Raw genomic sequence first — 72,089 nt, 5'->3', positions numbered from 1 at the left:
ACATCAACTAATTGGTAAATCAGATAATTCCCCTTCATGTGATGATAAATCAATTAAAAATTTAACTATCTCCGAGGTGGGAAAAAATTTTCAAAATTATAATGGATACGACTGGGCTTGGAACCTCAAAATTTATATTAGCTTGCACCTGACATGGGAATATCTTTAACAAATTATTAAGGGTTGAGCTGGGCTGGATAAACATTTTAATAATTATATGCTTTCTAATATTGTGAGCTTGGATCTGGCATGACATCTATCGTAAAAAATGAATAAAAATCTCATTCCCCGTCATTTTTGAAGGGCTTTCTGCTAGTAATTATTAATAATAGATCCATAAAATTACTAAATAATATAATATATTAAATATAATATGTCAAATATAATTTTTAATAAAGTGAGCAATTTTAATATATTTATTTTAATAAAAGTAAAATATAATTATAAAACTATTGATAAAAATTAAATCATAAATTAAATAAAAAATTAAAGCGAATACAATCACTTGAATATTAATGATGTAGATTTACAGTATATCTAATTTTATCAATTATTATATGACAATCAAATAATTTTTACCAATATAGCGAATTATATATTTTATAGAAAACTATAAAATATTGATAAAGACATCAGAAAATATCTTTTAACGACATTGTAAGATGAATAAGATTATTTTTTAATATCATTTTTTATTTAAAATAAATAGATAGCGTTAAATAAAGTGCAAAATGTTCCTATATTTATTATCAAGAGCATTGATTATAAATGTTGTTAAAATATTAACTGTAATATATTATCTAACTATCTAATATGTCTGTAAAATAAAATTTTTCCTAGTAGTTTGTAACCAATTCTATATAATAGAGGAATATCAACTATGTGTACTTTCTTTTTATAAATAAATTTCTTATACTTGTTTGGAATAACTTATTTATTACCATACTTTTATTTAATGTATATGCAAGTAATTTATTATATTTTATATAAACTAATAAAAATATATTTCATATAAACTACTAAAAATATATTTCATATTTGTTTCAGGCCTCTTTTTTTTTTATTAAAAATAACCTCCTCTCTTGCAAAAATATTTTATGACTGCCCAAAATGGGGTCTGGGAGCGAAGCCCCCAGTAATTTTATAACCCCCCCCCCTTAAGAAAATTCTGGCTACGCCTATTTAACTATTAATATTTAATTTACTACCAGAACAAAATACTGTTACATTCATTTAAACATATAAATTAAAACTTTTAAAATTTTAGTTCAACCAATATCAATCTTCTTTATTATTATTATTTATCAATGTAAATCCTAGTGTGTGCGATGGATATTGAATAATATTTTCAAAGTTGGATATAAAGAACTAGTTTTATTGATAAGTGATTGTATTTGCACTGGTATATTTTATTTATTTAATCATATGTTAATTTCTAGGTTCTCACAATGCTAAATAAAAGAAAATTAACATTGCAAACATAACTCTTCCATAATCAAGTTTTTATTTAATCAGGCATGAGCTTTTTACCTTCTCTTATTTATCATGGAATGGGCTTTTAAGTAGTAGCTTTTCTTTTTAATGATGTAACAATAGTGATTAGAAAAATAATTCAATTATTCAGATGTTCCCAATAAGGAGTATATTTTAACATTATATTTATATTTTTTTAAATAATGTTTACGAAAGATCTGCAGTAAATTTTATAATAATTTATTGATCAATAATACTATATTATAGATAATGTAGATAATACATTCAAAAGTACAAAATTTGCAATTTGGTTAAATTTGCTTATATTTTTATGTATTTTTGAAACTTTGCCATCCTATTTTACAAATAAGAAAAAATGCTGCTTGTGAATTTAGCAAGATTTTTAACAATGTTCAAAAAAGGTGCATTCATATAATATGATATTAAGCATGCCAAGAATTGTATCAAGACAAGTACATACATAGGAATAATATTTCCACATAATCATTTGAGGAGTATTACAGAATTAAGATTTTTATACCACTTATGGATACATTTCTAAATTAGTGAACGCTTATTGAATCATAAACGGTCGCTCAATAACTTTCAAATTTTGTTATCCTTTAATCCATCAGTGAAACTCGGATGTGATTAGGGATAATATTCACTACATTTTATTTGCAAAAAAAGGTAGGGACATAATTGGAAGTAATTTGAATTTAAATATTAGTATGTAAGATTAAAAAGAATGGACATTAAGCCTGATGCACTAAGTGCACTCAATGTTTGTAAACACACCTTAATAAACTTTTCAAACTCCCTATTACGACATGTACTAATGAAAGAACATTACGAAGACTAAAAACATATTTGAGAAATACTAGCTCGAAAAATAGATTAAATGGCTTAGCGCTCATAAATATCATCGGGAATTAACATCAGTTAATTCTGAAACAATTAATTATCAAATTCTAAAAAAATGTTAGATCTAACATTATAAATTATTACCACGTTTTTATATTATTGTATATATATGTAATTTAGTATTTATATAAACTAATAAAAATATATCTTACTTGTTTCAGACTTATTTTTTAATATAATCTATTAACCAATTTCGGTAATGTCGATTAATCCATCGATGTGGCCAGGATTTTGCTAAGGGGAAAGGGGGGGGGGGTGAAGCACAAGATAGGTTTTATTTCATAATTTTTGTTTGGGGTTTATGCCTTTTGCTATGTTATATTTATATTAAGATAAATTTGGTTTTCCATTTTTTTTAATAAAAATCCCTTTTGTCTAAAATTTTCAATTATACTCGTTATTTTAAAAAATTCTAAACTTTTTCTTGTTTTTCTTTCAAATTTCTGTTTGTAATACTTATATTTATTGGAAAAAGGAGGTGCATGGAGGTGGAGGGAGGGGGGATTTTTTATTAGTTAAAAAATATTTGAGAACAGGCATCGAAGGGGGGATCTTACTTTATTTCTCTCTGCCCAGAATCTACATAACAGGATTTCACTGGATGTAAACTCCTAAAAAAAATTTACCACATTCGCAGGCGATATTTCCACATTATTAATTGCACCATTTTAATTATAATGACTCCCATCATAAATTTAAAAAAAATTAATATAGATTATTAATGCTTTACTACCAACTATCCAAATATTGTGAGCGCAAAAGAGTTATTTTTAATAACATGTTAAAAACCTACATATTTACAATGGGTGCATTATTGTAGTATATTGTTTGGCATAAATATAAGCTACTGATAGAATTTCTAACCCTTTTAAATGCAGACGTGATCCGAAAATAGTTTTATTTGGAAATTAATGTCTATGATTATCTGCAATATAGAGATTTTTTGACGTTTAAAAATAATATTTTATTATAATAGTCTATAATAAATGTAATTTTTACAGCAATACATTTTGCCTTATTTCATCTAAAATTTAAAATAACCTACAATAAATTTATGCTATGCCTAGTCTATCCCCCTTAAATGCCTACCCCTTGTCTACACCCTTTACATACCTACCTCTACCCCCCCCCCCTCCTCAAACTATTTAATGCAAACTGTTCCTACCCCCACCGCCCATGTAGACACTGTCCCTGCCTAAGTCTAAAATTAGAAATACTATGTCCAACTTGATGGAACAGCCAATATGACTTCGACTTAATGCAAACAAAGATTTTGGCTTGTTGTTGAGGCTTTGGATAAAACTTAAAAGAAGGTAATTGTTTATCTGGTGATTTGGTATCATTATTATTTGTGACCAGGAAAAATTATTGATACTCGAGACAGCAGAGATATACAATTGTAAACTTCTATTAAATCCTTTACTAGATATAATTCTAATACATTAGATTTTAAATTTATTAATATGTGCACTCATTATTTCATTGTATAACCATTTTATCTTTAAATAGGCTTAAAAAAGGATATAATAAAATATTAATTTTAACTTGTCGGAAGTTTGTGAAACATCCCTGCCTATTGTTTTACATCAGTTTTATAAAATACACCAATTCTATTTAAGTTTATAATTGCACCTTTTATTTTTCCTAAATTTTATATTACTAATGTATTATATATTTTTTTATACGTTTAATTTATATTTGTAATTAAATCCAATATATAATTTTATAATTCAATAAAAATCTAATAAAATTGTTTTTGTGGTATATTAAATTTTCTGGCTAAACCAGTCTTTATTATTATTAAGTATAGGGTAAATTCAAATGACGCTCACTCGATCTCAAACGGGCCTAGAAGGACTATCTACTATCTCTACTCCTACTATTCTACCTATAAATGAAGCCCCACAACTTTAAGCGCCCTGGGAGTATAACCGCTCAACATCAAAGAATTCAACACCAGAGCCCTTGCGTAACTATCTACACCGGTTCTGATTACAAACTATTAATATAACTGATGACCTTGAAAAGGGAATCCTATTTCTCATGTATTGCGGCCTAATCGGAAAAATAAAAAATTTGTTTTCCCCCTATGCTGTGGAAACACAAGGATTCAATAAAATCAGTTAATGCATTTCTGGAATGGCGAAGCCATCAAGCACGCTACCGGATAAGAAATAGAATACAAAAATCACGATGAAACAATAATCCTGTACGCGGAAGCCCTGGCCAAAATCGCACACAACTGCAACTTAAAAGAGAGCCACGATTTATTTGCTTCGACCTAATTTATCTTAGGCATAAAATCTACAACCGTGAAAAGTAAACTACTATTCCTGGCTCCTAAGTTTTTCCAAGTATACAGACAAATAGCGAAATCAGAGGAATTGGTAGAATCTTAATATCAAATAAAAATCATAAAAATTTATAAAGCCTAAGAAGCCAAACGCAGCAATCATACGACTCCTCTATAGTAATCAGTTCTCGATATTACCTCGCGCATCACCTACCTATAGGTTCCCATCGACCTAGAATCCAAGACGGTTTATGCTGATAATTATACCAAATGATGGCTTTCCAGAGGCCTCGAAATCTTTTGCAAAAATTCTTACCAGGACCTGGACGTGGGCCGCCTTCTTGCAGCTCGAGTATTGGGAGTCGTCAAATATTTCACATACACCATCATGGGTATGTCAAGATTGTTTCCTCCGTACTACGCCACGATGAACAATAGTCCACTAACACCGGTTGTGGACACCTACCAGGAGTCCAAAAAAGCAATAGTCATCGTCAATGCTCTTCAATACCCAATCAGATTAAGATGTCATGCCACTAACCCTTTTTACGTGGACGCCTCCAATAGTTTTATTGGGCTTTCGTTCTGGGGCTACGATAACATGTCAGTGTCCTTCAGTAAAGCCGCACTAATCTTTGGTATCCTCATGCACGATATCGCGCATATCAACGTCAAAGATGTGCTAGCGGTTGGAGTCTGCGCTTTACTCGCTATCAATAAAGAAAAATCGCCACCTATCCTCTTCACGAATTCCACCGTTGCATATCAGGTCTATAGAAAGGGTGGATCAAGATCCCCATCGATTGAAAAATGGTCATTACCCAAATGTTAATCAAGCTGGGGCTGCCTGACTTCACCGCCATATCTCATATCCATTATATCTTGAGAACCCAGCCGACGAGCCATCAAGCGCTGGATTGGTGACCATGCTCAACTAGACCTGTTTATCAGACCAATCATAGACGAAGACACAGTCAATGACACCATCAACCGTGTCAAAGCTAACGCCTCCCTCTTTGGATCAGAAACAGTTAACTCCAGGCTATACGGGTCGTCAAATACGACTTGGAACCTCAAACAACTATCAATCCACTCTCGTGATTTGAATTTCTAAACTGGAAAATTACAGTAACATCATACTAAGAACGAACCATCCCCATGCAATTTACTATATATATATATCGCATTAAATTATAACATATTTATTGTTGCGTATTTCTGTGATTGTTTATACTTTTCTCTTATCCTTTTTATATATATCATCTTCGTGATTATTGTACCCAAAATTTTCGGTTTATTATTAATAAAGCATCCAGATACAAAAGGTATAAAGCCCAATGTATCCATCTAGATTTTGTCATGTACCTATAAAGGCATACAAAATCTAGTCATCAGTACCAAAATCCTAATAAATTAACGTGAAAATTTAAATGTGGATACAAGTAGATACAGTAAACAAAATTCAGACAGACACACTGCTAGCAAACACTATAGGAACTTGATCAAAACATAAATGATACCGACAATGTAGTAATGTATCAATGGGCTAGAGAGGTAATGAATATATGCAAAATTAACGCTACATGGAGGAGAAACAATTATTCTGGCATAACCAAATTTTAAACCGAAGGAAATATTTATTTTTGAATCAAACATATATTTTTTTAATATATCTAAAAAAAAATTATATTAAAATTGAGTTACTTACATACCCCTCCCTACACAACCTATTTAGGGAGGGGTAGCAATTTTTTTTTAAAGTTAATGGTTTATAGTTTTTTTGTTATTATAGGGCATTTCTAAACCCAATAAGATATATATAATCCTGTTTACCTAGAATATATAAACTTGGTCGAGACCTAGACCACCCCACCCATCCCCTTTATTTGGGGAGGAAGGAGTGTTAAATATTTTATATTTATTTACATATTTGCCCTTAGGATTTTATTTTTATTGTATGAATAGTTTTTTTTTAATGTCTCTCTTTTGTTTATATTTAACTATATGAACATTAAAAACAAGTGGCTTTTGTAATTTCTTTTAATCATGAGTTATTTTTATACTTTTGGATTCCTTAGTAATGTATTCGATAAATAAAACCTATATATCTGAGGTTTTCCTGAATTCGGGGGTGGAATGAGAATTCCGTGAAGTATAGTGGGGTTGGTCTTATTCATAATTATATAAGATAAACTAACCAACTCTTATTTTCAAGCTTTTTTTCACTTTGCATCAATTTTATTTTAATTTATAATGCACCTTTTATTTTCCCGAAATTTTATATTTACGGTATTGTTAATATATAAATTTTGCATATTTTTTACTTTGTAATTAATGACCTTTTTGTAAAAATTCTTTCTTTTAAATTTATTTAATGACCTTTTATATTTTCCTAATTTTCGTAAACGTTAATTTAATTTGGACGAATTCGTTAAAAATTAACCTTAAATTGTATATATGTAAATAGTATTAAAATAATAATATATATAGTTGTAAAATTTTTAATATCTTCAGTAGTAATAGTAATTAAAAAAATGATAAATTAAATAAAAGATTTCAAATATATTTTTTGGCTTTTCTTTACCTGCCTTCCATGAAAATAACATGGTGGCAGATAATTACGCTACAAATTATACTGGAACATGGTGAAGCTAGACTAAAGAGGATTATGGAAAATGATGTTAATATAATTCTAAAAACACGTAAGAGATGATTAAAATATAAAATTGAAATATAATAAAATTTTAATAATAAAATATTTAAAATATGAAAAAACCTATTTGGAATAATAATAATAAAACAAAATCCATAGATGAATTAGAAAATTATTTAACATACCATGAGAGTAAAGATGTTTTGAGTTTAACATTTTATTAACCAGATGACTATATTTGCTTATGGACACAATGTTACCGATATATGGAGCTTCAAGTTATGAAGAAGCAATATTTGTATTAAAATATTTTTGTGACTATAAAGAGGTAAAAGAGATAAATGGAAAAACTAGATCATATAATATATGTTATCCTAATAAAAATTTTAAAGATAATAAAAACTTGAATAAAATTGAATTATGTAAATTAATACCAAATGTTAAAAAAGAAATAAATTCTTATAAATTAGAAGAAATATATCAAATGATAACAATTGAAGAAATAATAGTTATTAAAAACAATAATGAAATAAAAATTGAAGAAAATAATAAAATAAAAAATTTTAAAATTAATAAAAAATTTATAAAGAAAATTAAAACAAATATTAAGGTGATTAAATATCGTGATGTTGAATGAGAGATTAAGAGTACGATATGGAGATCGTATGTTGAAAATGGAAGGAGAAAAAGAAATTTTGTTATAAAGAACAAGTTGAAGAGAAATTATGATATAAAAAAGTGTTTAAATTGAAAAATAAAGGAGTAAAATTTAAAAATAAAAATTAAATAATAAATAAAAAAAATTATTATATAAAATGAAACAATTCCAAATATTCTATTATTCTACATTCCAAATTATGATTCTTTATTCTTATGAATGATTCTGATAAATTATTTATTACATTATCATTTCAATTATTCCGAAATTATTTTATTTGAGATATATTAATCATAATATATATTTACAAACATTGATAAAAATGATAATAAATAACAAGATGAACAAGCTAATGTGAGGATGATATTCAGGCGAATGATTAGACGATAAGGATAACAAGCTACGAACAAACCAATGAAAAAGATATACTCAGGCTAAACAACGAACAAAATATCAAATGAAAATTATACTACAAAGGAGAAAAAAATTTTAGAGGAGGAAGAAGTGAACAAGTTCAAGTTCAAAATTCGAAAATTCAAAGTCAAGTTCAAAATTCGAAAATTTAAAGTCAAGTTCAAAATTCAAAAATTCAAAGTCAAGTTCAAAAGCGAGAATATGACCTATGACATAGAAAATGATTGTTATAAATAAATAAAAATTATATATAAAATTTTGAAAGAGAAATGGGATGATCAATACAAACAGCAAATCAACAAGCAATGTTCAACCAATGACGTATCAACAATGATGTGCAACCAACGATGTTTCATGATGTTCGATAATCGATTCAACAAACGATAATCAGATGGTCAAACAAACAATCTAAAGATATACGAACAAATGACTAATGGAGCAATTGAGAAACAAATGACTGGAAGTGAGATAAGAAACTGAGGATAGAAGACATTAAAAAAAAGGGAAATGTTAATATATAAATTTTGCATATTTTTTACTTTGTAATTAATGACCTTTTTGTAAAAATTCTTTCTTTTAAATATATTTAATGACCTTTTATATTTTCCTAATTTTCGTAAATGTTAATTTAATTTAAGGACGAATTTGTTAAAAATTAACCTTAAATTGTATATATGTAAATAGTATTAAAATAATATATATAGTTGTAAAATTTCCAATATCTTCAGTAGTAATAGTAATAAAATAAATGATAAATTAAATAAAAGATTTCAAATATATTTTTTGGTTTTTCTTTACCTGCCTTCCCTGAAAATAACAGGTATCATATATTTTTTATACGTTTAATTTAGATTTGTAATTGATTCTAATATATTATTTTATAATTCAATAAAAATCTTTAAAAATTTTTTGTGGTTTATTAAATTTTCTGGTTAAATCAGTCTTGATTATTATTAAGTATAAGGTAAATTCAAATGCCGCTCATATCTCAAACGGATCTGGAAGGAATATTTTCTACTCCTGTTATTTTACCTGTAAATAAAGTCCCGCAACTTCAATTTTTTTACTGGGTACTACATTTATATATTAACTTATTTGGCAATAATATATAATATAGAAATATCTGGAAGAAGTGTCAATAGAAGCAAGGGAAGCATTGCTACTCTTGTAATTTTTCTAAAAATTCTTATACAAAATTATTATAATCTTTATGCTAAGCTAAAAAAATGAATACTATTCTTACTCTATTTTAAAAAATCACTATTTTTACCAGGTTTATTATTTTACTACTTTAAAAAAATGAATACTTTTACTTAATTTAAAAATATTTACAAGCGGGGAGAAAATAAAAAAATGCTTATTTTTTTAATAATAGAAAGAAAAATATTTTTTTTTAAAAAAAAATTTTCTCTTTTAATAAACAATAATTTATTTCAGAGACCTGCAGGCCCGGCCCTAAACCCTGGCCGGGCCGTATTTAGAATTTTTAAAATATACCCGGACCGGGCCTAAATATTTATTTTTTTAAAAACCAAGGCCGGGCCTGGAAAATCTTTTTTAAAAAATACCCGGGCTGGGCCAGGCTGTAAATTTTTTTTATTATATTCGTCAATTAGATATGGTTATAATGATTATATATAGTTAGGATATAATTTTGGGTGAAAGTTAACACTAGCTAACACTCATAGTATCTATTTCATAATATAATTATAGTTTTCCTGCTATGGAATAAATACGCAAAGGATAGTAGGTAATAAATACATTATTATATAATGTATAATATATAATATATGTTTTATTTTTTTATAAATACAATTAATATAATATATTCTCAAAATATTATTTACACAAATGTTTAATTGTATCAATTTGTAATATACTAAATATCTGTTTAGAATTAAAAAAATATATATAGTAGTGTTGTTTAACGGCTCGTTTTGAGCCGATTTTTAAAAACGACTAACTCAGTATTTTATCCAGAAAAATACTATACAAGCCTGAAAATTTTGTTTATAGAAGGGCAAAGGTCAAGACATATAGAATCGAAATTTCGAGGTTTAGTCAATATTTTTCTGGCGAAAATATTGAGTTAGCCGTTTTTAAAAATCGGCTCACAACGAGCCGTTTACCAACATTAGCTAATATGCTTGCTTATTAAATGATAATCCTCGCCGAAAAATATGATAAAATACCGAATAGGTAAATTTTTTATATACCAGGTGGAATATAATTTTAAAAAATTCCGAGCCGGGCCTAAAATATTTAAACCCGGCCGGGCCGAGTCTTAAAAATTTTTAAAAAAAATCCGGCCGGGCCAGGCCGTGCAAATGGTACCTCTGCCGGTCTCTGATTTATTTAAAATATCGAATAATTGTAATTGTGTTATTGAAAATTTATTGAATTTAGCTCAATCAATTTTTATGTTAATAAATCGATTATTGTAAAAAAATCAAAACCAATTTTTACAAAACTTGAAAAATTAAAATAAAACTTGTATTAGTAAATTTTCTATCGATAAATATGAGTGGCTCATTGGATGTAAATTTTTAAATTCTATATATTTTTGTTCATATTTATTATTCCTAAGAGAAAAATATCAAGATTGGGTATGAATAATTTTTCGAAGGCAGTTAAACGGCATGTAATCAATGATTCAATTAAGAACATTTGGTGCGAATCGAATTGAAAATATGATAAATTCGATGTGCAAAATATCAATAGAGAATTCCGTTTATTTATAAATTTGGCATAATTTAACATAAAAATATAAAATGTTTTTCATTTGCTTCTCTAGTAATAAACTTGATCGTTGAGTAATATATATATCAGTTAACTTATTTTATTTTTTCTCTTAAGAATAATAATTTATTCAAATTATTGTACTTAAATTATAAAACCTTTCAATCAGCGGTATCGTTAATTTTTTTAACCTCAGTAAGGGAGGGGGCTCATTATGTGAAAATTAAAATTAGCAATAAAAAAGAGTGTGATTCTATTCTAAAATGAGCAAAAAGGAGGAAATTTTATAATATTAGTAAAAAGTTTAATCTAATTAAAAATATACAATTATATTTTTCCAAGAGGCTTTCCAAATTTCTCATTGAGCCCCTGTACCCTCTCCCTCCAAACGACACTATCTTTGTATGCAAATGTATATAGTTTTTAAATTGTATATAAACCGAAATATAAAAATAAATAGTGTTGTCAAATTGTTTATAATATTTAGTCGGGAATTAAAACAAACAGGTTACATTTTATAATATATTATGAACGACCACAAAATCCCAGAAAATTTTTTCGATGCTCATTCTCCCAAAGACCCCTTGAGATAATGAATAAAGATAAACTGTCACCCCATCTAAGATTAAATGATTTAAAAAAAAATATGCGTCAGGATATTGCTATATTTGAAAATTATCTTAATATAAAATTGACTATATTTACTAGGTCAATTGATCTACTTCCAACTCAGGATTATTTAAAATATATTTTCTACTACAAGAAATCCTATTTTTTATTAACAATTTTATATTAATTTATGAAATTATCAATATTCTAAATAAAAATATTCATTTATTATTATGTAACAACTCTATACAACTGCAGATTAAAAAAATATTTTGAGTAAAGTATTACAAAATTAGTAAAGATGAGCACGAACTAAGGGAAATAGTTAGCACAATTTTAAGGCATTTATATTTGCAAGGGAATATATCTTTGGGCATCAATTTAGCAAATCTATTAATGATTTACAATTCAGTTCGTGTGGATGATTGTAAGTAAAATACGAACCTTTAAAATTGTTTATTCTTCCATGAGCTATAAAGATTTTTAAAAAAGGGTGAGAAGGGATATAAAGCGCTTATAGCTCTTAATATATTTTCATTTTCCTGGCAAAAACTTTTTTAAAATTTATATAACATAATACCCAAATGGATAAAAGATATGATACTTATAAAAAATTTGATCAGAAAAATTAGCAGAATTAACGTCATCCATTATTTTCATTTTTTTATTTGTGATATATGTAAATAATAAAGAAAAATAACCAAATCTGGTTTAGGAGAAAAGTTAGAAATATAAACACATTGATAATAATTCTTGAAATATAAACATAAAAATAATTGAATCAAATCGTAAAATAATTTATAAAATCCCCCTTGCTTGCACCACATCGCCTTGGTCTATATTTTTTAGATATGAAATAATTGTAAGGAAAGTCATTTTTACCACCTCTATCATTTTAATATGGAATCCCCGCCGTTGAACTTAAGGCATTAAAATCTTTACAATTTCCTAATTTTAAATATAAATTAATAGATTTGTTATGATGGATAATATTTGAAAAAAAGTATGAATCTTCTAAAACATTAAAAACCTTGGTTGATTGAGATTCTGATATTAAGAGAACAAGACAAGTTTTAGCTTATGTGCATGGTAGCGCACATATATGATGATTTTATTAGCGATATATTTTCTGGACTCCTAATAGATGGCTTTTCATAACATCTGCCTCATCATATGCAACGCAGTTAGCATTTATAGAATCTTCAGTAGGAGTATTTGTTTGTATTTTTGTCAATTACTCTGCATTCATGTCATTAACTTTTCAAAAGATATAAAAGATGCTCTTGATATTTTTGTTTCATCAACGTATCTATCCTGTCATATCAACCATAGCAAAAATCTGCTTCCATTATCTGTAAAGTTAAGTAATTTAAGATTATTTCCCTCTCTCCTGTGAACATTAATTTTTTTATTTATGTGAGCAATGATGCGCATATTCTGTATCGTCCATTATTCAAATCTCTCACATTTTCAATGTCAGATTCTACTTCTCTTCTCTTCTCTTCTTTCATATATAAATCTAAATAAGTATATAATTTAAAAAACTTACTATATTTTAAAAATTTTTAAGTTATTTGTTTATTTATGAATTTTATTTGAATTATGTTATAAATGGTACATGTTTTTTATATTATGATATTATGTTTTTTAAAATAAAAAATAATAAAAACTTTTTTAAAAAATGAGGGGTGTATGAAAATTTTTGGCTCAAGCTCCTGTGTTCCTCCTACCAGTGACGCTACTGAATGTTAAACTGTCCGAGAATAGGTAACAAAATAAAAAATCGAAAATACAAGATGATAAACTTGAATAATGTGACCCCTATCAAAGAGAAATTGGATAAAATTACCTAGATGGATCTCGGCAATCAAAAATACCATTGTAGGAGATAAAATTAAAGTGGTTTACAAATAAGAGAAATTTTAATGAGCAAGATAAAAAAAAATTGTATATAAAAAAGTCGATAACAAAAATATTTAAGGGCATCAAAACTGTGAAAACTGGAGAATGATAAAGCAAGAGTGAAATTTAGAGCATACCTTAGTGATCTGCATCGGGCCTAATTTTTCAAGTCCGGCCCGGCCCGAACCCCAAATTTTTTTAAAACAATTTGCAGCCCCCAACCGGCCCGAATTTATTTAAATATAGAAATTAATTTTTATAATTACTCAAAATAAAAGACATATGGCGTTTAGTTTCAATAAATAAAATCAAAAATTTTTATTTTACATAAAAAATTCAATATAAAATTGATAAATTTAGATATATTTAAAAAAATTTTAAATCCCCCCCCCCCCGACCCAGCCCGAATTTTTTAAAAATATTAGGCCCGGCCCAAACCCAATTATTTTAAACAGAATTAGGCCCTAGGACCGGGTAGTGGCCGGGCCTAACTTTGCAGATCTCTAGCATACCAATCATATTAAAAGGTAGAACACCTATCCATGCACCATAAATAAATAATATAATATTTTTGAATTTATTTAGCTGATTTTTATAATATAATATTACCCTGTATCAGAGTTAAACTACTTTTAAAAGTAGCGCGCTACCGCTATCGCTATTTGTTAAAAAAAGTAGCGCACTACCGCTATTGCTATTAGTCAAAAAAGTAGCTTCAGCTACTTTTTAATCTATTTACAAACAAATTTCTTATTTTTTGCTTATAACGTTATTGTATAGTAAATATATAAAAATCAACATTTATAAATAATATAGTTAGTTTTGATTATAAAAAAATTTATGTAATAAAATAAATATTTACGGTAATTTGTTGCATTTTAATAATAAAATCATTTCAATATTATCATCCCCAAGTCTAGAGCGACGATCAGAAAGTATAAGTTTTGCCTTACTAAATAATCTCTCAACACTTCCACTTGTATATATTTTTAATATAAGATAGATTATCAATAATTTTATTTGCAAGTACATCATATGTCTGGCATCCTATTATCATTTTGAGAGCTAATGCCATAGATCTTCTTTTTAAAGTCCTAGGGTCTAGCTAATGGCCTGTGATTCCCACATAAGCCTAAAAATATTTAATCAGATCAATTTGTAAATATAAATAAGTTTTTACCTTCTGTTACGTGCAACTATCTCTCGTGGTACATATATATGAAATCTCTGATAACTCTACTATTAGAGCATCTCTCATCATTTTAAAGTTATCTGCTATTTTATTCATTAGTGTCTGGCGGCATAAAATTGTTGTACCAGGGGGTAGATTTTTAATCATCATGGTAAATGATGGATTATCAACTAAGGACATTGCCGAACTGTATAAATTATAAAATCAACAATAACTTTATCAGTCAATTTCTGAGAAATATTGTCATTTGGATTATTAATTAATTTAATTTGAATTGAATTAGTCTTTTTGGATGTAGAGTCGCCTATACCAAAATTATTTAGATGTTTCTCCATTTCCTTAAAACTCATGAACAGTCTTATAAAATAAATATGAATGAAAAAATGACAATTTACCTTTAAGTGTTTCTTGAAGTTATAGCTACTGGATTGATTTGAGGAAATATTTTTTTACATTTTAAACAAATAAATTTGAACCCAGTTTTGGTTATATTTTTATTTTAAAAAATTTTCAAATCTAGGGAATGGGAAATTAGTATTATAGCTATTAAGAACATTTTCTACCCTGGTATCTTCCATTTCATTAATATCATTGTCTGAATCACTTTCAACGATTTGGATATCCATAGGCGATGACATTTTAAATTATTAACTCGTGATTTAGGTTTATAATACAAATGAAAATATAAATTACAAATTGAAATTATATTTCAATTTCAAAATTAAATAATAAATCATAAAAATTATAATTAATTATGATATTATATTTAAATTTTTGTTTATACTTACCTTAATTATATTTTTTAAAAGTAGCGAAGTAGCGGCTACTTAGTTACTTTCAAAAAAAGTAGCGCGCTAAAAAATTAAATAATTACAAAAAAAGTAGCTGCTATTAGCTAGAGCTACCAAAAAAGTTAGCGCACTTTAACAACTCTGCCCTGTATAAAATTTTTGAATAAGGGCCCAGCCCGACAAATTCTGAAAGAATGTCTGTTCTGAGTTAGGTTGCATAAAGCTCAGACAGGCCCGCGCAGGACTCTAAAACATAGATAACAATAGAATTTATATTTTGGATATCTATAAAATGATTTTCAATTTTTATAACTCCCACGCAGTGAAAAATTGACATGAAATAATTAATACTTATATTTTGAGACCACCTAAAATAACATGTCCTCAAAATTAATGCTGGTGGCAATTTCATTTTTATTATCGAGACTGAGAATATTAAGAAAAATACAAAAATTCTGTAATAATCATATGTAAATTTTAAGGAAAATTATTTTATAATGTATGTCTTAAGGTACACGACCATTTTAAAATCAGTAAATTTATTTATTCATAAATATGATGGAGATAGATGGTACTAAGTAGAAATTAACTTTTTAATTATTTTGACGTGTGCCTACATACTCCATTTAATGGTTTAATATATAATAAATTCTTTTCTTTCTTAAAATTAGCAAAAATATGTTAAGGTCCTAAAAATCTTGCAACCTCTTTAATAATTTAGAGATGCCTTGTTCTCTAACCTCTTATAATATAGAGTTTTTAAAAAAATAGATTAAAACACTATTAATTAATTATAAGTTTTTTAGTCGTCACCTTTTTTTTGCGTATATAATACACATTATTTTTTTTATAATATCATAACATCCTTATTTTACTCATATAATTTTTATATTTCATACATAAAATCTTGATATAAGAACCCTGAGAGATTGACAATTAAATTTGATTATTTGCCCAAACTTTATTTTTATACAGGACCGCAACTAAAACTTTTTGCTTGGGTTAAAAATTATATGTTTCTATTATATTTTTTCTCGTTATTTTTAAATGGGGTTTTAGAATAACCAACTTAGAATATGAATTAGGTAATATTTATGCAATATATTATAGGAAAATATGAATAATGTGTAATAAGTAGTGACTAAATTGGTTTTATTAATGTTGTTAAAAACCTCAATTAAGTCAATTTAAAAAGACGGCTAAGTTGATAATTTTTATCGACAAGGTTTTATTAAGCTAAAAATTATTTATAAAATTTTATTTGGAGGACAGAAATTTTTATAGGAGAACCTGACCCCCAAATACCCACTCTAGTTAAGGCTTTTAAAGTCCCGTAAAATATATATACTATGTTAACCACGTTGAAAAATTAGAGCATAAATAAAAATATTATTAAAAATCTTATAACGATAAATTTAAAAATATATAACTTATGGTAAATCTAGAAGTATGTCCCTATTTATAATAAAGCTTTTATATTTATAATAAAGTCATTAAAAAATAAATACTCCATTTTAAGTCACATCGAAATACAATATTTCATATTTTTTATGTTAGCGGCAAAGTGTTATTTCTTCAACTTTATATCATTTTTTGACCGTGATTTTTAAAATTTAAAAAATCTGATTTTGCCGGGAATGTATTGCATTATATTAGGAATACCTACCCTATGAATGTCAGACAATTTTGCGATGAACTTTTGAACTTAATATTTTTATATTAGTCTTTCCATATAATTTTTATACCTAATAAATGACTCCTCAAAGATTAACGGTAAAATTGTCTACGATTCATAGGATATGTACTCTAAGCCTGCTGGAATATATTTCCAGTAAAATCAGATTTTTAAATGTATAAAAACGCGTTCAAAAAGTGATAGTTGAAAAAATAATACATGCGGGAAAAAGTACATTGCGGCTAGACATGTGCGCCGCCGGTCAAATACACTGTCGCCGGTAATTTTTGACCACACCGACGCCGCCGCCAATAAAGTGTCGGAGCCCAACACGCCGCCGCCGATGTAAAAATTTGGCGAGGTGGCGGCGTGATACATATTTTTCATTATTAAAAATAATTTTTATTTTATATATTATTTATGAATAGTAATGAGAAGAAAAATAATATTATGTATTTTTTGAATTATTAAAAAATGTGATTTTATTTTTTAAAATTAATAAATATTATTTACTATAAATTTGATTTGTAATAATCCATATAATAGATGTTCGCTCACTTTGAGCAGGTCTGTGACTAACGTGCTAGACAAGATAAGATTAGGATAGTAAAACAGAAAAGGTATTGAAGTATTATTATATATTTTATTCTTTTAATTTTTGATGTTTCAAATATTTTTTATAGGACCATAAATTATTGATCTGCATCGGGCCTAATTTTTCAAGCCCGGCCCGAAATTTTTTTAAAAGTTTTGCCGGCCCGGCCCGAAATTAATTTTAAAAAAATTCACCGGCCCGGCCAGGCCCGAATTTATTTAAATAAGAAATTAATTTTTATAATTACTTAAAATAAATGACATATGTTATATAGCGTTTTAGTTTCAATAAATTAAATCAAAAATTTTTATTTTACATAAAAAATTCAATATAAAATTGATAAATTTAGATATATTTAATAAAATTTCCAAGGTCCGACCCTACCCAGCCCGAAATTTTTTTAAAAATATTAGGCCCGGCCCGAACCCGATTATTTTAAATAGAATTAGGGGCCTAACTTTGCAGAGCTCTACCATAAATTATTATATAAGGAGTAATACAATATTTTCTTAATACAATCTACAACTCATCATATAAAATTTATTTTTTATCATAAAAGGAAATTTTAATTAATGATTTTTATTTTATTGCCATAATAACATATATAAAAATAGCAATACTAAAACGGTTATAATGGGTGCAAAATACAATATATCCTTGCAAGCAAAACCTTCTTTTGTATGGAAATATTTTGGATCCTTAATGTTAAAAACTGACACAAATAATAAGAGAACCAGTGTTGCTACAGATAGAGTCTTATGCAATATATGCTTGCAAATAGCACATGATAAAGATGGTGAAGATGAAAATAATTATTCATTTTCAGAATAAATTTTTTGATTATTTTTAAAATATCTGTGAATTTTTTAAGTTCTCCAATCAAATCTTTTTCAAAAAATATAAGTGAGCACATCAAACATAATAAAGCATTTACTTGGCAAACATGACTTATCATGTAAAGAAGAAATATCTAAACAAAATTTAAAATTTTTTTTCAAACCCATTGTAAAAGATACTACTGACCCTATAAAAGATAAAAAAATGGATTCTGTTAAGGAATTATGTTCTCATGTGTAGCAAGGATTTATGGCCATTCTCTTATAAATAATACTGGAATGCAAGATTTTCTAAAGGTTATTTGTAAAATCATTATAATTTTTTATAGGGCAATCTTATTTTTATTTTAACTTTAAAAAATTATTTTATAATAGAATATTTAAATAAAACTGATCGCATCCCATAATTAGTATTTTTTAAGGCATAATGTTTTTATTATTAACTTTTTATTATGTAGAAATATGGCATTATTTCAAATACAAAAGATTTACCAGATAGAACAACACTTAGCCGGAGTGGATTAGATGATGTGTATTTATCAATGAAAGCATACATATGTTAAAAAATTAATATAGGTCCGAAATTTTGTGCTATAACTTTTGATATGTGGACCCACAAATAAAGACGGCGAAATTATATTACCTTTATATTTCACGAAATAGATAATAATTTTAATATTTATTTTATACATTACATGTCGCTGAAACTATTCTTCCCGAGATAGAAAAATTGAAAATGAATTTGATTTAGGGTCCAAGAAAATTCAAATGGTTACGGATGCAGAACCCAATGTAAAGAAAAGTCATCTAGGAGAATATGACCATCAATTATGTTTGGGGCATGGATTACATAATTTAGTGACAGTCGATGGAATAAAAAAAGTTAATAAAATAGAAAATCTCATATAAAAAGTGAAATGTGCTTACATGTAGTGTTGTTAAACGGCTAACTCAATATTTTAGCCAGAAAAATATTGCTTAAACCTTGAGATTTCGTTAATAGATATCTGAACCTTTGTTCCTTCTACAAACAAAATCTTCAAGCTTGCGTAATTGTATTCTGAATGAAATATTGAGTTAGCCGTTTTTAAAAATCGGCTCAAAACAAGCCGTTTAACAACACTACCTACATGTTGGCATAGTATTTTAATAATGCTGAAAAGTGTGAATGCCAATAACAAAAATCCTATAAATATTCTATTAAATAGAATGGAATAATCGGATCTCAAATTATTTAACTCCGATTGGGACTTGGTGCATGAACTTTTAAATTTTCTTAAAACCTTCAAAAAAACTGTTGAATTTTTATCCGTTCAAAAAGGAGTTACTATAAATTTATCCTTATTATTTCGTAGTGAAATTAAGAATCATTTAATTGTAAAAGAATATGATAGTCCTCCCATAGCATCCCTTAAATAAAATATGCTTACTATATTTGATCATATATTTAAAATACTACCGATCTTCAGGTAGTATTTTAAAATACATAAATTAGTTTTTTTTAAATATTATTTCTCTTTGTTTTATTTTTTACTTAGGTGTTGTTAGGAGCACTTTTGGATCCTCGTTTTCAATCTATAAACATAGTAAATGAATATTTAAAAATATTACTCAGGCGCAATTTTTATGTCAACACGCTACCTCTCTACTGTCTTACACGGAAGAATTAATCGAATGTGAAACGACGGAAGTTGCTTCAAAATTCTATTTATCTTAAGTCATTGGCTACGAAACATTCATCTATTCATAATAAAAATCCAAGACTATTTAACTAGTTTAGAAAAAGAGTGTTATTCATTATTTTCGCCTTATAATTTAGAGATAAAAGATGTCTTAGATTTTTGGAAGATAAGAGCATTGGATATTCCTAAACTTTCAATATTAACTAGAAAGATCCTGTACGTTACAGCTACGAGCACACCCAGCGAGCGTGCATTTTCCATAGCTAGGTTCACTCTGAACCCTAAAAGATCATTATTATGTCCTATAAATCTAAATAAAATAATATTTATACATGATAATTATAACTTAACAACTTAAATAAAATAATATTTATACATGATAATTATAACTTAACAACTTAATAAAATCATTAAATTATAGTTATATATATAATAAAGCATAAATTTTATTTTAAAAATGTTTTCAACGAATTTATAATTTTAAATAAAAAATATAAGTTAGAAAAGTATTTCACGCCGCCACCGATTTTTGTGGCGGCGTCTAAATCAATTCGTCGTAGCCAGCTGATCGCTTTAAAAAAAGAAACGCCGCTGCTGATAATGTGGTCGGCGCACATGTCTAATTGCCGCTAATATATATACTACAAATTTTCAGAGAAGTTCATAAAAATTTAAAAGATTAAAATTTTTATGATGAACTACTTTTCTTTAAAAAAATATCATTCAATTGAGTAATTATACAAAATTAATATATTTATCCATTTTTATTATATCTTTGCTTATTAAGAAATAGTGAAATATACTTAAAATAATATATATATTTATAGTTCTAAGAGTGAAATAATTATACTCCTTTGATTTTTTTTTGTGATTTTCGAAACACTTTTTCAGCGTTCCAAAACGATGCTAAGTAATCTTTATTCGTTTGATCACTTTCATCGAATTCGATATCATTTCTTCGATACGTATTCGCCCCATCTTGATCATAATCCAGTTCACCTTCATTGTACATTTGCGAATGGGCATCGAAAAATAAGTCGTAATCACATAATTTAATTGCGCCATTTTGATTAAGTTGCTGTGATTTTGTAATTGCATTTGAATCTACATGTGTTGATGTCTTTTCTTTCGATTGATAGTAACTATTTTCTGACACTCCTGATTTTTTAAGCAAATTTAATTCCTTTTTAAAAATTCTTTTATCCGAGGCTTGTAATCTTATTTTCTGATTGATGATTTATAAAAAATATTTAAAAAAATTATTATTTGAAATATGGAGTTCCAAAGTTTTTTCTTTTGAGTCAAATTATTATAAACCATAAGTATAATTCAAACTAAATTAAACCCTTCACAAGTGACCAGCTCAAAAATTAATTTACTCATTTTTTCTATCCCGAACCAGTATGAGGTCAGGTATTTAATTTAAATTTTAAATTATTATTTTAATATATATTATTCTATGTGTTCAAATAAATACCAGAGCTATGGGATTAAAAGAATTATAGTTGAGTAATTGCTTTTTTATCCAGCAGTCAAAAATCATCTTAGCCTCGATTTCCTTTTGAAAATATAGTTCAATTCTAAAGGAAAAAATTTGGCTCAATGCTTAGCAGATTTTTTCAGCAAGTGCCTAAAGATTACGCCGAATTGACCAATTTCTTATACCCAACTGTTCCAGAGATTAATTCCGAATCCAAAAAATTGAATCTATTTTTTTAGTGATCCTAACCTTAAGAATCCGTTTCATCGTTCTTTCTTATGCCCAATAATTAAAATTCAAATGAGCAAATTGAAAGGTATAAATTTGTAACAATATTTGTTATTATAGGGCTTTATATTATCCCATTTAGTAATTTTAATTAATAATCACCAATTTTTATTTTAAATAAGAATCAAAATATCTAGAGTTTTAATTTTAGAACATTATAAGATTTGACTTGTAGCTTTGAAGCTTGCTTGACACCTGATTGTTTAATTATAATCTGTAAAATTGAAAGAAATACATTTCTTCAACTCTGAAATACATTATAGATCAGATCAAGATAAGTGGAGAGAAAAAAATAATTAATTCAATCAATAATTATCTTCCTTCAGAAAATTAAACCTGGTGCTAACTTTAAAACCATTGAAAGAAATGTTTTCCACAACTTTCTGTTAATGTTATAATATTTGGAAAACAAACAGTAGAAAAGTATATTAGTTGAATTGGTAACTTTAAATAGACGACCATTTAAAATGATTGGATAGTTTTAGGAAATCCTCATTACTTAAGTGTGGTATGAGAAAAATGCTATTTAAAAATAATTGTATACAAAATTAAATTATTAAAACTGCCATGATACATGGTCAAATATAAATTATGTTATGGGAAAACTCCTTCAGAAAAAACGAGGGTATTGATTTTAATATTCAATATATTGAAATAGTAAAGTAAGAACTCTAACTATAAAAGAAATACTTAAACAGTCCGCAAGTGAAAATATAAATGGATAGTTTTTATTGAAAGAAAAGATTCTATGTGTATTTTTTATAAAAAAAATAAACTGAACCCGTCGAAACCCATTTTTGCTGAACCTGAACCCTGCTAAAATTAAAAAAAGTTTGCTATAGAAATAACTAAAATAAAAATTCTCCAATTAATTAATTAATATTTATAATTAAATGTCATTTTGTCAAAATAATATATTGTCATTTTATAAATACCTTTAATTCTATATCAGTTAAAGTGAGGAGTTTATTACCATCTATGTTTTGTTTCTCAAACTCTGGAATATATCGCTCTAAATGAATGTTTAATAGCCATTGTGAGACATGATGCACACTCCATTTATTAGTAAAAATCTTGTCCCAATTATAATAATGATCAATCAAATTCTTTTGAACCTATGATAAAATTTTTTTTAAAAAATATGGATATTTATAACAGTGCTATAAAGTAGGCGATTACTATTTTACTCATATTATGGTAATTCTGTAAATGATGTTTAAAAAAAGGTCAATAATATTTAAAAATGATTTTAGAGATATAAAATAAAGGTTTTCTGATGCAATTCCCACTTAACCAGTTGCTTTTTAAAATATATTTCCTACAGCACTAATTAACAATTATATAGAATGTATCTTAACTTAAGTGAAGGAAAATGAAACATTTTATGAGCTTAAAAATATATCACCTTACAGTGTTTTCTAAATCTTATATAAATTGAATTTAAAAACGATCGATAATTTGACAAATGTATAATTTATCAAAAGGAGCTAGTGTCTATAATATTAGTACAGTGTGTTTTTTATTTTTAACATTACCAATTTATTGCCAGGAAAATGTTTCTTAAAATTAAAATATTATCAAACTATAGTGGACCCCTAGAAGTTAGCCGTTGGGGGCAGGGAGATGGGGGGGGGAGTGTAGTTGTCAAAATACATAAACATTATTTACCTTGTTAGAGGTTTCAGTGTTTGTATTTGCATAATGTTCATTTTTTATTTCGTTTGAGGAGAGGTCTTTTTTAAAAAAATGATTTATTCATTATATTTTAAACATGATAATATATATACTTGTAAAACTGTTTACTTCAGGTACTGTTAACGAATTGCATAAAATCTCATTCGCACAATCATTGTTACTTAGAGGTGCGGTATATATTTTTTTATTATAATCGATTTCTGCTATATCAGTGTTCGAATTAAAATTTTTGTTGATTTTAATGGAGGCCGGCTTAAGATTCACATTTTCTTTCTCCACATACTTTTCATCATAATCATTCGTTTCCGCGACTTTATTTAGAATACGTGATTTTAAAATATATAATATTTGATAAAGAATATCTATATATCGTAGTAATATTGGAATTTAATGTAATTCCAGATTGCAGTAATTGGAATTCCATCATAAACTAAGGTAACATAGAATCTCAATTTATAAAATTAAATTAATTATTCCAATTTATATTAATTTATCATGGATTCATTTTTATTATGAGAACAATCAATATTTTGAGAATGTATGCAACTGCAGAGGAAAATGTGATTTAAACCGATATTGTTGTTCACTGCGATAAGTTAAATTGTTCAATAAAATTTAGACTTTTTTAATCAAAACAATAAATTTTAATCAAGAAATTTTTATCAAACTGAGAAATTTGAATATTTTTTTTTATGATTGATATACAAATAGGTTTAATTGATTTTTAAATTAATTTTTTATTATCTTCTTTTTAAAATATACATTTTCATTTTAAATACATACATCAATTATTTTTTTTTATAAAAAATATAAATATATATATATGTATTATTATATATGTATTTTATTATAAATATATTATGCCCTACCTAGACCTTATATTTTCTATTTTCCCAAGTCTTTATCTAATTTTATCTTTTCATCTATAATTACAATTTGTAGTTGAATGACATTTGGCTTGAATTTGCTAAGCAGGTGCAAATATTCATTAAACTCTTCCCATTAACATTTTCGATTATAGATTTAACTCATAAACAGCAAATTATATGTAAATAAACATGACAGGAAACTCCATAAGTCCTCATTAAAAAAAAATAATTAGAATGATAAATTTTTAGTGAGAGACGCATTTTAATAACTTTTTTTCCGATTATTATTTAACCTTAAGAACAATTATCATATTGAGATTTTCATTTTTCTAACATTCTTCTTATTTTCATTTTCAATTTAAAATGCTAACTCAAACTGTTTATAAATCATGAACAGGTTCCTCTACAACATAAGATAACACTAAATAAACTCAAATCCAAATTCCTCCTTGATTACTTTTTTTTATTTAATCAGATACGGGTTTTATAAAATATTACATCCCGTGAACGTCTAAATAGTAAGCCCGCCTTGTTAAGCATACACTGTCTGTAGATGTCAAATTATTTCCCTGAAATGTTATGTTTGGCAGTATAATGGGTTTAGAGAAATAAAATGTGCATAATGTTTTATATTAAGCGTCCCTATTAATTGTATATACAACAGAGCAAAGCTTGATATGGATGATGGGTAATTATCTGATATGTTTTGTTGATTCACAGGAGAAAAATATTGAAGATAATTATATATTTCTTCATGTAAGAAAGAATTTAAAAAATATATATAATAAACAATATAATGTTAAATGTTACAAATCTGTAGATATAGATAGATCTAAGATATTGGAAATAGTGAAACTATTCATTATAAATAAAAGCTTTTAAAAAAGAATTTATAAGTTTTAAAAAAAATTACTAGAAAAAGTTTAGAAGTTTTAATAAAATATAAAAATGTTTTTTTAAAATAATTCTTGTAAGTGAAATAATTTTATCTGGAGGGATATTAGTATATTTGTCAATGCGTTTCAAAAAATCATCACAATACATTTATTATAAAATCTTATTCTTTTGTTTCCATGATTACCGGAATGTACAATATTACACTAAGTTAAAAATCAAGTTTTATATGTTCAAAAAATTACAGTTGATTATTTTCCTGTTAATTGAAATTTGATTAAGGATAAATAATAAGAAATTGGTCAAATTAGTATGCTCAAATGTATAGTGTAACCGTAACATTAAGATTTCAAAAAAAATAAAGAAAGTATAAAAAATAAAAAAAGGAAAATTTTTTAAGAAAAATAAAAAGGATAAAACAAGATTCCATGATACCCTAATTAAAAATTTTTTTTTTATATAAATTGAGATTTCATATTACACTAGAATGAAATGAAATTTCATTATACATTAAAATCCACATCCAGTATATACAGTAGGGGAGACATGGGACGATAGTACAGATGAATATTAATCTACCCCTATAATTTAGACTATATAAGACTTGAAATTTAAGCCTAATATAGATAACTACATCATATGTGATTGGCCAAAAATATTTAGTAGTTTAATTTTTACAGATGAAAATGTAGAATACCAATTGTAACAAAAAATAAATTCAAACTATTTTTAATCTTACAATCTTTCAGAATCATAAAATATGGGTATATAATTATGAATGATAAAAGTTATCACCGATGAATTTTATAAGAGCTTTCTTATCTCGTTTTTTACAATTAAAAAAATTTCCTCTATTAGATTCATTTTTTTATGATATAAACAAGTCGTAAAAATTAAATTATTGATATATACAATAATAAGGTAGTATAAATTAATAATTATATTTCATCCAATCTATTAATAGATGGTTTACATCTTTTAATATAATCAGGGACCCGATTTTTGCGTTCCCATTCTGATCAAAAAAATTGTTTTGTTCTGATTCAGTTCCGGCTTTCGGAACCTAGAAAATTTAAATATATTTTTTAAATGTACATATTTTAATTAATCTTTATTTAATCATTAAATAAATCAATTATTATATCGAAGCAATAATATATTTTCTAAAGGATTATCAATTATATAGGTTTTTTGTGGTGTTAGTATAAATTTGAGTGTCGAAAAACAGTTCGGCAATTACCAGTCTACATGGAATTGTTAATACGATATGAGCCAATTCATATAGGATAGGAATTTTTATTTTATTGGATTCCCAGTATTCTTGCAAATTTTTTGATTTATCTCTCTTTTTAATTTTTTAATTTACTGCTTTGCTAATTGTTAATGTCGTATTTGTAAATACGAATACATTTATATTTTTTTACGCGAAATGCCAATCAACCGATTAAAATAAGGTTGATTGGATATAGAATTGAATGTTATGATTTTTTTTGATATACATATTATTATTAGTTTTTTTTATATAAAAAATTACGATTTTTTTTACTTGTTGAATATTGGAAAATTAAGAATAAAATAAAGAAACGATTGATATATTTTCAGCTTTGTTTTCGGATTTTATTAATTTAGTATAATTTTTGACAGTTTATTTTTAGAAGGTTTGGTTGAGTTTCGGGGATTTAAGGTTAGTACTTGTTTTTTTAGTGGTGCTAGTGACGCTGATCGTTTTCTAGGAGTTATTCGGTTTAGAAGGTAAAACAAAAAATTTTTTAATTATAAAAATTCTTTAAATTTTTTGACTGCGCATTTGTACTAATCATTATACGATTTTGCTAGTGAAGTTTTTATTTAAGGTGCTGTATTAATATTTTTTACAAATATTTAAAGTTTTTGTAATTGAGTGTTAGTATTGATTAAAAGATTCATGAAAATGGTTCATTTGGTATCATGATGATTATAGTGTGGCTACTAAGATTTCATTATATAAGAATTTGGGTCTTAAAGTTTTGTATAAAAACTTTGATGAATTGGATTTAATTAAGCAGGGCATGGTAATTGGGATATTGGTAATAATTTATATATTGGTCATTATGGCGAAATATTTGATAAAAAGGGATACTGCGGTACTGGCAGGCATGTATTGCAGTTGGAAGAAGGACACTGCGGTGTCAGATGTTTATAAAAAGAAAATGGCAGAAACTTATTTTAATTTAATATCGGATATTTATGGGAAGAAAATAGCAGACTTGGAAAGTAATCTAAAAGATGTTTTAGAGGAAATTAAGGCTGGAAATGTTGGGGAGAGGTCAGATAGGATCCTCCTGGAAATAAAAGAAATGAAAGAAGCCATCAATGCGTTGATAAAGGAGAGCAAAAATCCGGTTAAGAGCCAGGTGGGTGATAGAAATATTAATAAGAAATTTTATGATTACGAGGAAAATAAGGAATTGTCAGGAAATAAAAGATTTGTGGAAATAATCATTTGCCATCGTTGCGGATGGAGAGGACATAAAAGGAAATAGGAAATGCTAGTGTATAAGTTGTTCGGGTGAATGAGTCTCGTATATGTTTTAAATGTCGTAGGCCGGGTCATGTGGCCATGCGATGTAATGAAATGTCTCAAAATTTGCGGTGACTATATGATGGCAGAGTTAATTATATAGGGGTTGGGAGACCGAGGTTTCGAGAAAATTGTTATAATTACAAATATGAAAACGGAAAACTTGATAGTGGTAATGTAAAATGAAAGGGAGTGTTTTTCCCCTTAATTCTCGTAAAAAAAATATTAATGGTTTCAAATGGGAACAATATCCTGTGAATATTGTCCGATATTTGAATAAAAGGGATATCGGGAGTTTTCGGTGGGAAAAATGTCCCAAAAATCTTGTGAAAAGAAATATGATTGTCAGTAAAAAATCTCTAAATTCCGAGTTGAATTTGGGAGATAATATTAATTCTAATAAAATGGTTATTTCAGGTGGAGTGAGCATTGATCCTCCTACTAAAGTGTATGATAATTTAGTGACGGAGATTTTAAATGGACAATGTTTGTGTCCGAAGGTTAATTTGAAAATTGGCAATAAGAATATAGATATGTTATTCGATACGGGGGCTAGCTTTTCGATTATTTCTAGCAAAAATTTTTATAAGTATTGGCCTGGAAAAACACTTGAGAGGGAGTCTATGTGTGTCAGACAATTTGATGGATCTGAAATTGTGGTTTTAGGAAAAAGTAAATTGGGGGTGCATCTTAAGGATACTATGTAATTCCTTGATTTATGGGTAGTAAAGGAAAATGTTGAGACTATTATGGGTTGGGATTGGATTACCAAGCTTGGTCCTCCCAATAATTATTGGAATATTTTTAATACTAGTGATAATGTAATAACTGATGTTGAAGAGAATGGAAATTTGGATAATACCAGTAATAAAATTTGTGAAATTTCGGAGGAGATGATAGAGAAACTGAGTAAGTTGGATTTTAATGATGAGATAAATGAGAAGCAAATTATGGTCGGGGGAAAAGAGGATTGGAGTAAAGTTAATCAAGCTATTCCTGTTTTAGTGAGGCAGTATGGCATCATTTTTGATGAAAAATTAGGTTGTTTGAATGATTATCAAGTTGATGTTCAACTTAGGGAGGGTTTTTCACCGATCTTTTTGGCTTGTCGGCGAGTTCCTTTCGAATGGAGGAAGGAGATCGATGAGGAATTAGATAAATGGGTGAAAGGCGGCATTATTATTCCTGTGGGAAATAGCGAATGGGCAACTCCTTTAATGCCTGTTAAAAAGGCAAATGGTAAATTGAAACTTTGTGCGGATTTCAGGGTCACAGTAAATCGATGGGTTGTGGAGGTTAACTATCCATTGCCTAGGATTGAGGAGATTTTGGCTCAGTTGAAGGGTGCGAAATATTTTTCCAAGGTGGATTTTTCGTCGGCGTATTTGCAGTTACCTTTGAGAAAGGAAATCCGTAAATTATTGACGATAACAACTCCAAAGGGGTTGTTCGCGTTTTGTAGATTACCATTTGGGTTGAGCGTATCTGCTCCCATTTTTCAACGGACCATGGCGTCAGTTTTTCAAGGATTGGAAGGAGTATTTTATTATATGGATGATGTGTTAATTACTGGTGTGACGCCGGAGCAGCATAATCAACGTTTGGAGGAAGTGTTTAGGAGAATTCGTGACAAAGGCTTGAGAGCCAGTAAGGAGAAAAGTGTTCTGGGGGTAATGGAGGTTGAATATTTGGGTCATCGAATTAATGGAATTGAGGTGAAACCTTTGGATAAATATTTGAAAAATATATCGAACATGAAACGGCCCGACAATAAGGCTGAGTTGCAGTCTTCTTTGGGTATGGTCAATTATTACCACAGGTTCGTGGAAGATTTTGCAAAGGTTGCGGCGCCGTTATATGATTTATTGAAAAAAGGAATTCATTTTGAGTGGAAGGATGTACAGCAAATTGCTTGAAATTTTAAAGGAAAAAATTGGAAAGGAGCCGGTTTTGGTGTGTTTTGATAATGAATTGGAAATTGTTTTGGCGGTGGATGCTTCAAATAAAGGAGTTGATGGGGCGTTATTACAGGTAATAGAGGGCTTGGAGAGACCCGTATTTTTTTTCTCGCGTGTTTTTCGTGAGGTGGAGACCAGGTATTCTGTGATTGAACAGGAGGCCCTGGCCGTAATTTTCGGTTTTACAAAATGCCGTGAGTATTTGATTGGTAAAAGATTTGTAATTTTTACTGATCACAAACCGTTAATTCACTTATTCCGGAAGAATAATCGGGAGTTAATGATGTCCCCCCGGTTACAACGTTGGTTGTTGTTGGTGGGCAGCTTTAACGTGGAGATCCGATATCGTCGTGGTAAAGAGAATTGTTTGCCTGATATTCTGTCCCGATTAGGATTAAATGAAGGAAATGATGAAGAGAATAAGGATAAGGTTCGGGAAAATGAGAAAGCATTCGTGTGTTCGCTTTCACATATGCTACGGGGAGGTCCTACCAACTGGGAAGAACAAAGTCAGTACTTTAGAAGATAAAGAGCTGAGTCAAATAAAATTATATTTAACGGGGAAGAAACAGTGGGAAAATAATGGTAAAAATTTTAAAAAGATTGAAAGGGAATTGTCAATTGTTGATGATTGTGTAATGAGGGCAAAGAGAGTGGTAATTCCATTAGATTACGTGGCAAAATTTTGAATTTATTACATGTGGGACATCAAGGTCGGGAAAGGATGAAATCTTGGGCGAGGGAGTATGTTTGGTGGCCAGGTATGGGCAATGATATTGAAAAAATTACAAGGAAATGCGTTCCTTGTAATACGTGTGCAGCTATGCCCCATAAGGAGGTAGGTCAGGTTTGGCCCCGGACAAAGAAACCTTGGGAGCGTCTTCACATAGATTTCTTTGATCTGGATAAAAGGGCTTATTTTTTATTGGTTGATTCGTATTCAAAATGGGTGGAATACACCGAGGTTAAGGGGTATACCACCAGAATAGTGATTAGAAAATTACGGGAATTGTATGCCCGATTCGGTTTGCCAGATACCATTGTTTCTGACGGAGGACCAGCATTCATGAGCGATGAATTCAAACAGTTTTGTGTGGAGACCCAGACTCGACATATTTTGACGCCGCCTTATCATCCCAGCTCGAATGGGCAGGCTGAGAGAATGGTAGCCGTCGTTAAGAATTGGTTAAGGAAAGCGGTAAATTATAAGGATGGAGCGTACTTAGCTCAGATATATTATCTTAACTCACGAAATAGGGAGGGAATGAGTCCTACGGAATTATTCCTGGGTCGGAGGACTAGGTTGCCGTTGGATTTTTTAAAGATAAAGGACAAAGGAAAGGTAGTTCTGGAAAGCCAGAAATTTAAATTCGGGGTTGGGGAAAAGGTATGGACCCGCTTGTTTGATGGGAGGGGAAAAAAATGGGTCAAGGGCATTGTTAGCGAGAATAAAGGCTCGAAGTTGAGCGTGGTTCAGTTGGAAATGGGCGGCACGGTGATGCGCCATAATGATCATGTTCGACTTAGAGGATAGTTGGAGGGAGGGTAAAATAGGATTTAGATAGGTTTATGAATGATGAAAATGTACAATTAGTGATTTCATGTAGGGTTTTTTTATTTTCCTTAGTTTAATTGTTTTGGTTTCAACCCGAAGGTTTAGGCTCATCTTAGAGCAGTGTTGCATATATATATTTATGCAAAGATAAAGCATAGAAGGGAAATGAAATGTACGTGAACTGTTGGTAACCTTTTTGTTTTGTTTTGGTTTATTTATTATTGGTTTAAATTTCATGTTTGTAATGGAAAAAGAGGGTATTCATTGAGGTTACCAGTTGTTAGTCCTAAATAAAGGTTGAAATGTAATGGAAAATTAAAATGGAAAGTTGTAGTATATTATATTGTTAATGGTTAAAGGGAAATCATATATTGAGTTAGAGAAACTGATTTGATATTTTTATTACTTATCGGCAAGCCGCAAGAAGATAATGAAAGGGAAGAAATATTGTTGGTAATGTGAGATAAGAGTGTACACATGTTTTTTTTTGTAAAAAAAAATTATATATTTTAATGTTGTTTAGTTATTAATAAAAGTAGAATAAAGATTGGATATGAGATGGAAGGTTTATTGTAAAGGGAAGATAAAAACATTTGTTAATATGTTTTTGTGGGTTATAAGAGAAATATTGATTTTCTTATCGCGGTACATTTTTTTTTTGTTAAAAAAATATTTCATGTTGGTATGAAAATAAAATGAAAAGGGAGTGAGGTTTGTAGATGCCGGGTTGAGGTTATAATTACAAATGTTGTAATTATAAACTTTAATTGATAAAAGTTTTTTTTTTAAGTTGTTTATAAATACATCTATATTATTTATATTGAAAGCGTAAATTAATATTTTATATTTTTTTTTCTCGTTTGTAAAATTTAAATTAAGAAATTAATTATTCAAGATGGAAACCACATCCAGGATCATCGATATGGGCGAATTCTACTTGCAGGTAACATTGATAAAGAAGAACAATGGAATGACTCTAGCGACGGGATCCTCTAACGAGACTCAGCCACCGATTCCAGAGGTGCGACGCTGAAGGTGTTTCAATTGTCAGGAGGTGGGACACTTGCGACATCAGTGTTCCCGGCCATCTCGGGAGACTCGCGTACCCTTGGAAGTGATATCTGAAAACTCACGAGTGGGAATCAACGAAGGACGAAAACGCGTGCATCACGAGTTCGAGGTGGGACAGCCAACAGACTCAATTCCCTCAGGGTCAGATAGGGACATGGAGAGACATTCTATCAATATTCGTCATTTTGATGCTCGTGGTCAGCTCTTGAATGGATCCCGAGGTCCGAGTGGGGAGGATATGTTGCAGAGAGTGGTGATTACTACACTAACAACTGGTGTTCCGCAGACGGCGGGCGCTGAAGATTTTTGGGTCAACCCCATGTCGATTTAAGAAAATTATGTGTAAAAATATTCTCGAAATAGTACTGTAAGGTTTAGATTATTTTTGTTTTATATCTGACGATATGCCACAATCCCATAAAGGGGTGGCATGTCGTATTTGTAAATACGAATACATTTATATTTTTTTAAGCGAAATGCCAATCAACCGATTAAAATAAGGTTGATTGGATATAGAATTGAATGTTATGATTTTTTTTGATATACATATTATTATTAGTTTTTTTTTATATAAAAAATTACGATTTTTTTACTTGTTGAATATTGGAAAATTAAGAATAAAATAAAGAAACGATTGATATATTTTCAGCTTTGTTTTCGGATTTTATTAATTTAGTATAATTTTTGACAGTTTATTTTTAGAAGGTTTGGTTGAGTTTCGGGGATTTAAGGTTAGTAGTTGTTTTTTTTTAGTTATTACTTCACTAGTAAAAAAAATTATAAAATAAAGTAAAAAGAAATTGACCTGTTAGATGGATTAAAATTTTTTATTTTTTAAGAAATTTATATATAATTTTAGGAATGTTCCGGAATAACTTTCCAGTTCCGTAACATAAATTTACTCAAAGTTTGTTCCCGTCCATTTCCCTGAATATAATATTTAAAATAATTAAAATTTGAAGATACAATTTTATAATATTAAATCCGCAAGTTTGCATATTACAATTTTAAAAAAATTTTAAATTGATTTTTAAAAATTATTTAAAAATTATTACTAACTTATGAAAAAATTGATTGATACAAATAATGGTTTAAATTGTTTGATTTTGAATATAAGGTTTAATGCTTATTCATATTTAAATACAAAAGCCTAAACTAAAACAAAATGATTTTTTAAAATAATTTTGGTCTACTTTTCCATTGATATTTTTTCCAATAATTTATTTTCAAATAATTTTGCAAACTTAAGGAAATAAATTTAAAAAGAAAATTTTTTTTAATAATGGTGAAACAATCTTGATAGCAATGTTTGTAAAAGATTAAAATAGATGTTTACACCAAGCAAAAAAATACACCATGTTGGTAAGCGGAAAATAATTCCCCGGAAAGAAAATCCCCAATAATAATTTTTCAAAATAATTTCCCGAAATTGATTTTCTTAAAATTTTTAGATATTTTATTTGAGGATTTTCATTTCGTGGAAATATTTATAAGGAATTTTTTCTCTTATCTTATTAATTTTGTAATTTTTAATATCTTAAAAATCGGGAATTTTTTTCTCGAGGAATTATTTTCCTAGATTCCATTCCATTTTTTAGAGAGTAAATAAAAAATGTTCATCAATTTATTTTGATATAGAATGTCAGTTGTTTAATCTAATTTTGATGCATTGTATATTAGTATAATAGTTTTGCAATACCTGTATGATTTTTTAAGCAATTCAATAAAAAATTTGTCTGACTGGCTGATATATATTATCTTTTCCTTAATTTGTATCATTATATATATTAAAATCTAAGATATTACATATAAAATAATTAATAACGTTCAACGTTATATATAATTACCAGTAAAAAAAGATAAAACGAATGAATGTTTTTTATTGTTCCCGAAATTAATATAAATATGATAACGAATGATATACATTTGTATAATAATAATAAATATCTTTCACTTGGTATACTATTCAATATCATATGACATTACAAAATAATATTATATTTTGTAATATTCCCAATTTATAATCGTTTAGATTTTAGAATGATATTTATAAAAATATAATTATAATTTAATATATTTAAATAAAGTTTTAAAAAACAATAAACGCCAATATGCGGATTGAAATTATTAAATTACTATCGCAACGAAAACTAAAAGCATATATTCATAACCTAAAATATTGAAATTTTATTTATCTTCCTCGCCTTATTATTTGAAAAAGAATATTATATCAGAACGATGAATATCATTTTCTATAGAATCTAAAGAGAGATTAACAAGTTGGTCCTGTGCCATACAGAATCGTAGGTAAGTTTTAATTAATTTGAATTTTGAGTGCGGATGCCACGGTAATTAGAATAGTTAAAATAATCCTTACAATAGATATGGTAAGGCTTCATTTAACCTAGTGTTAATATAGCGTAAAATTTCCAATAGAGTTTTTAAGGGTTGTTTGCTTAATATATTTACTAAATTTTTAATTCATTAGTAGATCTTACGGATAAATATAGCTTTCTAACGTCTCCTGATCTGTTAATAAAATACTTAATTGACAACATTTTACCTTTAGCTCTCTTTCAGGCTCATTTATTAATTCTGGTATATTGAATACGAATCCAAAATGATCTTTGAAGAGTTGAAACGTTCCTTCAACGTTTCGTATGATCTAGTAATACATTGAAAAATTCAATCCCATATTATTTTTTTTGAGGATCGTATAGGCATGTTATCTCCTTCGTAAGAAAATCGTTTTTGAACTTTCCGTCTAAAGGAAAGCACAGCCCTTCTATACTCATTTCCAATTCTTGTGTAAGCTCTGAGTGAAGGGAATTCTGGAAGCCGTTTTCTTTAAAGCCATCTAAAAAATCTTGTGTACTTCTTATAAATGTTATAGCTCTTTCTAATTCAATGTCATTTTGCATGACCTTACTTACTAAGTTTACCTGGGTTAAAATATCAAACCAATGGAAATTGTTTTTCATCTTTAGCCAATGAAATGTCTTCTGTGCAGCATTTGGGGTCATTAGTTTTTACGGATACGTCTATTAGTGCATAGTAAATATCACCAACCTGGAATCTAATAGCCTTTACACTCTATACCCAATACTTCTATCGCGTTTCAGATAACGGCCCTAAGGTAAAATTATTTATAGAATCCTTCAAAATTCACCATTGCTGAGTCGAAATAGAAGAATATATATTCATTGGACGATACCAAAATCGCGACTAGTATAGACCCAAAGTGATGGAGTATGTCACAAAGATTGGCAACCACAAGGCATAAAAAACGCTCTCCGATTTATTTGTAATATTCGAGCTTAACCCCTTTTATAACATCCTCTCATATCTGATTTATTATAGTAATCTTGTCCGCTAATTTTTTAGATAATGATAAAAATGCTTACCAAGGCCTGTACTGGAATTGATTTTTAGAAGGCCAAAAAACCTTCATCTATTTCAACGGAGTTGTTGTTAATTTCTATATAACGTATTATGGTTAATTGTTCCTGCTAGCTTATGTCTTGTGGACAGTCTAATATTACGAAAAATATATTGCGCTTTTAATAGGATCAACAATTTATTCTAGGAAAATAATTTTATTTTTAATTCGATTTCCAAAGTAATGATTATGAGTTTCACTATTCTTAATTAGACGAATGTGGCCGTATATCAAATTTTGATAATAAATCGATTAAACCTTAAAAAAAAAATCCATTTTTTTGATGGTTGAGTTTTTCTATGCTTACTTCAAAAAGTAAATTTTTTGGCTTAAAAAGTGAATAATTGCGATTATTCTATCCAAAACTGCATTCCAAATCTTTTTGTTATGCCCTATTAGTTGTTCATGTTTTTATTAAGTTTATTTTTGCCAATACGAATTTTCAGCTCAATCCATTGCAGGACTATCAACATGTTGAGGATTCATGATCCTTTATGCTATCTGCAAAATGTTTCCAGTCATTATAGCCTTCTTTTGAAATTCTTTTTATCGAATTTGAAAATAGTTTGCAACAAAAAACAATATATTGCATCTTTCTTTATCGAGACACTATTATTGGAAAGTTTTCGAATATGGAATGAAGCAGAAATACCTACCATTTTGGATTAGTGGAAAACTAAAATTTTCGAATCGTTGGGAATTTTTTTCTACTAATAATATTCTCATATAATTACTTATCCACAATGGCCATTCACTTATATAGTGGCAGTTTGTGTTAAAATTTTTAGAGGAACTATAATTAGCTATTTTGTATTCTGTTGTGGATTCTCATATGCCATATGTGAAAAATATATAAAGGGGCGACCTCTGCGAGAACTTCATGATGAGAGAGAAAAATATGTGAACCAGCCATTTCTGTGGGATCTTCATGATTGGTCATAAGAATATAAATGTGCTCATCATCGATATGCATATCGAGTATTTCTGGCGTTTCATTTGTGGCGCATGATTTCACAATTTTATTTTTAAAGTGTTTTAAAATAGTCACTTTTTGAGAATTAATAAATGTAGCTTGGTGCTTCTCTCTTTTCGTTATTCAGCACCTGAATCAAATTTGTTTCCTCTTCCCATTTTTATTCATTGGTTATGAAATAAAAGATTGTATGGTATCTCCTAAAAATTCAATTCACCAAACAATATTTTTATATTAATCAAGTTTGACATTTTATAACGGTTTAAAACGAGCATATTATATAATATATATTAAATATATATTTAATAGTCGTATCTATCTTAATTAAAATAATAACTCAATCTAGATTAGAGTATAAAATGTGCCCACCTAAGGTCCATATATTAAATGAAGACTATGCTGTAAACTTTTTTTTTTTAAAATAGACTTATAAAAATATCCAAAAAGTGCTTTAAAGCGATTACAACTACAAAAACAGGACTTTTACGAGAAAATTGGTCAAATATTTATCAAAATAGTCATAAAATAGAAATAGTTTTTTAAAAATAAATTTATAATATTCTTTTACTTAACGATTACCTTGTTTCTTTGCAAATAGAAAATATTAGAGATCTGCAAAAGTAGGCCCGGCCCGTACCCCGCCCGGCCTTTCTTTCTTTCTATCTTTTTAGCTTGAAAAATTAGGCCCGATGTAGATCACTAGAAAATATAATTAAATTGTTTTTAAAGATTATTTATAATTAGAAAAAAAATGAAAATTTCAATAAAAAAATCAAAATTCTTAACTAAAAAATAAATGTAATTTTTTTTACTAAAATATAAATGTAAATTTTTTTACTAAAATATAAATGTAATTTTTTTTACTAAAATATAAATGCAATTCTTTGTTATAATACATATAGCTGGAAAAACCAATATTTAAAAATTCATACATAGATTTTTTACGAAAAAAAGAATAATGCCTTATATAAAATAAATATTATTTTTTCAAAATTTGGTGGCACCTAATCAGCGTCTATACGGCCCTGCCTCTACATATACTACGATTAGACCTAAAACGAATTATTCGTTATTCGATTCGATATTTGATTCGATTTTTACAAATATGAATAACACAATTATTCGAATCGAATTCGAATTCGAATAAGGAAAATATATTATTCGACGAATAATTTTTTATCTGTTATTCGATCGAATTATTCGATTCGACCAATTTTTTTTGGTCTAAATATTAAATAATATATATATTATTTGAAGGAATTATTTAAAATATTTTTATTTAATAACTTATATTTCTAAAATTGTAACAGCTGTTTTTATTCGAATAACTTCTTAATACTAAATTTACTTCCGAAAATTGTTTTATGAATTTGAATATGATGCAGATGGACCAAGAAAGTATGTGAAAGTTGTCTTTCTGGCCAGTCAAAGCTTAGTATGTATTGACTGGCTATTTAACTGGCCATAATATATTATTTAAGAATTTTATTATAAATATGAAATACTTCCAAAAGGCCTATCTTATATATTACTTCATTTTTTAGGCATATAAATTTTAATTATATACAAATTTAATCATTATTAATTAACATCTAAATTTTTCATCATCCATTTTGTTAATATTTTATAAATTAATATTAATTATCCTTTTGTTAAACATTCCTATTTCAATATAAAATTAATCACTATATATTTAATGATTTTATAAATTATCATCTTAATTATCTTATATTTTAAAATGATTATTTTAATAATTAAATCACAGCAATTTATAAATTTATGAAGCTAAATAAACTAAATTAGACATTAAATTTTTTTAAGAATTTTATATAAATATAAAATAATACATTTAGAAATATTTGTAAAAGACCTATTTTTTCATATTTAGGTAAAAAAAATTTAATTATAAACTAATTTAATTAGTATTAACATCTAAATTTATCATCATCCATTTAATGATAATATTTTATAAATTAATATTTTAATTATCCTTTTGTTAACCATTCTTATTTCAATATAAAATTAATCACTATATATTTAATGATTTTTTAAATTATTATCTTAATTATCTTATATGTTAAAATGATTATTTTAATAATTAAATCAAAGCAATTTATAAATTTATGAAGCTAAATAAACTAAATTAGACATTAAATTTGTTTAAGAATTTTATAATAAATATGAAATATTACATTTATAAATATTTGTAATAGATCTATTTTTTCATATTTAGGTAATAAAAATTTAATTATAAACTAATTTAATTAGTATTATTAACATCTAAATTTATCATCATCCATTTAATGTTAAGATTTTATAAATTAATATCTTAATTATTTTGTTAAACATTCTTATTTTCTTTTGGCCATGCAATAAATTTTATAATAATATTTAATGTAGGAAATTCTTATTTCCCAAATCAAATAATCTAAAACTTTAATATGAATCAAAATTCACTAAAATTTATATTATCTATATAATATTATATTCTTGTTTCTTTTCCCAATAAAATTTTTTAAAAACATCTCTACATTTGGGGATAATTTATAAATTTTATGAGCATTTAAAAAATATTTTATAAGTGACTCTATAAACTTTGGAGTATAGTTTAAAATATTTTATATTATTTATGTACAACAATCAAGCTTTAATTTATTCTATTATACATAAAATTCTGATATGATAATTATAAGATCTGATGATTTTACATAAATTTTACTGACTAACCTATTGCACTTTTGGCCATGCTATAAATTTTATAATAATATTTAATTTATTAAATAGATGTTCAACACAGTGGTATAATTGATATTTCTGAATCAGAAAGCTTTGGAGAACAAAGTGAATGTTCATTCACATCAAATTTTTTACAGTCTGGAGGAGGATAGAAAAATGCAGATATATGGAAACATTATATTTACCAAGCATCGACAGAAACTGCTAGATGTAAGATTTGTCGAGTCGAAATTAAATGTAAAAAAAACTACTTCAGCTTTAATTAATCATAACAAACGATTCCATCAAAAGTCCTATAATAATAAATTTATTGAGTCATATTTTATTAATGATTCAAATAATAATCATATGTACAACAATAATGATATCAAATATCATTTATTAAAATTTTTGATCAAATCTAATATCCCATTTAAAATCCTTGCAACAAATGAATTTAAATGTTTTGTTAATGCATTAAATCCTAACATTAAAATATGTTCAATTCCTACAATGAAGCAATATATAAATGAATCTTTTAATAATGAATTCAAAAATATTAAATTAATGATAAACAATTCAAAAACTCAAATAAATTTTACAATAGATATTTGGTCAAGTCCAACAAATGTCCCATTATTAGGGTTAACCTGCCATTACATTGATGATGAATGGGTACTAAAATCTATATTATTAGACATTGTTCCATTTACAAATTCCCATTCTGGGGAAAGCATATATAAAACATTTTATAGAATCATTAATAATTATAACATAGATATAAAGTCAACAGCTATTACATGTCACAATGCCACATCAAACATTAACTTTATAAATACCCTCAAATTAAAAATCCCAGATCAAAAATTGCACATATTCGTTGTTTTGCACATGTTTTAAATCTTGTTATTCAAGAAAAAATAAAACAAATAGATGAGCAATTAATGAAATTAAGATACATTATAAGAAGCATCCGAAATTTTTTAAGAAAATTGCTATGATGAAAGAATTTTGTAATTCTCAAAATCCATCTATTAAATATTTAAAGTTAAAATTAGATACACCTATCAGGTGGAATAGCTCATATTTTATGATAGAAAGAGCAATAACAATGAGAAAAGCCATTGATCATGTTATTATTAATAGTTATGATGCATCTATTATTGAAGAGAAACAACTAAGTGAAGTATTTATCTATATTAAATGCTAATTTTTATTTGTTAATGTAGGATGAATGGGTCACATTAGAAAGAATACATGCAAACTTGAAAACATTTTATGATTTTACTGTTGCTATATCAGGGAAAACCTATCCTACCCTTAATATGGTCATTCCATTTTATATTTCATTAATTGCGCACTTAAGTCTCTTTGATGATACACTCATAAACGCAATTTATGCTCAACAAAAAATTATATAACAAATTTGGAAACCATTATATCTGCTATATTAGATCCTAGACTTAAATTAGAGTTTTTTGAATGCCTACCTCCTTCTTATAATATCAACATTTCAATTATATTAAATAATTTTAAGAAAATGTTTGATAATTATCAGAGACCTGCAAGCCCGGCCAAGCCAAGGTACCAGGGCCGGGCCATATTTTAAATTTTTTAAATACCCGTGCCGGGCCTGAAAATTTTTTTTTTTAAAAACCCGGGCCGGGTTGGGCTTGAAAATTTTTTTTTTAAAATACCCGGGCCGGGCCGTATTTTTTTTTAAAATTTATAGAACATTAATTATTATATTCGTCAATTAGATATGGTTATAATGATTATATTTAGTTATGATTAAAGTAATGTTTGGTGAAAGTTAACACTAGCTAACACTCATAGTATCTATTACATAATAAAATTATAGTTTTCCTGCCATGGAATAAATACGCAAAGGATTAAATACATTATTATATAACATATAATATATGTTATATTTTTTATTAATTAAAATATCATTTTTTTTTTATAAATACATATCTCAAAATATTATTTACACAAATTTTTTATAGTATCAATTTGTAATATACTAAATATCTGTTTAGATTAAAAATAAATAATATGTTAGTGTTGTTAAAACGGCTCGTTTTGAGCCGATTTTTAAAAACGGCTTCAGTTTTTTATCCAGAAAAATATTATGCAAGCCTGAAAATTTTGCTCATAGAAGGAGAAGGTCTAGACATATAGTATCGAAATTTCGAGGCTAACTCAATATTTTTCAGGCGAAAATATTGAGTTAGCCGTTTTTAAAAATCGGCTCAAAACGAGCCGTTTAACAACATTAGCCTAATATACGCTTATTAAATGATAAAATTCGCCGAAAAATATGATAATATACGAAATAATCAATTTTTTGTATATACCAGGTCAAATATAATTTTAAAGAATTCCGAGCCGGGCCTAAAAAAATTTTTAAAAAACAGTCGGGGCCGTTCCCCCCATTAAAATTTTTTTTTAAATATCCGGGCCGGGCCTAAAATTTTTAAACCCGGGCCGGGCCGTAAAAAATTTTGAAAAAAAAATCCAGGCCGGGTCGAAAATTTTTTAATCTGGGCCGGGCCGTACAAATGGTACCTTCTGCAGGTCTCTGATAATTATAAAGTAAAATATAATGTATCAGTCTGTCAACCTTTAATACAATCAAATATGGATGTAATTTTTAAACAAAATGTCTTACCAATTTCCAAAGTTAAAATCTATTTAAAAGAAGCGAGAATCACATCAAATAAAAACCCACTAGAATGGTGGAAACTATACATGGAGATCATTTCCCGTTTTATCTAAAATGGCAAGAAACATATTAAATATACAAGGATCTTCTATCCCATGTGAGCAGCTCTTTTCTGTTGGAACGCATATGGTTAGTAAATATAGAATGTCATTTAAAGAGGATACAATCCAAAAAACTTTGTGTTTAAAAAATTGGTTGTTATCAGATTTTTCTTGATATATTGATTTTTCTGCATTATATATATACTATATGTATGTTTCTATTTATCATTCCTTCGTGTTAAATTTTACAAAATAAATTTAATATTCGATCTTTTTTATTTATGGTTAAATAAAATTTTCGAATCGAATCGAATATAATTCTACTATTCGATTCGAAAATACGAATCGAAAACGAATAATGCAATTATTCGATTCGAATTTTTGTAGGTCTAACTATGATATATATAAATTACAATTCCAAAGAAAAATTAATTAATTATGTTAATTGACATAAAATTATAAAAATTTTATACATATGATTTTATGTAAATCTAGTGTTGTTAAACGCTTCGATTTGAGATAATTTTTAAAAACGGCTAACTCAATATTTAATCCAGAAAAATATTAAGACGCCTGAATCAAAATATTGTGCACGTAAAAGGGTTAATTTTTGGAACATGAATTCTATTAAAAAACCCCACATTTACAATGATTGAATTATTATAGTGAATTGTTCGGCATATATATTACTGATAGAATCTCTAAATTTAAAAGGATAGCAGAAAGTTACCCCAAAATAGTTTTATTTGGAAAATATAGATTTGGTCGATGTTTAGCAATATCATTGTATTATAATAGGTTAGGTCTATAATAAAAGTATTATTTTTACATCAATACATTTTGCCCTTTTTCATCTAAAAATTTAATAGATAACCAATAAATTTATCCTACCTCCTACACCCCCCCCCCCTTAAAAAAATTGGATGCAAACTCTTCCTACCCCTCTCCCTTCACTCATGTAGACGCTGAGCATAGGGATGTTTGCTATCTGGTTTTTATTATACATCTATAATTAATTATACACTCGTGTATTTTGGGATTGTAAATTCTAATATATACTATTACATAACATATATAAATAGGGTCAAATTACAATCATTTGTTTATCGTCTTTTCCCATAATTAAATGTTTCATAACAATTCAACGTATTACAATGTATAGATTATGGAATACTATTTTAAAATCACGAATAAAAGTAATTTAGTTATTATTAAGTATATTTTCTCAAATTAAAACAATATTTTATTACAGATGAAATACCTCAAATTCAAAATTGTATAATTAATTAGATTGAATAATGAGGAATTTATCCCCCCCCCCCATCCCGCCATTAAAATAAGTGACATAACGTTTTATATAACGCCTATTATTTTAAATAAAGCCAAGAAATAATTACCGTCAAATGATTACCATATATTCTATTCTAATAATTTGTACCTAATATAGGATTCAAACGACTTTCAAGCATACCAATAATTTCGTCTGATAATGAAAAATCAGATTTTTCGAATAAGTTTAGCAATGGATCATCATCCTATAAAAAATAAAATTATATCCATTGAAATTATTTGTATCGAAATCGGGTATAAATGAGATAGAGCCTGGAAAGATATATTCTTAAATGTAATTTTATCAATTATTTTTTTAAAGTCTGGCCTAAAAAAATCATAAATGTACATCTTAAACCACAATAAATAATAGATTAAAAATTAATCTAATATTCTGATTTAGCAAAAACGTATGATGAATAATTTATAAATATAATTTAGTAAGGAAGTCTGGAGATTTTGTTCATAGTTGGCAAAGGTTTAGACATCTATTAACAAAACCTCGAGGCTTGTGTAATATTATTTTGACTAAAATCGTAATTCCATTGTGCCGTTTAGTAGCAATACATATTAGGGATAAATTGTTTTGAAAATAGAGTATGGCCAATCAAATCCGGATATATGGCTGGCTAGAAAATAACTTCAACTCAAAATGATCTAGATAAAAAACTATTAGAGATATAACGATTTTAATTTTATTTTATCAATTAACGTTTAGTCTACACATTTATATTAAATTTATTTGATTAAAAGCAGTCATTAAATCTTTTATCTGTCAAGAGCAAAAATATGGCCAATTATCCCTGATCCCCTCTAAATAATTTATAAATGAAACTTCTTATTTCCAAATCAATCCAAATATTTCTTCTTTATTTCTATATTTATAGGAACCCTAAATTTAAAAGATTATGTAGCCTATTACTTTAGACCTAATTTTAATTGTTTAGAACAATTTAAAAAAGAATAAACTGGCATATCAGGAAATTTACAAATATATATTTATTGACCTCGATTTTCATCTAGTTTATATACAAGAAATAGGGTAAAATAAGGAAAAAAATTCTCGCATATCTAAGAATGGGCTCAGATCTGATGTCGCCTAAAGTTAATCCATTAAAATGAGTAGTTTTGAATTGATTAACATTTATTAGGTATCCACAAAGGTCAACGTTTTAAATATACAATTTGGATTTTTAAAAAAAACTATTTTCTTCAGAACGGGTTAGTAGGTCTCTGACCTCTTAAAAAAATCTAAAAAAATAATCTGATGTTAAACTATCAATATAATGTATATAATTTTGTTTTAATATGGTTAGATAATCAAACTGGTAACTTAGGGTTAAAAGTATAAGTATCTGTGGGATTTACACTAGATTAACTGTAAGCTATTATATTGACTAAGGATTAGTTTATATAAAAAGGCTAGGGACAGATTTTTTTAATAAAAAAAATTCTAGCGGGTTTTAAGGAAATTAATAAAAATAACCTCAACTATAAAGCTTACCGTCATGCTAGATTAAGGGGAAAAACTTGCTCAAAAAAAACAAAAAAATGAATAGGCCCATTCTATCTCGAAGGTAAAGCCCAGTTCATGCAGAAAATTATTCACTTTGTTAAACATTACAATAATAATATAGTATTACTGTACTAAAGTGCTCATTTTTTGGTGTAACCTTATCTTCATTGTCCGTATTAAATTTTAACGAGTCCTTTTTGTAGGGTGTTTCTTTTAAGCGTTCATGGAAAATTATGGGAGATTTTTTACATTCTAATTCATCGATTTTAGATTTATCATCAACCGAGTTATCAATTTTTGACTCATTCGCATAATATATGTTTGAGATTTTAGAATAAAATCCATCATCAACTTTATCTAATCCAGATGTATTATAAGTGTCATTTATAATTTGTTCGGAAGTATTTTTGATATTTACATTAATTACTAATATATCATTATTTCGAACATCAAAATCATTTCTTATATTACTAAAATCATCACTATTATTTGTAGTTACATTAATAATGTTTTCTTCATGGAATGTTTGATTTTTATGATGAATTGTATGAAAATTTACTATATGGTTCATATCTTTTTTTAGAGACTCCTCCTCTGATATTAACGATACAGAATCTGGGGATGTTGATGAAGGACATTTTGATTCAATAACTAAATTAGTTTGATTTAAATTATTTACATTAACATTTTTGGAATCATTTAGAGGAATGGATACAGGACATAAGAGGTCCTTTATGTTATATGTACTCTTATTTTTTAAAATTGAGGATGATGTCATATATGTGTTTGTCAGTAATGAAGGTGTTGCTTGGCAAGTAAGTAATATCTCATTTATAACAGTTTTATCGATATAATTATTTAAATCAAGTTTATGTTCCAATTCAATTTGATGTTCCAATTCAATTTTATGATAAGAAGAATTTTTTTTCCCATTGATAATTTGATTGCCAGTTACTTCGTTTATATCATCATCACAAGTTTCTAAACCGCTTAGATACAACGGTAATTCCACTTTTACCGGTAGGAGTTTTCTTTCACTATTAATATAGCCATTCTATATATTATCAACACAACAGATATAAGAAAGATACAACCCCTATTACCCTATAAGACACCTTTCAAATTTTAAAATTGCAAATGTAAAAAAAAGTGATATTAAATATAGTATCATTTTTTTGACGGAATTTTAAAATAAAATTTATTTATCATCAATCATTTCATTTTTTATATCTAAAAACTATTGAAAAAAAGTGTACCAATAAAAAAAAATAATAAAAAATAAAGTAACAAAGACTGAAATATACATAATCTAAAGGTTAAACTAAAAATAATATGAAATTCTATTGATATAAAAGAGTGCTGCGATTCTATCAATTTTGCCTAGAAATATCAACCAAAATAACAACGAAAGCCAAATTAATCAATATTAAGATATCTGGCTTAATCTCAACTTTATGATTTTTAGCATGAAAATTTTAATTTAATATAACCTTTACTATATTTAATATAAATAACTTATATTGTAATTTATTTTAAAATAAATATGATATTTCACATGATTTTTTTTAAAATTTTTAACATATGCAATTTTTAAATTTGATGGGGGCTCCAATTAAGGCAAATAGGGATAGGATATAGTTAAAACGATTAAAAAAAATGATTATATACTATTCAAAAAAATCAAAATATACCATGGGCTGACGCAAATAAGCTTGTATTTCATTGCTCATACCAGATTCCATAAACAATGATTCATTCATTATATTATCGTTTTCGTCAATGTCATTATTGAACAAATCTGACTCTTCCAGCGTGTCCATATGTTCATATGATCGTCTAATAAGACTTGATTTTCCTGATGATATCATTTTTTTCAACAAATAATGCTTTTTACGCCATATTTTTGTCATTTTACCGTTCAACAACTCTTTCAACTTTTTTCCTTGCGACATATTTGACATATCTGCAAATCGGAAAAATTAATAATCGTGTTATATATAACATTCTTATACAAGTAGATTTATTAATACAGTTAAACTAGGGTTATGCATTTGACTGGTCAAATGCGATTCGGTCAATTGACCGATATCTGACCGGTCAAATATAGTCAAATTCAAATAAATGTTTTTTACGCCAATATTAACTTTAATATTATAATGAATCTATGTAATATTAAATTTTATAATATTTTTTTAAATTCATTCCATAGTTAATGTTTCCCCTGCAGAGTCTTGTTCCGATTCATATTCAATATCATTATTTTCTTTAATATTTTTAATCAATCTTAAGTTATAATATACTCTTACCAATTTTCCGTAGAAGTCTTCAATCGATTTCTGTTTTTCGTATTATTATTACCCCAAACCGACCAATTTTTTTCTGAAGAAGAAGTTGAACTAGGAAATTTAGTAAAATATTTGCTACTTCTCTTAATAAGCAAGGTGGGCAAAGTGTATTTTACCAACTCGAGGCCGAAATCTGATTTGTTTGTTATGGAAGTTACCACTTTTCACATATTTTGGTTATTAAATATGACGCTTTTAATTCTGAAATTTATTATATCACTTAAAATATTTTGATTACCACTACCTTGTTGTAATACTAGTAAGATGTTCCCCTTGATATTGGGGGTCGAATAAATAAGCAGCATTGTGAGCCATGTATTTAGATCATTTTTTCTCTTTTTAAACATAACTTTAATTTTTTTTTCTTCAGATGGAGATTACGTGTGTCAAAGTACATTTATCCCTTGCACTTTTAACAATAAGGTGGCTAAAGGTTGGAGTATAGCTAAAAAATTTAAATTTTTCATCCAAATTTCTTCATTTTATATATTATTGGTAATTTCTATGGGACAAACATCCAGCTTCTTCGACAGCTGATGCTTTCAGAGGTTTCTTACATATTTGTATTTGCTCCATATATTTTATTGACGATGCCCATCTTGTTTGGATAATTATACTTAATGTTGATGGTATACCATGTTGATTCTTATTACAGGAAAATACTGCAGCTGGTATGTGTTTATTCATGAAAAATTACAATTTTTTTAATTATTGAAATATGGTAACTGAAGTCGTTCAATCTTTCAAAATCGTGAAGAATAACTGCAATGAATACGCCGCACAGCTATAACATTGTATATGATTATAAATAGATTCAGATTTTAGAATTCTTTAGGCTGCTAACATGTTAGCAGTATTATCATTAACAAAATAAACTTTTACCGGATTCAATTCATGAATTACATTTTTAAATTCCTGGGCAATATACCTTATGGCGATTTTCCTCAGTATTTAAAATTTTTTAGAGTACTGGAACAGGCGTCATCACCATAAAATTATTAACACTCTCGTTTCTGATGTTGCTCCAGCTATCTGATACAAAAGTGAGGAGCTTTATCTATTATATCTGCAACTCTCGCCTCCAATCTCCTGACGCTTTGTCTAGGAAATATCCAGCCAGCTGCCTTCTCCTGGGTAAAGTGTAAATAAGACGTATTTTTTTAAAGAATTCTTGGATATAGGGATTTTCAGTGGTGTGGAAAGTTAAATTACTCGCATATATAGCTTTTGCAAACAATTGATAGAGCTCATTTTTTTCTTTTGGATTCATTCTATCTATGAAACACGTTATATAAGATTGAGGTTTACATCTAATCGCCTTGCTTGAGATTGGTCAGTGATAATGAAATCAAATTTTCTTGAATCACAAGTCAATTTGATAATCATTCTCACTAATTTCATCTAATTCTTCGTCAGAGCTAGAAGTATTACAAATTACATTTATGCGATTTTTTGTAGAGGTTAATATTTTAAAATTTGAATAAAATTTTTCCTAATTATGTCAAGGCACATAGTACAGCTGCTTAATAAATGCCTGCCATTCTATAAACATGGGTAATATAGGACATCTTGCGAAACATGCATACCGCTTTAGCTGATTTACCATAGGTACTTCTTGAAAATGTTTCCAAACTTGATGCTTTGGTTTGACCATAATCCCAAATATATTGAAATTTAACTATAAAAGTTTATGATTATTGTAAAGTTAATTAATCTTAATTATTTTACAATTATCGCCAATTATTTCAATAATTTGGCTTAAAATTTATAAAATATAATGTATAACTTTTACCAGAATTGGATAAATTATTTTGTAAATCTGACCAGAACAACTAAAAAGAAAATTAATTTATAAATCCAAATGTAGGAAGAATAAATGAGAATTAATATAGACCAAATATTAAATAAAATTTAAATTTATTGAAAAATAAACCATGACTTAGCTAAATTATTATATATATTTATTTTAGAAAAAAAAAATTCTCTTGTTTTCGATACCTTCATGATACAAATATATTTTTAAATAAATTGTAACCTAATAAGATTGATAAACATGCTTCTTTTAATGCATACTAGTTAATTATATTAAAATATTATTCGCCGTCAAATACTCCTCCGGTCAATTGACCGGTTAATTGACAGACCTGCTAACCCTGATAAACGATATGCATAAGGTACCCATTCAAACCGTGACATAGATGCTCATTTTAGGGAAAAAATTTAGAAATAATCACTATACCAAGAATTTTAGAACTATGATCGTGATAAATTTAAAATTTAAAGCTAGGTATAAAAATTTTTAATTTTTTACCCATATCTATCCAATGATCATGCATAGAAGAATTTTCAGAATATACGCTTTCCAGGGAACGTTGAAAGATTTTCCATTTTTTACCTTGCCCTAAAATATCTATAAAATAAAATACGACTAATTAAATAATCATTATTTTTTTAAATATAATAAATTCAGCAAAAGCGGTATATTTTCAGCCGATAAGAAATGAAAGATATCCACTTCGATACAGGATTAAATTAAAAAAAATTTTTTTTTGGCTAGCGACTAAGAATTATTTGATAAATTGTACAGCTTTTTTTAGAAAGGGCTCAAACTATTTATTGTTATACCATAACCGAATTTTTAAAACAGCTTAACATTATAATTAAAGTCCTTATTTATATTATTTATTTATATCATATTGCAAGAACTTGCAGAGGTCAAAATTTTAAGACCGGCAAGGAGTTAAAAAATTTTATTTTCTTCTAGCCAGGACCGGCCGGATCAAAAGTTTTATTTTCAAGCCTGGACCAACCCGGATAAAATTTTCTTTTTATTTTCAAGATCGGCCCAGATAATTTTTTAAAATTTTTGACCTGAACCGGAATTTTTAAAATTTCGCTATTTTGTATAATCTTGGCTGTATTTTGCAAATTCAATGGGAAATTAAAAATATGAGCAGTAAATGAATATTATATTCTTCATTGTTATAAATGTTAGATTTAATTTGCATAAAGATTTCTTTTGGATTTTGTTGTACTTTATATGTAATTTGCATAAAGAATTCTTGTGGATTTATTGTTATAACGCGTGATAAAAAGATTATATTTGAATAGTTATGATTAGTTATAAGAAGATTGAAAAGAGTATAAAAAGGCAAATTTTTACGATACAAAGAATCTTTGATTTTTTTAAAATTATTAATTTTTTTAATTATATTTTCTTTTATTTTATTTTCTTTTTTTATGATTTTTACTATTATAATCTTGAATAAAGACTTAAAGTTGATTTTATGATTTCGTGATTCCTAATTATTATTAATTTCCTTTATATATATATTTGTTTTCTATTTTTATATTTAGGTTTTGATGTACAATGACAAACTTGTCGTTGTGACAATGGTGTTGGAGAGCGGAGGAGACCGACCCTTTACAACTTTCAGTCTAATGCAAATCACGCATTGTGACCGGTGGGACAACAAGGAGATGTGTCAAACTGTATTTACAAAAAAAAAAAATTCCAGAAGAACGTAAGAAAAATATGTAAATAAAGATGAAAAGGAAAAATTATGTTGTTAAGATTATGTTTATGTAGGAATATAAAATCTAAAATTAAAGACAAAGGTAACATTCATAGTAATTAAGATATAATTGTGTTTAGTTATTTAAAGGTGATAATTCGGAATTTTATATTTAGAAGTTACTGGTAAACTAAAAACCATTAGAATTTTGAAACTAATAAAGACTATGATATTTTAGATTTTAGAATTATTATCAAGTGATCACTAGAAATAACTTTGACAAAGAAATAGAAACATAAATTGCGAAAGTTAATATTTAACTAATAGGTTGCTGAGATATAATAATTAAAAAATTCGGTGAATAAGATTAGAATATAACTTTATTGTTAGGAAATAGTTGATTAAATTCTTATTGAAGATTTACGTTTAACTTTTATTTTAAGGGCTGCGAGAGATAAAACAGCCTCAAGGATTAATGTGAATTAGTATATTAGGTTGTAGATTAACCAAAAAATTTTCATAGAGAGAATCGGCTTTTCGTCATTAGAAAATTTATGCCACAATCGAGCTCAATTTGAGATCGGATTTTTATTTTGAATCATGAATAAGATTTAAGAAGAATTATACAATATTATTCTAATAATACAAAAGGAAAATCATGCTTTAGAAATATACATATCAGTTTTCAACAACGGTTGTGCGAAAAATTATAATGATTAGATTTCATAAGTTCTTCAAAGACGTGGGGTGAAAACCATAGTGATTAGAGTTAAGAGGTTGTTCATAAACGTAACTATGAAAACTTTTATGATTAGATGTCATTGATTTCTCAACAACGTATGTATGAAAAGAGATTTATATATTTCAGCAGTTTTTTTTAAAGACTTGAGTGTCAAAGAGTACATGAGGAAATAAATACACAATGATAATTTTTTTAAAAGATAGGTTTTGATATATATTTTAGAATAGGATTTTTAGATATAATTTAGTAACATGGCTGAAAAGAAGATGAGGATCAATAGCTAAAGGATGAGTACAAGTAAATTTTTCAATGAAAATATGGGTCTAGGCTTCATTAAGGGGAGAGGGGTGATAGAATTTGATATATTTATATAATTTATTATATTTTGCTACGTATTATAAATTTAAGATTTAGTATAATTTACGCCATTTATTAAAGGCAGAATTAGTTTAGAGGAGATAAATGTAGACATTAGGATAAGGTTGGTATAATTATATATTTTATTAGTATATTTGTATTAGGTAGTTTATATTTGAGAATAAATATAAGAAAGTGATAAAATATTTCAGAAGTTATTTAAATAGATTATTTTAGGTAGAAGTAGATTAGATGTGATTACCCGATATCTCAGCAAGGGCAAACTGTCGTAGAAGACTCGGAAGTCTGAAAGATAGATACGATTACAAGAATTAGACCAATCAATTACAAGAGAAAGGGGAAAACAAGCAAATTGATAGAAAGTAGGGTCAAGACGTTATGCTGCAATCGTTAATCGCTGACCAATAATAGCCAATTATTACCGAGACTTTAGTCTGGATAGGAAACAAGCTACGATAAATTGTAAAAAAGATTAAGACAGACTAGCAAAAAACAAGAGAGGAAAAGAAACTGGATGTCATCGATAATCGTTATCAATCGTTGATAGTGGAAAACAGGCGTGTATCAAGTTCGTCAGTGGCTTACAGCGATAAAAAGCTGATCGTTTCACAGGGTGACAAGCGACAGATAGAATTCAAAAATTTTAAGCGACAAAGCCTTCGTTAGAACTTAGAAGACAGCAAAAATTAAGAAGAATAAGTCGAGATCAAAAGAAGATTGATCATTCGCAGAATGTTGGGTCTAATTTAAGTAGGAAGGTGTTGTAAATGTTAGATTTAATTTGCATAAAGATTTCTTTTGGATTTTGTTGTACTTTATATGTAATTTGCATAAAGAATTCTTGTGGATTTATTGTTATAACGCGTGATAAAAAGATTATATTTGAATAGGATTAGTTATAAGAAGATTGAAAAGAGTATAAAAAGGCAAATTTTTATGATACAAAGAATCTTTGATTTTTTTAAAATTATTAATTTTTTTAATTATATTTTCTTTTATTTTATTTTCTTTTTTTATGATTTTTACTATTATAATTTTGAATAAAGACTTAAAGTTGATTTTATGATTTCGTGATTCCTAATTATTATTATTATCGATTTTTAAAGTTATCATTTTTCTGCCCGTTCTGGGTCAGATCTGCTGGTATCTGATATTTTTTTAATAAATAGATAAAAGTAATAAATTATCAAAGCTATTGTTGAATATTTAAATTTGATACATAACATTAAAAAATAGTTAGCGATTTCTTTGTTATAAGCTTTTTTTTTTAAAAAAAATTGGGAAGGGGCCGCAATAAGCTACGGGCTGGACCTTAGATTTTGCAGGTCACCAATTGTGAAATTTATTCTTGATAAATTTCACATTTAATTTTTCATTTTTTTTTGTGAATTCAATAGCTGGTCTTGGGCTCGTAGTTTTCCGTTATTATAAAGTCGAAATTAAAATAAATTTAAAATGATGATCAAAAAATTAAAAATAATTTACTGTTATATTGTTCTTTATTTAAGTGATGTTCCGTTCTCCATGAGCTGAATTTCTTTCTCAAATCGTTATTTCTTATTGGTTCGTTTGGCACATCTTTCAAAAACTTTTCCAACGTCTTCACCTTTATTTTTATTTTATAGAACTTATAAATTTAAAAGAAATAGATTATATACCCGACCCTCCAAGGATTTAATCATATCTTGGTATTGTCTATTTTGTTGATTATAATTTTCCAGAAGGTACTTATGTTTATTTTGATAGGCTAATATTAGGCCTTTAGCTGCATCGTATTTCGCAGTTATTTCCTTGTTAGATTTTGATTCAGGAGGATCTTCATTATATGCATTGATATTATCATTGGAGCCACTTTTATATGAGTTATGTTTAAATGCATCATTTAATAATTGTTTATTTTGTTTTAAATGGGTTATTAATTCGTTGCCTTGCTTCCGTCCTAATGATCCTAAGTTTTTAAGAGAATATGTTGTTTTAGGTTTTTTGTTTTTGTCCCTATTCCTGTCAGGGTTCTTGACATTTTCTTTGATCGTATGCTTTATTTAATGATTTTAAAATAAAAATTACATTCGGATTTTATAATGACTAGTTATTTAAGTTTATAAGTATTTACTTGCGAAAAATTTTTATTTCCAATTTTACCATTACTAAGTTGTTTATCTTTTGGTACAGAAATAATCTCTTTATCAGAATCTTTAACACCATCTGAGTTTGTAGTCTTATGGCGGCACCGCTGAAACCGATCGTGCTTGATTTTTAAACCATCCAGCCTTTCAAACATCATTTTATTTGCATATTTGGTGGGATTTTCCGAATTTACAAATTTTAATGAATCATAATCATCCTTCACCGTTTTCAATAGTATAGATATTTTTGATTCATCTTCATAGGAACCAGACTTTAGAAGTTTTTTGTGCTTTATATGTTCAAACGGTAACTCACATTTTGACATATCCGTATAATAATCGTCATAGTGAAGATTGTTATGAATGATGCTTTGGTAAGAGCTATTAGTGTCATTCTTTTCAAGATCATGTAGCTTTTCTCTACCAATCATAAATTTTACTAAACCATGGGTTTTTGTCAAAACTTCAGAAGCATATTCTTGCGTAACTCCTACTAAACTTTTTCCATCTACCTCTATAATTTGGTCATAAACTTTAATTCTTTTTTTTTTGTTTTAATTATTATATAAATATTATTGTTTTTAATGAGAATTAATGATTATACTCATGAATCCTAAACTAAAAAAAGAAAGAGAAAGAAAAAGAAAAAGAGAATGCTTATTTACCTTCCGTCTTTAAAGGCCGAACCGTTCGGTGTTAGCCCTTTAACAAAAATGCCTAGTTTTTGCATACCAATTTCTGACCCAATGCCTAACCCAATTATGTTGATACCCAATCCTCCTTGATCTAAAAGATTAATAATGAATATTTCGATATAATGGAAATGTAAAAGTAAATATATAGCAGTGTATACTGGAATTTAATGTATCCCAAATTGCAAGTGTTTAATATAATGGCATTTTGCACTATATGGAATCTCAATTTTTTTTTCTTTAAAATGGTATTCAATTTTCAGAGTTGTTAACACTCCTTTTAAAAAGTAGCTAGCTCCTGCTCCTACCTATTCAAAAAGAGCTAGCTCCAGCTATTACATTTTTAAAAGGAGCTAGCTCCCGCTACTACATTTTTAAAAGGAGCTAGCTCCCGCTCCAAGTAATGGAGTGCCACTCCATAACCGTTCCTTTGATTTTCATTTTTTAGAAGGTACACGAAACAAAATCATATTTTTTTATCAAAAAGTAATGATCTATCAAAATATTTATAATCTTTTATTAGCCTTTAAAATTAATAAATTTTCTATAGAATCTAACAAACATCCACGCCTCTCCCCTAAGACCTGTTTTGCAATACTAAATAAGCGCTCCATAGGAGCACTAGAGGGAGCGGGTTATTGTATTTTATAAAGATATTTTTCAATTCAGGTATAAAAAAGGAGGTTGAACAAGTAATGAGAAAATTAAAATAAATATTAAAATATATTTAAAAAAGCATCATATCTAACAACCCAAGCTCAACTATAATAAATTGCCCAAAAATAATTATAACCATTTAAAAAAATATTATACCAAAATAAAAAAAAATATAGTTATCATTTCGTAAAGAAAGATTTTTTACTTTTAGATGATTTTTTAGATTAAAGCTGCTCACTTTTGAAAATGAAATACTTTTAATTAAACACAAAAGGCATTTTGTCCTTAAATTTGTTTGATCATTTGGATCAACATCTTTTAGAAGTTTAAAATATTTTTTGTATGATGGAAATGGAAATTCGGTTTCTTCTTCTATGATCTATAAATCTATAATATCCAAAACTATTTTTTATTATATATCTATAAAATGAATATTAATATGACTTACAAGATTTTCCACAAAATTTTCAATATAAAAATGAAAAACTGATGTTTAATATTTAAAAGATTAGAAGAAAAACCAATATAAAACTCGGCTCATCATTTAATAATGGATAAATTTAAATAAAATAAAATTTCATTTTTATCGAATTATAATTAACAAATATTATTAATATTTAAAAAATAATTTAATTTATACCATAAATTAAAGGAGCGGTGGAGCGGCGCTCCTCCATTCCAGTCCTAAAAGGAGCTAGCTTCCGCTCCCGCTCCTCATTTTTAAAAAGGAGGGGGCGCTCCAGATGTTTTTGAAAAAATGTAGCGCCGCTCCTTAACAACTCTGTCTATTTTACATTATGATAACATAAAATTTTATTCTAAATAATATTTTAAAAAATTCTGAAAAATACATCTTCCTTTTTTGAAAATTTCAAAGTTGTAAAATTCTGCTTTTAAGCAGAAATTTGAAAAAAATAGTTGAAGCTTTCTTATTACTAGTCTGATGAATCGATTAATTGGAACATAACTAACTGACTTAAATATATAGCATTTCTACCTTAATGTAACGTATTCCATTCAAAAAAATGCGCATAATATTTTATAATTAACCAACTTCTTATTTTTAATCAATCATGCAAAATAACCAAATGTATTAAAAAATTGATTAAAATGTATAATTTTGATATGTTGACAAAAAAATGATGGTCAAATAATATTATGCACAAATAACTTTAAACTTTCAAAAAATTAAAAATGGTATATTTGTTTCGGGTAAATATAAAAATATTTATTATATAAAATAAGATTCTATAACACCCTGGTGTAAAATTGAATACCATTAAAAAATATTATATAAAAATTGAGATTCCACATGTTATATAAAAATTGAGATTCCATGTTACCCTAGAGTAAAATTAAACTTCACTACCAGTGCAATTGAGACTTCATTTATTAACTAACCTCTTACTAATTCCACGGGAAATATATCCATATTCTCTAATCTTTTTTCAAGTTCGTATTCTGCGGATGCCAACAAAGGATTTATTTCTTCATTTTTTCTATCATATTCCGAAATCGAATAAGTATTAAAAATCTAATATATTATACAATCAATTCAATTTATTCTTTAAAAATTGGTATATAAAATACTTGAATAGGATTAGAACTAAATTTCACTCTATAGGATTTATTTTGGAGGTGGGTGCCACTTTTTTTCAATTCATTATTTTTATCTGATGATTTTAAATATTCCAAAATTGAGGAATATTGCCTTTTCTCAATTTCAGGAGAAATATCTTCATCAATTTTACACATACCAAATAAACCATTGGAGTCGTTGGATATATCATTTATTTCTTTGCATCTTATTTTAAAAAAATATATTTTTTTAAATTCAAATCAAAATCAAATATATATTCATATTATTTATCCTTTAAATGTTCAGAATAATTGATAAGATAACATAAAGAATAAGCATTAGAAAGGATAGTGCTAGAAGATCACTGGTTGAATCAAAACTCAATACATTTTTTTTTGCAAAAATTTAGCCATGAACGTGAGATATATCCATTAAATCAGTCGCTTGTGTTATATGTATAGGCTACTTTTTATATATAAATGTTTATTTAAAAATATTGAAAATTGAAAGAGTTTAGAGTATTTTCGATGTGAGGGTGCGGTGACAATAGCAAAAGTTTGGAATTATATATTCAGATATATATCCAGGATTTCCGAGAGGGTTAAAAAATATTTCCATCTAAAAATAAATATATACATAAATATTTAATCATAAAAAAGAAAGATGGTAGAACCCATTTTCGACTTAACAAATAGCTGGGGGAAGTTGGAGATTTGGTTTGAATCTGTTTCAGATTTTAATCAAAGTAGAGGAGACCAAGATATATCTTAGCAGAAATTATGAAAGAAAGCAATTTTATCTTCCAAGGACACTTCAAAGCCTTCCAAGAGTATGTGCTTACGTCAGGTGGGTAACCAAAAGAGGAGGAAGGGGAAATCCCCCCATAGCAAAAATTTGCATGTTTTGGAAAATATAATTTTAAGCTAATAAAAATCCCCCCTCCTCTACGCATCCCCACCCCCTCTCCCCAAGAAATGTATACAATATATCACTTAGGGAAGATTTGAATGAAAAATTACTAAAAGATAATAATCTTTTAAAATAACGACGATAATTCAAAATTTAAAAAAAGTGAAAGCCTAAAATTATTTTTATAAAATCTAATATAGCCAAAGGCTTATAATAAGGGAGCCTAAAACCCCATCTACTAGTGCCCCCCGCCCCCTCCCTTCAGCAAAATCATGACACCAATTACTTATGAGAAACGAATATGACTTGCAAAAAATGATAGTACCAAGAGAAGCAAGTGAATTGGTCTGTATGCTTAAACACTGTAACACACCAAAAATGAATATATAAGTTAAATAATATTTTAAAAAGAAAAAAAAACAGTCAGATATAAAAAATATATAAAATATACGAAAGTTAAAAACAATTTTATTTTAAATTGTTATTCAAAAATCAATTACGTCCACTATAATAAGGTTTCTTTTTCTCAGATTTAAAATATTTTTGAATCTTATGATCTCTATAAAGATATTATTTGTTCTGGTAAACAGTATAAATTAAAAATCGATGGCAAAATACAAAATTACCCAATTTATATCAAGATAGAGTGAAGAAGATGCACAAAAGCAAATATAATAAATAAACAAAATCTCGAAAAGAATTATTTATCATTAATTATAAAAAATCAACTTTTTATCATATTTCAAAATACGAGACTTGATGTCTCTGGCTGTAAATTTGATACTCTTATAATCTTTTCCATAGAAGGGGTGAATGGTTAAATCCAAGAATCCCCCCCCCTTCTACGTCATTGTAGGTATTAAACATATACATATTTGCCTTGTTAAAATTGATTAATAGTTGCCACACTTATCATCCATCTTTTTATAAATAGAGTTATTATAAATAAAATTTAATACAAATGGTGATAAATATTAGGTGTCCTATTGAAAAGGCTGTGATTGAAAGATACAGGATAAACAATTACCATAATTTGATTAGTTGAAAAATATATATAATAACAATGTAATTTTTAAAAATAGTATTAACTTTCCCCCTACATTCTTCACAACACTCTCTTCCCAAAATATGAATATAATATTATATTATAAACAATATTTCAAAATAAAATAAAATAAGTAAAAGTTGATAATTTTTTAAAACAATGACACTACGATTTAAAATTTTATAATATATAAAAAATATTTAAATACCTAAATCTAAAAAGTAAACCAATAGCGAGGAATTTTAAAAATAAGTTAAGTATTGTCTGGCATAGATCCATGGATGGAGATATGATCTGTATATCTTGAGAGATATTCTTTGTTTAAAATTTTCTCTGGAATCTCCTGTGATCGTTGTTAATTTTTTACCTAAAGTTTTTTAAAGTATATCGCTTCTTTGCCGAAGTTCCCTCAGGAACTACGTTTTCTAATTGCGAATATATGTTGCGTTTGGATAATTCGACAGCCTCAATAAAGGCCTATTTTAGAAAATATTGATTTTAAAAAAGTCAAAATCCAAAATTATTTTAAAAAAAATGTAACCCAACCAAAAGTTTGCAATAAACTCTCCGATAAAATTTATAAGGAAAAATCTACCTAATAATTCCCCCACCCTTCTGTGCATATGGAAACTACATCATCGAGCTTATATCGCATAAAGTCTGTCGCTCAAATTATAAGAATACTATGCCGTTATTGTGGATGATCTCTCGTCTCTTCCTTTTTTATACATTTGGGTTTTTTTAAAATTCTTTTTTTAGATCATTTTATTTTACTTAATATTTTTTTTAAAAAAATATAGACGTCAATTTCAATGGATTTACTTTTTAAATTACACATTAAGATAGAAATAACGCCCTTCTAAAAAAAAGAGGTAAATAAAAATTCTTTCTAAAATTTTTCTTCATTTACACAGCGAACTTCTCTTATGCCAATTCGGTTCTTACTAAAAATTATTGTATAATTATATTTTTTCTTTCTAATTATGTATATATAGTATTAGAGATCTACAATAAATATATTAAATTTAAAAAATCCCCTTTTGAATTTTAATTTTTCTAAACTTTTTTGATTAATTTTATTAAGTATTACACTGAAGGCAAAAGCAATCCCCTCACTATTACAAAATTAATTGATCGTATCAACAATTACCTAGATATTTTTTGTCATGAAGTTTTAAAAATAATGAGAAGCAAAACCTTAAGATTTATGCATGAATTAAAATTTATGTTAATATTGAACTTATACTTTATATAAATTTATAAAATGAATATTTAAAAAAAAATTTACTATATAAAATTAAAGTGATCATAAATATATTTTTTATATATAATAATAATAATATTTAAAAAAAATTCTTTAAAGCAAAGCAATGATAAGGTTATATCTTAAAATCAGGTAACAATGTATGAGGTCAAACATCAAATTAGAATATTAATGATGCTTATTATTTACTTTAAAATTTAATTATAAAAGGAACCAATTCCACGATGAAAAGAAAGAAGATATGAATGTTAGCGTCAGTGTGTTTTTCCCGTCAATGTGTAATTTTTTTTAAACCTAAAATCATTTCTTCAACACGTTTTTTAAATTTAAAGAATTCGATTTTAGAGTAAATGTATTTCAGCATGTTTAGAATACTCACACTATGAATTTCAGACTATTTTGCCATTTATCTTAAAGCCATTTATAATTTATATGGAAAAATTAAAATAAATTATATTAAAATCAAAAGTTAACGATAAAATTATTTTAAATTCATTGGCAGATTTGATTAGGAATGAATTTAACTCAACAATTTATATGCCCAGAGTTAAAAATAATAAAATTGCCTTTTTCGATGTTTTTTATGTTTTAAATAAAAAAAATTTTAACTTAATTTAATATTAATTTTCGTTAAATTTTTTCACTAAAATGCAAAATTGTGTAGCGTATTCTTGCTATCAGATATCTTCTCTTCAAAGTCCAGTAAGATTTCTTAGCTGACCGGACAATTAAACTAGATAAAAAATACATCAGATAGAAGACCAAAATTGATTTTCCAATCAATTAAAATATATTCTAAAAATTGGGGTCTTTAAATATGGTATATTTTTGTTCAATTAGTGTACCCCCCCCCCCAATATGAATTTTTAAAATTTATTGTTTAGATAATATACTATTTCAAGTGGAGACCTGAGTTATACGTCTATGATTTTGTTTTTCTTATTGAAATTGTTAATAATTGTCATTAATCAAAAAAAATCCAGATTATTTTTATGTAAAGATGGGTTTTTGGACCAATCAACCCAACCATGGTGTTGACTGGCCAAATATTCTGTGCTGACTGGCCATACTTGTTTTTTAATATCACAATTAAAATCTATAATAATTTTTAATATGCTTATAGCTCTGAAGTTAATAATCTGTGTTTTATTTATGGAAATATTTTGATATGAAATTGAATGTGGTTTGATATATATATAGTTGTAAGGTTTATATTATTTTTAAAATTGTTTTATTTTTATTATAATTAGCTTTCAATAGTTGAGCTATTTGATTTATGAAATGGCTCTCAACATCTAACCGGTCAAATATTTTATAAAGAAATTTTAACGGGTTATAATATATATTAAATTTCATTTTTAAGTTTTCAATTTTTGAATAGTGTAAAAGTTTAGGATAAAATTTCTATAGAATTTGAATTTATTTGCATGATTTTTTAATAATATTTTAGTAGAAAGGGTAACTAATTACAAAAAATATTTAAAATTGGATTGATCAATCGAATAATTAATATTATATCTGGTACATGTCGTAAAACACATTTTGACTAATTTTAAAATAAATTGATATAATAATATTCTATATAATCAAAGTGGTATAACCAGTCAACCTGAATGGCTACTTACCCTCTCCCTATATATCATATAGGCGAGAAAATATATTTCCAGTGAATATAAAAAATATCTTAGATTTATTGATTTCATAAATTGGTTAGAATATTATTCCCAAATTGTTATGCTTTTTATTTAATTAAAAGGTATTATACTTATTAATTATTTTAGCACTTTAGAAAATATAAACAATTATAGTTTTTTAAAAAAAAAGACAAATAGTCTTAAAATAAAAGATAAGAATAAAATATAGGTGAAAATAAAGATATTTCAGCGCTAAATACTATTGCACTCTCATAGCAGTGGTCTCTATGTGGGAGGGGTATTTTTTTTAGAAGGAGCCCTATCAAGTTAAAAAAGTTATCGATGTAACTGTCTTTCAGTAAATAGGCACTAGCCAGGCTTGAAAATATACCTAAATCTAATAATGTAACCAGAGGGGGAGGGGGTGAATTAGGAAAACCCCTCCCCAATTAAAAGCTTGAAAGTTTTGTTAAATATTATTTTATTAGCTCATAAAAATTATCCTCTTACACTCCCTCAGCCCCCTCCTTTCAACAAAAAACAAATAAAATAAGTATAATAATTACTATATCATAGAAATAGATATAATTATTCTTTTCGAGCATGTTATGCAGACCATTAGTAGTATACGATTTACCAAATTATTTTTTTCAAAATTTATAATGCACTTTATTAAACTTAGTTTATATATTTATATCCATAATATTTTACGGTTGTAGAGATTAGAAAATAACAATATCATTCAAAGAAAAAAGTCCAATTTATATGAATACTATACTATATTAGTGACATGCAGTATCAAAAAGCGCAGCCCGCGATTTAAAAATGCTTAATTTTCAAGCCTGGCCAGAATTTTTTATTTAAATCATGTTTGTCCAATCTCGACTTTCTAATTTATTTTTCAAGCCAGCCCTTACTTATAAATTTTTATCATTTTACGGCCGTGCCCGATTTTTAATTGATATAATTTATATTTATTTTTTAGAAAAGTCGTTCCAGGATTTGTAAAAAATAATATTTATAGGCCCTCTTTTTTTCTTTCTATCTCAGGTATGTATTTTTTTTAAATATTAAGCCCAGCCCGGTTTTTAAGGCCAGCTTTGATTTGGACTTACAGGTCTATGATGTATACCTAAGTTATTGCAAATGTACTCATTTTCCAAAATTATTTTAAATTATGATAATAGCTTTAATTGCCTTTCAAAAGCTTTATCTTACGGGATAGGAACCATGAATTTTTTTTACTCGTTATTATATACTTAGATGCAAGATTACTGGCTTATATACTTTATGGAATGGCATACACGAAATCTCGGGGCCCCTAAAAAATTCAACTGACATTATGTTAATAATAACAATTACAGCATACTTTTTATTTTCTATTGCCATCTCTGACCCGTTATTCAGTAGATTATTCGAATTATTTTCTGAATCCGTTTTATTTATCTCTAATGGGGAAAGCAAAATATCTTTTTTTAATAAAGGTCGATTCTCCAAGACTCCTATTTGTGAAAGGAATTCATTTTTTCGAAAATAACGATCATCTAAATGGCGAAACGCTTCTGATAAATTGACTATCTCTTTTGCAAACTTATAAGATTGAGAATGTTTATTGACTTCATCAAAACTATTTATGCAGCCCGGTTTATCATTTTGTTTAAAGGGAGGGATTACAAGATTTTTGCAATTTTTATACTGCGGGGAAATATTTAAAGGGGATATTAAGTTACAGAAGGGAGAGTTATTTAATTCAGTTTGTAATAAGTTATCAATTTTTTTGGAGGTATTGACATATACTTCAATTGTTAAATCGTTAATTGTTGGAGGGGAATCAGATAAAGGAGGGTGAATAATTTTATCTTTTAAAGTCTCATCGGCAGACATATCATTCTGTATTGAAAGTGGGAATGATAAGATCGAGATACCTTCATTAAGTGTTTCCTTAAGCTTTAGGCTCTTGTCTTTGTTTGAGTCAAAGATATTTGCCTTGTTATCTTTTGTAAGCTTTGTATTTTCATTATAATTAGCTTTCAATAATGTCGGGGATAGTGTACGGTAATAAGCTAGAGATGTAATGAGATTGCAAGTTTCTTTATCAAGCTTTTGATTTTTATCAGTTTCATTCTGGTTATTAAATGCTGATAATTCGTTGCTTAAATAAGTGTCATGAACCATAGATTTAGGAGGAATAAATTTAATTGGTTCTGAACAAGTGTTGAAATTTTTGGTTTTTACAAAATCCATGTGGCCATTAAGGGTATCGATATTATGAATATTGACTTTAGATGATGCTGATGCATAATCAGAAAGATTTAAATAATTATCCGAATTATTATCATAAGGATAATTTTTTTTTGTATATTGAATATTGTTTCCTTTACTGTGGAATCTATCAACGTATAAGGGCATAAATGGCAAATTTACTGCCAGGTTCGGTTGATTAAAAAAACTTAATTTGAGTTTATCAGAGTTGTTTCTATATTCGGATGCATCATCTATTTGTTTGTTAATATAATTAATGGGTTGAGAAAATGAAAATTTAAAATCTTTAATTTTTGTTTCTAAGGAATCATTGCACATCTTATTTTCTTTAACTAATTGGTCAGTATTGATTTTATTTTTGCTGGTAGTAGTATTAACAAAGGAATTTTGTTTTCCGATTAAATTATATTCATTTATATCGTAATCATTCTTGATTTTATTTTGAACTTGTTTGTAAAATTTTGCGCTGGATAAATTTTTATCAGAATTTTGAATATAACCATTACTGAATACACTTTCAGAAAGTTTTTCCAAATTATTGTTTTGGGAGCCTTTTATTGCTATAATATTGTTGTTTTCATTAATGTTTGCCTTAGAGTTTTCCGTTTTGAATGTGGTTTTATTTATATTAAAAGTTAAATTTTTATGATTAGTCGGGGATGTAAGACCGGTTCCAATAGATGCTTTTAATAAAAATGGAGGTAAGGATCCTAAATTTTTAGGAAACACTGGCTGTCCATCCAATAAATTTGAATTATTCAAGGTTTTCTCACCTTGATTAGTTGATATTTTTTTGAGGTAATCAATTTCATTTAGAGATTTTGCCTCCGTATATTGAGGTTTAGAGTTAGATTGATTTTTATATACCTCATTTAACAAATCTTGAAATTTATTCCTCATTTTTGCAACTTTTCCTCTACTATCATTAGAATTCTGGGTACTGCTATAATTTTGATTCAATTCTATAATATAATCTCTGTCACTCCCTGTTAACGTTTTGAGTTGGAGCATTTTAATATTAATTTTTTTTTATAAGGAATCAATTTTCCTGCTGCAATCCTAGTTAAAAAAAAGATTGCGCTCTTTAATTAACCTACTTTTATTAAATCACACATTTAATAAGTTTAATAAATCTACAATATTTTATTTAAAGGTATTTCAGTTATTTTTGAAAATAAAAATTAATTAATTATTATTGTTATAAAGATTAACTATTAAATAATATTGAAGAAAAAATCCATCATAATTCATAATATAGAGAGACCGGAAAATATTTCTATTTTTTATAATATTTATTGATATTCATAAATTATCATTGTAATATCTTTAATTCTATTAATATTTATTTGAGTTGATTTCTGAAAGAAAATAGGGATATGATGAGAAGAAATTACATTGATATTAATTTAATTAATCAGTGTTATATATGTAAATAATTTTAAGTTTAAACTACTGAAATGAAATGGTGAACATAAGTTTATTATTAAAATATTACGTATTAACTAAGATACTAGCATAAGTTTTAATATATAAACTTTGCCTTTAAAAGAAAACAATTTTAATATCATTTTATTGTTAATATTTTTTTAAAATAGCTTTTATTTAATTCATAATTTTCACATGTTCACATTTTTTTACATAAATAATAGGAATTCGCGACGATCCCATGAAAGGAATAAAACATAATGAAATTGTTTATAAACTTTTATTATACAAAATAGGCATAAATTACATATTATTGTATATCTTTTTTAGTGTATTTTATATAAAACATTAGCAGATAGGTTGATTGCTTTTTCTCCTTCCCTCCTCTTCTCCATCTATTTCGCGATTACATATAAATGAATGGAATGGAACCATGATCAGTGTAAATATTTTTTTAAACGAAAAAATACTATAATATTATTTCAATACAAATTTTACAAAGAAAATGTTTGTCAATGTCCCTTCCCTTTGAAAAATAATTTAATATTTTTTATATTATGTAATGCAATTATAAACACTGGCCTCATCATGACTTTATAATTAACAGGGTTTCGAACCGAACCGAACCGAACCGAACCGCCAAACCGGAATGAACCGTTATAATTTTCTGAACCGTAACCGTAACCGAACCGTTATAAAGAAACTATAAAAAGAGCGAACCGAACCGTTATAAATATTTTAAACCGGTTCAAAACGGTTTTAAAAAATAATTAAATTTAAACATTATTAACCTAAAATTGAAATTTGAATTTTCCTTGGGGAAATTTTTAAACTCTTTATTTCTTTTCAAATTGAATTTTTTTTACATGTCAATTAATACCACCTTGTTTATTGTTTTTTCTTTTCACTTTAATAAATACTCAATTTAATAGAGATTAGGCGAATTACCAGTTAATTAGATAAGAATCTTAAAATCAAACAAGACTATTCTTTAAATTAACAAGTTTATTCTTATATATATATGTATATTAGTTATTAATTAGTTTATTAATACTTGCTAATAATTTGGGAAAAATCATAATTCTAACTAACATCTAAAGAAAATCAGGTACTGATTACTTTTAATAAAATACTGTTTTATATTAATTTCTTATTAATTAATATTTTCATAATGAATAATTTATAATGACTTAAATGAATATTAGAATTCTGAAATTAAAAAAAACATATGATTGTTAATTAATATTCCTGTATTTTATGGTTAATTTATTTATTTATTTCCATTTACACTTTAGTGGATAATTTCTTGAAATAATAACTACTTACTGATTAACCTTCTAAATCTTATAGTACCAAATAAAATTTAAACACATGAAATTCAATTGGATAATTATAAAATGATAAAGTATCCATTAAAGTTTTAATTTAATTAACTTTAATTTTTTAATAAAAGACAGTTGTTTTGGAATTTTAAACAGCTTTTCTATTTCTTTTCTTCTTATTTTATATCTTATCTTTTTGCTTCTTTCTTTTCTCTATTAAATCAAATTATTTATTAAAATGGTATTAGTAAGCTCCATTCACTTATTTAGTTTCATCTGTGTACAAGGAATGTTGTTAGTATCTTTGAGGAAAAAATCGGCATAATTATATGAAGGGTAGGCCTGCATATAATTCACGTTTTTGGGGGAGATCTTGTCAGATAAGATAAATAAAAAATTATACTGATTCTATTAAGAAATTTATTTATTCTATTTTTATAATAAAAGATTCTGATCTATTCATCATCATATAGCATATTAGTATCTATTAAATGGTTTGGGAAAAGTCAAATCCTGTGCGATCATATTTTAAATTAGATATTGTAAAAAATCAATCTACTTGTAAACTAGAAAACTGTGGTAAAGTTTTAACCGGGGACCATGCAGCAAATCTTGAACAACATATAGAAAGATTCCACGATAAGGAATTCAAATTATTAAAAAAAAAAAAGATAATTTGACTATTAAAAAAACAATAACAAAAAATGCAAATAATCATAATACAATTCAAAATGCTTTTACCAAAACTAATACAATACAAATTAATATTAATAAAGACACTTTAATCTGCTCCTGCACTGAGTTAATCACAGTTCATGGGAGACCAATAAAATCAATTGATGACAAAGCCTTTAGAAATATTATAGATCCGATAATTGTAGGATTGGGTGGTAATTTAACCATCAATTCTGAAAATATACCCAATAATATTAAAAAAATGGCATTTGATTTTTCGCAAAATTTAAAAAAAGAAATATACCAAAAACTTATATCGTTAAAATTAGATATTGCAACTCGATATGATAGGTCCATACTGGGGATCAATATTCAATTTATAGATAATGGAGAAATAAAATTAAGAACGTTATGCATGAAAGAGATAAAAGAAAGACATACATCAGAATATCTAAAAAAAATTATTCTAGATGTTCTAAACGAACATGAAATAAGAATTGATCAAATTTATACGATAAACACAGACAATGCAGCTAACATGATTAAATTAATCAAGCTGTTAATACATCATGATGAAGAAGATGATGAAGATGATATCCTTAATGATTATTTAGATAATGATAATTTAAATAACAATGATGATATAATTGTTAATGAAAATGAAGAACCTTTTTTTAATAATGAAAGTATTAATCTTGTACCTCATACGAGATCCATGTTAATGGGCATTAGATGTGCCTCCCACACATTTCAATTAGCAATTAATGATTGCATAAAAAATTCAAATGAAATTGTTATTATTAATAAAGCAAGAAACATTTGCAAAAAAATAAGAAATCAGACTACAATGTCTATTTTGTCCAAATTAAATTTAAAAAAGCCACTAATAGATTGTTGCACAAGATGGAATTCAATCTATTTAATGTTGGAAAGATTATTAGAGTTAAAAAACTTTTGCCAAGAAATATCGGCCCAAAGTAATGATCGTGAAAAATGTTTGTCAGAGAATGAATGGAAAATAATTAGTGATATATTAAAAGCTTTATATCCATCTTATATTTTGACAAAATATATACAAAGTGAACAAATGACCATGGGCGATTTTTATGCAGCATGGATCAAATGTATCATGCAAACTAGCAAAATAGACACTTCATTTGCCAAACTTTTACTTTGTACAATCAAAGCACGAGCGATTAATTTGAAAAATGAAGTTTTTTGCTCAGCTATATATCTCGACCCAAGATATAATGTATTTTGATCATTTGAAGAAAAAGATATCGCCAAAAAACATCTTTATAAAACTTGGAACTTAATCCAAAAAATAATCATAATATTGAAAATCTAGATACTATTCCTACGTGTTCACATTCGAAAGATAACTTAGATGATGATTTTGAAGATTTATTAATGTCGCATGAAAGCCTTAATAAGAATTGTTCTCAGGGCATAGAAAATTATAATAAATGTGTAGAAATAGAGTATATAATTCGGTCATTTGATAATATAGAGAGATTAGAAAAAGATGCAAATCTTTTGAATTATTGGGAAAATGTAAAGAATAGTATGCCAGAACTTTATAAGTTAGCTATGGTTGTGCTAGCAGTTCCAGCTACGCAGGTATCCGTAGAAAGAGCATTTTCTAGCCTTAAGTTTATACTCTCTGCGCAAAGAACTAAATTAAATCCTGAAATATTAGAAAATATTTTAGTTATCCGTTCCAATTCTCTTTTTAAAAATAAATAATATAAATTTCATTATATTTATGTGTTATTTTATTCCTCATTGTATTTGCGCATGTTTGTGTTTATCTTATTTATGAAATAAAAAGAATTGATTTGTCTAATTTATATTTACTAAGTTTAATAAAAATATCTATTAGATTATCATTCATGGTTAAATTAAATAAGAAATTATAAAAAGATTTTTCTCTAAAATTAATATATACATGGTTAATGATTAATTTTTTTTTAAATTAAATTTATAAAAACCGGAACAAACCGAAAAGAACCGTTATAAATTATAAACCGAACCGAACCGATATGATTATTTTTTTAAAAAACCGAAATGGAACAAAACCTTTATAAAATTTTAAACTAAAAACCGGAACGAACCGAACCGTTATACTAAACGGTTCGAAACCCTGATAATTAATATTGAATAATATGACATTTTTTTTCAGATAAAATAAATTTAACAAAATATCTTTTTTTTATTTTTAACATCAAGTTTTATTAATTATAATCCTTCACAAACCAATGAAAATATTTTAAAAAGAAACACGAATTGCAGCAATAAATAATATTATAAGTTTTATTATAACACCGAGATTTGAATAGATAGTAAAATTTTAAAATAAGATGTGTAAGCCAAATCAATTTGAAAGATATTTTTACATAACATTTTAATAAATTTATAACTATTTTACTAAGGACTAATTGATGAAAAGGCTATGGGAGTGAAATAATAAAAATCATAATATTTCATAATTTATAATTTCTGATATATATTTTGATCGGAGGAAACTACGAAACACAGGTGAAATTCAAAATAAGATACTTTCGGCAAAACCATGAGATATTAGTAAAACACCATTTGGCAATTTAAAGATAGGTGTAGGAGTACACGCTTGGTGTAATTGACCAAATTCAATTTATTCAAGATTATATATTTTTTTCATCGATTGCAATAGAATCCCCCCTTGAAATAAAACAAAATATGGTCTGACCTCTTCTCGCATTCTTTACCTTTATGAGATGACCATATTTAGCCTAATCTACAACGCATTGACTTTGACTCCTCATAGTAATATATCAACAGTTCATCTTTTGTTTTAGATATTTTAGGAACGCCACCACGGGCTCTGGGATTTTTATATTTAGAAACATTTTCGCAGAATTTTTCCTCTGTTGGAATTATTTTAATTTTATGATGCCCAATTTTGATTTTTTTCATATTTTACATTTATTTTTTCAAATTTTATATCTTTTAATAAATATATTTTTATATATATATTTAATTTTGTTTGTTTTACTATTAATTAGATTAAATCAATGTTTTTCTTATTAAAATGCTTCTTGTCACACCTACGTTGAATCTCACTTAGATAGTTATTTTGAGCATTTGCTTAAATAAGAATTTTGTAATACATATAATTTTTTTAAATATATTTTTTATAATTTTTTTAAATATATTTTTTGATTATAAATGAATTATGTTGCTGAAGATTATAAAATGAAATAAAAACTTGTTTAACTAATCTATTTTATGCGCTCCAAACCTTTTACCCTTCATAAATTTTCCCCCCTTTTTTTTAAGGAGAATCTAGTCGGGGGGGGGGGGGGGATTTTATTTTTGCTGAACCAAATTTGATATTAGAGACATTGAAGTCAAATGGATATTTTTCACTACTGCATTAAAATAATCATATCCTTATTATATTCATTGTAAATATTTTGAATTAAAACATAAAGATAAAATATAAGTTATATTAAACAGGTTATAAATCTATTTTTGATTTTATACAAATTAATTATATCATACATATCGTTATATAATAATAAATATATTTTTCAAAGCCATCAAAACAAATGGCTTTTATAAATATACAACAGCTCTCCTTCATCCATCAAGAAGAACTCATACAAGGGCCAGAGACTTTCAACAGGGAAAGGGCGTAAGATCGTCATTGAAATAAAATAGGGATTAAAAGGTGGTAGGGATATTGATTAGATTTCCTTTTTTGCTAATTTTTAAAATGGTGTAGGGCAGGGAATATTATAGTGTGTATGGAGGAGGAAAAATTCTAAAGGATTTTTATATATTTTTGGAATAATATCTTTAATATACGATACGATCACAAATTATAAACTCTCAAAAAAAAGGATTAATTAGAATAATTTTCCTACTTCCTTCCTCATTATCGCAAATTATTTAATCCTTTGTTTGCGACACCATTTTGATATTCGCCAACTT

General features: G+C 26.9%; 1 protein-coding gene across 1 annotated transcript; it reads right to left on the bottom strand.

Annotated features, from left to right (window-relative positions):
- Nucleotides 1-44,123: 44,123 nt before the first annotated feature.
- LOC135928895 (uncharacterized protein MAL13P1.304-like) lies at nt 44,124-65,703 on the bottom strand. Its single transcript, XM_065465352.1, has 11 exons — nt 63,718-65,703; nt 59,900-60,009; nt 57,590-57,803; nt 57,401-57,533; nt 55,316-55,436; nt 54,638-55,190; nt 54,183-54,560; nt 54,010-54,130; nt 47,236-47,507; nt 45,702-46,598; nt 44,124-44,234 (listed from the first exon to the last, which is right to left on the bottom strand). Exons 1-11 carry the CDS (start codon nt 65,701-65,703, stop codon nt 44,124-44,126), a joined length of 4,896 nt encoding a protein of 1,631 aa, XP_065321424.1.
- Nucleotides 65,704-72,089: the final 6,386 nt, after the last annotated feature.

The sequence above is a fragment of the Gordionus sp. m RMFG-2023 genome, chromosome 1 (assembly GCF_954871325.1).
Source record: "Gordionus sp. m RMFG-2023 chromosome 1, tfGorSpeb1-WG-v2, whole genome shotgun sequence".
Lineage (NCBI taxonomy): Eukaryota > Metazoa > Nematomorpha > Gordioida > Chordodea > Parachordodidae > Gordionus > Gordionus sp. m RMFG-2023.
Note: the sequence above shows the minus strand (reverse complement) of the source record. Positions and strands in the feature narration are given on the sequence as shown.

Bases quoted from the DNA above. Each gene is read 5' to 3' on its own strand.
- LOC135928895 (XM_065465352.1), bottom strand. From the start codon at position 65,703: ATGCTCCAACTCAAAACGTTAACAGGGAGTGACAGAGATTATATTATA. The intron at 47,508-54,009 runs GTAAATTATTTT...TCCGATTTGCAG, and splicing joins AAATAAAGAACAATATAACA to ATATGTCAAATATGTCGCAA. The intron at 46,599-47,235 runs GTATATTTTGAT...GATAATATATAG, and splicing joins CTTATTTGCGTCAGCCCATG to AATGGCTATATTAATAGTGA.